Source organism: Limanda limanda, chromosome 1, assembly GCF_963576545.1.
Source record: "Limanda limanda chromosome 1, fLimLim1.1, whole genome shotgun sequence".
Classification (NCBI taxonomy): Eukaryota; Metazoa; Chordata; class Actinopteri; order Pleuronectiformes; family Pleuronectidae; genus Limanda; species Limanda limanda.
Window position 1 is genome coordinate 31,703,516 of NC_083636.1, and position 65,443 is coordinate 31,768,958.

The following is a 65,443-nucleotide window of genomic DNA, read 5'->3' on the forward strand; positions in this document are numbered from 1 at the left end:
TTTACCTATTCTTCTAATTTAATTTTACATACATTTATAAAATGCTAGTTGATTAAATTACCTCATGTGTTAGATAGATAGATAGATAGAGTACTTTATTCATCCCCGAAGGGAAATTAAGTTGTCATAGCAGCCGGTATATTTGAATACAATAAAATACAATACAATACAATAGAATAAAATTAAAAATATTGAGGTAGAAAGAATAAAAAACAGAAGCACAAGATAAAATACAATAAAATAGGTAGATAAGGTGCAGTGGCAAGATGATGGTAATAGTACTGATATGATGGTAATGGTATTGTTAGAATACAATAAAATAGATAGATAAGGTGCATTGGCAAGATGATGATAAAAGTACTGATGATATGATGGTAATGGTATTGTTAGACAGTATATAAGAATAGTACAGTATATATAGTATATAATATAACATAATATATATTTATATATGATAGTAATTATACCAATATAAGCAGTATATGGTAATAATGGCAGCAACAGTATATATAATAATAATAGTAATGGTGATAGTGTGGCGTGCACTCATGGGTGTGTCCTCTCACCCAGTGGGTCGATGGGAAATGTAAAGTCTGTAGCTATATATACTTCCCGTATGGGGAACATGTGCCTGTTCTTCCTGACTACTGAATAAACAACAGTAAGCAGTACCTGCGTCTCTGCCTTTCCTTGTCCTGCCACATTGGTGACCCCGTTTTTTGAACATGTTCGAGGTGAAGGAGGATAGTGTCCCTTCCTCATCGGGGGAGGACGTTTTTTCTTCCCCGGCTCCCGTGGACCGTGTCTCCACGACGACCATGGCGCAGCAGCTTCCAGGATCGAACAGCTCCGCGGAGCACGTTAAGCTCCCGGAGTTTTGGCAGAACGACCCCGCGCCGTGGTTTCAGTACATCGAGGCTCTCTTCCATCTGCGAGGAGTAACGGCAGACGACTCCAGGTATTTTTTGGTGGTCGCGGCTTTGGACCAGCAATCCACCCGGCGCGTGATGCAGCTCCTGCGGGCCCCGCCGCTGCGAGGGAAGTACGCCGCCATCAAGCAGCTTCTCCTCCGGCGCTACAGCTTGTCAGCCGCGGAGAGAGCGGACAAGCTACTGTCGCTTCCCGGTTTGGGTGATGGTTCGGCAGTGGACCTGATGGACGAGATGCTGTCGTTGCTGGGCTCCGAGGATGAGGGTTTCCTGTTCCCGCACATCTTTCTGCGCCAGCTCCCGCTGCAGGTGCGCGCAGCCCTCGCCAACTCTTCCTGTTTGGCGGCCGGCGACTTCCGTGGATTAGCTGAGGAGGCGGACCGGATCCTGCTGTCTTCGAGGAACGTCTCCGTGCAGAGTGTGGCCGTGGAGTCCTCGCAGTCGACGTTGGAGAACGAGGTTCCGGCAGTGACGGCTGCAGTCTCCACCCGCACACAGCGCGGCCAGCTGTGTTTCTTCCATCAGCGCTTCGGCAGCAAGGCGCGCCGCTGCGTTCCTCCGTGCGCGTTCCAGGCACCGGGAAACGGAAGAGCCGGCGCTCGGTAGCAGCCGTGGGCGCTGGTGATCAAGAGGAGCTGCTGTTCGTTCATGACTCCATATCAGGTAATCAGTTTCTGGTGGACTCCGGCTCGCAGAAGAGCCTTCTCCCTCCTGCAGCTACGGACCTCTCGGCCCGTGGCAGTGGTCCGCGTCTGACAGCGGCTAACGGCTCGGCTATAGAGACGTTTGGTACCAAGTCTGTGACTGTGTGTTTCAATGGACGCAAATTTCTGTGTGATTTTGTTGTAGCCTCCATTACGGTTCCTATTATCGGAGCAGATTTTCTGTGCACTAATGGGTTGTTAGTGGATGTAACTAATCGCAGGCTCATTGATGCTGTGTCTTTTGCGTCTTTTCCGTGTCAGTCAGGGGGACCCGGGCCGTTAACACACGCTAATTTCGCGGCGTCAAAGGATGTCTTCCAGCGCTTACTGGCGGAATTTCCTTCGCTGACAACACCCACATTTTCTGCCGCGGTTACTAAACACGGCGTGGAACATTTCATTCCCACTGCGGGTACGCCTGTTTTCGCACGTTCGCGTCGCCTCGACACCGTGAAGTTAGCCACCGCGAAGGAGGAGTTTGCTACCATGGAGCGTTTGGGGATCGTTAGGCGGTCCAACAGCCCGTGGGCTTCACCGCTCCACATGGTGCCCAAGGCAGACGGTTCTTGGCGGCCGTGCGGCGACTTCCGCCGTTTAAATAACATTACGGCCCATGACCGTTACCCAATTCCGCATGTTCAGGATTTTTCGATTCGTCTGGCGGGCATGACAATTTTTTCTAAAATCGATTTGGTGCGAGGTTATCATCAGGTGCCTGTGCGGGCAGAGGACGTGCCCAAGACTGCTGTCATTACGCCGTTTGGGCTTTTCGAGTTCCTGCGGATGCCGTTCGGCCTTAAAGGCGCAGCGCAGACGTTTCAGCGATTGATGGACTCGGTGCTACGTGACCTCGCGTTTGTTTTCGTCTATTTGGACGACATCTTGGTGGCCAGCCCGTCGGCTGATGAACATTTGTCGCACCTTAGGCAGGTTTTCCAGCGCCTTGATGGGCATGGTCTCATTGTCAACACAGCCAAGTGCCAGTTTGGGCTGTCTGTCATAGACTTTTTGGGCCATCGCATTTCGTCGCAGGGTGCGGTTCCTTTGCCCTCGAAGGTGCATGCAGTTGCGGATTTTCCCCGTCCGGTCTCGGTCAGGTCGCTACAGGAGTTTTTGGGCATAGTAAACTTTTACAATCGTTTCTTGCCTCGTGCAGCCCAACTCCTGCAACCATTGTATGGTGCTTTGAAGCTTAAGAAAGCCAAGGACCAGGTTGATTGGACCCCTGTGAGGATCCAGGCTTTTGAGGGGGCTAAGGCTGCCCTGGCTAACGCAGCGCTTCTGGCGCACCCCGCGTCTCGGGCGCCCATCGCCCTCACGACCGATGCTTCAGATGTGGCTGTTGGTGCAGTTGTTGAACAGCGGGTTGCGGGTGCGTGGCAGCCCCTTGCATTTTTTAGCCGCGGTTTGCGAGACAGTGAGCGAAAATACAGTGTGTTTGACCGGGAACTGTTAGCGTTGTACCTGGCTACGCGTCATTTCCGTTTCCTGCTGGAAGGCCGCCCTTTCACAGCCTATGTTGACCACAAACCATTGACGTTTGCTATGGCAAAGGTGACAGAGCCATGGTCTGCTCGCCAGCAGCGCCATCTAGCGGCGATCTCCGAATTCACAACGGACATCCAACATGTGGCGGGTAAAGCGAACCCGGTTGCAGACTGCCTGTCGCGGGTGCTGGTGTGCCCTGTGCATCTTGGGGTTGATATTTGTTGGCTGCCGATCAACCTGGGGATCCGGGTATCGTTGCACTGAGAGCTGCGAGTACCGGTCTGGAGCTGGAGGAGGCAGTTGTGCAAAATGGTGGGCCTGCCCTCCTTTGCGACGTCTCCACGGGCCGCCCCCGCCCGGTGGTGCCGGTTGCTTGGCGCCGTCGGGTCTTTGATATGGTGCACTCTCTTTCTCATCCGGGTGTCCGGGCGTCGGTGAAGTTGGTGTCTTCGAAGTTTGTGTGGCCTGGCCTTCGCAAAGAGGTCAAGGAGTGGGCGGCCACATGTGTGGCGTGTCAGCGAGCTAAAGTTCACCAGCACACTAGGGCGTCCCTCGAGCCATTTTTGATTCCAGCCAGGCGTTTTGATCATGTGCATATCGACCTTGTGGGGCCTCTTCCCCCTTCCCAGGGTTTTACACATCTCCTTACCATGGTAGATCGGACCACTAGGTGGCCAGAGGCGGTTCCTCTGTCTTCCACGACATCTGCGGACGTGGCACGCGCTTTTCTTTCAGCTTGGGTCTCACGTTTTGGTGCACCGTCTGATATCACCTCTGACAGAGGCCCGCAGTTCATTTCGGAGCTCTGGTCGGCGCTTGCAAAGTCTTTGGGCTCACAGGTTCACCGTACCACTGCCTACCACCCCCAGGCTAACGGTTTGTGTGAACGTTTTCACCGGTCGCTTAAGGCGTCATTGCGGGCTGCGCTCTCAGATGCAAACTGGTTGGATCGGTTGCCGTGGGTGATGCTCGGGTTGCGCTCGGCTCCTAAGGCTGACCTGGATGCCTCGCCTGCAGAGTTGGTGCTCGGTCAGCCGCTCCGCGTCCCAGGGGAGTTTCTGCCTCAGAGCTCGGCCCCCTTTCCGCGTCCTGCGTCACAGTCCGCTTGTGCACCGGTGCCCGTGCATCATTTTTCTCCTCGGTCTTTCGTGCCAATGGATCTCGCGACCGCTCGGTTTGTTTTTGTGCGTCACGATGCTCACCGGTTTCCCCTCCAGCCCCCGTATGACGGCCCGTTTAGGGTGTTAGAGGCAGGTTCTAAAAGTTTCATTCTGGACATGGGCGGGCGCAGGGAGCGTGTTTCGTTAGACAGACTTAAGCCAGCTCATCTGTTGGCCGGCGAAGAGGTGCTACCGGCCCGGGTTCCCCGTCGTGGTCGCCCCCCTTCTAAGACCCCTGTGTTGTTTTCTCCAGTTGTGCCTCCTGATCCTGTGTCTGTTGTAAATGATGTCCCTTCTGCTTGTTTTACCCCTGCGTTTGCGGACGGGGATCGGCGTAGCCGTTATGGTCGCCTCGTTAAACCCCCTGAGAGGTACTGACTTTTGTCCCATTTTGTATTTTTCCCTCTGGGTGTTCGGGGGGGGGGCTGTGTGGCGTGCACTCATGGGTGTGTCCTCTCACCCAGTGGGCGATGGGAAATGTAAAGTCTGTAGCTATATATACTTCCCGTATGGGGAACATGTGCCTGTTCTTCCTGGCTACTGAATAAACAACAGTAAGCAGTACCTGCGTCTCTGCCTTTCCTTGTCCTGCCACAATATAACAATAGTAATTATAACATGTACACATGTATAAATATGTGTATATAGACTTATGTAAACAAGAATATACAGAGAGTATGATATATAGTAGAAGTATGAATATGAATATAAGTATTTGACTATACAATAGGTAATATAATATACTATGAGTCTAAGAATATGTAGACAGAGTGTGCAAAAGACAATATTATTGTATAAAATGATATATAATATCAATATGGTGTATATGAACACATATCACATATGATGTGATGTGCAAGGAGACAGGTTTAGTGCAGTTCTGTGATGGTGGCTCGGACAGAGGTAGAGGAGTTGAACAGTCTTATTGCGGTTGGGAGATTTCCTGTATCGTTCCTTAGAGCAGCGGGGTTGAATGAGTCTGTAGCTGAAGCTGCTCCTTAGTTTGTCCAGGGTTTTGTAGAGGGGGTGAGAGGGATGGTCCATGATTGCCAGCAGTTTTGCCAGCATCCTGTCCTCCACCACCTCCTCCAGGGTGACAAGCTTAGAGCCAACCACAGACTCTGCTGTCCTTATGAGTTTTCTCAGTCTGTTGGCGTCCTTTGCCTTGATGCCCGCACCCCAGGACACCACAGCAAAGAAGATGGTGCTCGCCACAACAGACTGATAGAACATCTGCAGCATCTTGTTGCAGACGTGGAAGGACCTGAGCCTCCTCAGGAAGTAAAGCCGGCTCAGGCCCTTCTTGTAGACGGCCTGTGTGTTGGTGGACCAGTCCAGTTTATTGTCCAGTGTGACACCCAGGTACTTGTATGCCGACACCACCTCCACATCCGTCCCACCGATGCAGACAGGAGAGGGCAGGGGCTTGTTCCTCCTGAAGTTCACCACCATCTCCCTCGTCTTCGCCACGTTAAGCTGCATGCGGTTCTCTCCACACCACTTCACAAAGCGGTCAACCAGGTCCCTGTACTCAGCCTCCCCCCCGCCCTCAACACACCCCACAATGGCCGTGTCATCAGAGAACTTCTGTAGATGACACGACTCAGTGCAGTGCTGAAAGTCAGCAGTGTATGTGGTGAAGAGGAAGGGGGACAGTACAGTTCCCTGGGGGCCCCCAATGTTACTGATCAGACACACAGTTCTGTAATCTCACAAACTGCGGTCTGCCCGTCAGATAGTCATCGACCCAAGTGATGAGGGGAGCGCTCACCTGCGTGCCCTCCAGTTTAGCCTTCAGCAGTCTGGGCTGGATGGTGTTGAAGGCGCTGGAGAGGTCGAAGAACATGATCCGGACTGAGGTGTTGGGTCTGTCCAGGGAGGAATAAGCCGTCCCCTATAATAAATAATTAAAAATAAAGAAAATGGTTGTTGGTGGTTGCTGGGCACTTTCTGTGTTTCTTACATCAAGGCCCTTTAACTGAACTGATCTACATTATGGTAAATGGTTTTGTATTTATATAGCGCTTTTCTAGTCTTGATGACCACCTAAAGCGCTTTACAGTACAGTTTTACATTCACCCATTCACACACATTCATACAGTGCATCTGTTCGCAGCACTTTGTTATTCTATGGGGGGCCATTCGGGGTTCAGCATCTTGCCCAAGGACACTTCGGCATGCAGATGGGTCAGACTAGGGATCGAACTGCTAACCTTCAGGTTGGAGGACGACCACTCTACCCCTCAGTCACAGCCGCCCCAGGAATTATAGAGGAATACGATTCGGAAGACAAACCCCAGCATTTTAAATGTTAACATTATTGTTTGTTCGGTATTCATATTGTTATTGATAAACAATGTTTTTGTTTCTTGTCTATTTTGTGTATTGCTTATCATTTTATTTATATTATACTTTATATATTTTTGCCATACCCATTAGAAAATGTTCAATAAAATAATACTATATAAAACACCAACACATAAGACAGGTATATGACAGTAGAATATAAATATGATGTATAATATAATAGAAACTATGACTATCTACTGTGTATCTCCACCATGCTTCAGCTCCTGTGCTAAGCTAATTAGCTTTTAGCAGTAAACCTAAAGCCCCCCTTTCTGCTGCGGGTGGTGGGCGGGCTCCCGACTCATCCACCAATCACCTCTCTCCACTCTCGGCAAAGACGTTGTCACGTGCCTCGGTGGTGGCCAATGGCGAGCGGCGGATCATCCCGTTTGGCCGCACCCAAGCGGGATGATGGCGGGTGGGCGGAGCGACGACGCAGAACCGAGCAGCGCAGAGAGATAAACCCGCTCTGAAGCCACTGGGCAGCGGATAGAAAAACCCACCGAGCCGGAGACGACCACCGTCCTGCTTTCACCGAGCCTTGCTTCTATTGCACCGCGGCTTCACAGAGAGGGTAAGCCCGGGAACAGACGCTGGCTGTCGGAAACAACATGGCCCATCTGTGGGGTTCAATGTTAGCGCCGTGTTGTTTCAAAGTGACGAGCCGCTAACTGTGATGCTAACGCCTTGTATTCCCTGTAGCTGCCTTTAAACTTGTAAACACGACTATTTCCGTGTACGAGATGTAGCTGGTTTCTTGTGTAGGAGCTAAACGGCCACGGAGCATTGGTACAGTCGGTCGTGCACCCGGGTGTGTCTCCCGTCGCCCCGGGTGTCGTCAGCCCGCTGCCCGAGCAGGGCCCGTGTTTGCATTGTTTCACATCGGAGTCATTTAACTGTTGTGCTGCTCGGGGCCGTTACAGTCAGGTTTCACACCGTGTTCCTGAACTGGGCGTGTTGTTGTTGCTGCTTGAGCAGGGGGCTCGGGTCTGTGCTTGGTGGAGTGGGGGGATGATGGAGCAGTTTCCTGTGTGAGGTCACACAGCAGACACCATGTCCTGCAGAGTGACACGCGTGGACGGACGGTTTCTAAAGTGTAAGAAGGTTTGGCAAGTCAGCACAAAGGAAATGGGATCATGCAACAGTGCATTAGATAGAGTGTGGTGCATTAGTAACCCCCTTGGGGAATCGCCAAACCGTCTATAACATAATGCAATGCTGAAAACGAAACAAAAACCACTTTGGGTTTGTTATCTATGTTAAAACAAGTTACAACACTCGCCAAGTTGTGCACAATGGCAATACATTGGAAGACTTGTCAGTAACAATTCTATCAGTTGTATTAGCCTTCGTTTAGCTAGGTTAAAACAAACTGCTGCATCAAGCCTCTTCAATGCTTTTACAATAGTACCTTTACTATCTTCATGATTTGGGTGAATCATGCGATTTGATATACTCACCTTGGGCCCTGGGATCTTGCGATTGTTCTCGAGACCGTGGACCCCCATTTGACAAGATCTTTGTTTTTAGTTTTTTTTATAGGATGTGTATGTAATTCAGCACCAAAATATACATACTTGTCATACATTCCATCAGTGTTTTACGTACGGAGGAAATTATAGTAAAATAAATTATTCCCCTTTTTTCCGAGGGATCCGATCGACGACCCTTTGGTGGTCCTCGCCTCCCACTTTGAGAACCCTGCATTTCAAAATAAAAACTGGTATTCAACCTAACTGATGTTTACGCTGTTGTTGATGGATTAATGTGTCTTGTTGACTGACAGTCAGCTGTTTGTTATTAGGCCCAAAGATAACCTCTAAGCTCTTCCCGTCTCTAGCTTTTTTCGACAGTGCATAGTGAAGTCCCCTCACATTCATACCAGTATTAGGATTAACGTAGCCAGTCATTCAAGATAAAGTGTGTGTGTGCAGATGGATGTTAACTCCCTGCTTTCGGTCATTCTCTTAGAATGAGTAAAACTCCCAAAGGAAACAGCCTAGCTCTGTCAGTCTGGCTCCATGTTACCACCCTCGACACACTTGCACACTACTACACACTCACTGGAGATACAGAGCTCTATGTTTGTTTTACTCCCACTCCCCACGCCCACACCCTTGACTGCAGTGCAGCTGAAAATGTGTTTCTCATTTTAAGTCCTCTCACTATTTCACTCTTCCCCTCCTTCCTCTCCATATGTGATCACTTAGCAGCGTTTCAGGAAGGTTCTTTTTCCGCAAATTTTTTAAATCATCATTCTCAAGCTTGCATTCACATTACAGAGGTCGGTAAAGATAATCGGTATATGCTGCTATGTTTGGGTCAGATATTTATCCAGCAGAAGTCTCCACAGATGTGCAAATGATAGTGCAGGCCGGAGAGTGAGAGAAGGGAAACTGTACAGGGAGGGGTGTGTTGTTTCAGAGAGCCATCTCCCTCCACTATGTCCCATATGACATGCGACAGCCAGATAAACCTCAGGCCACTGCACTTGCCTGCTAACACAACACAGCATCTCGCCTGGCAGGCAGCGTCAGATAATGCATTTTCCATTCTGACTGTCATCAGCGGTGAAGCTTACTTACTGTACATTTTAGAACTTTTTTTCGAGCATCCGTGTTTTTCTTGTTTCACAAATCAAACAGCATTTAATTTGAGTTGGCTGAAATCATTCTTCTGATCATCAATTACATTTTTGGTTTGAAATCAACCTGGAAGTTGCTGTTTTACTTTACCAACAGATATAGGAAATAAAATGGCACAAAAATGTATGCAGAGTTTAAATAATGTTACTACAGGACCTAATGTCCTTGTCTTAAAGCGGTGTGGAGTCGGTAACATGCACATCGATTGGTCATGTTGTAAATAACAGCACAACTTAGTGTCTAGTGTGAAGGGCCATATGGGGCAGTGCTAAAATGACATCTAAACCATTCCTAACAGTCGGTGGTTTGTCACACACACACACACATGCACACTAAAGAGCAGTTGCTTGTGGATCCCCAGTAATGACAGGCATCCAGCTCAGAGCTGCTTGAAACACCAGCTGTTCACAAACACACACACACATACACACTTACAGAGAGACCAATGCAGACTTTTCACACACAACGATCTTTTCATTAGCGATTGTTTGATTGGCATATTATTGGAAAGGACTAAATGGATCTTTATTATAGAGCTTAGTCATGCTGAAAAGATTTTTTTAATGCAAGCTTCCGTCTTTCAAAAGAGTATTATGCTAAAATTGGAACATTCACAAAGTATGCAGAACAGTGTAAAGTTGACTAAAAGCCATCCAACACAGAAGAGCAGGGAGTCTGGTGCTCCTCTACAGTGCATCTCCTTGTTTTTATTCTCTCTTTCTCATTACCTCATTGCTGCCTCCAAGGAGAATGGAAACATCTGTATTGAGTGGTGTCATTTAAAGGTCAACACATGAGTCTGAGTCAGTCATGTGGAGGAAATCCTGTCCTTGTTTAATGCAACAGTGTCCAGTTCATTTTCCTCTTTGGCTGTATAGATGTAAATCAACCTTGTAGGTCGTGGTCTTGGGTGATCTGATTATACAGTTTTAAGTACAAATGTGAGTGCTTCCAAAGTGCATTGAGGACCTATCTGTCTGACCACATTCCAAAATGGTCTAGGCCACATAGGAGTGAGTATTCAAAAGTGTTCTAGGCCACATCTACATTTTATACACATTGATAATCAGCTGGTTCTCAAATCACAGAAGCTGGCTTTGTCAACGATGTCTAACATTTTTCAATGGTTGTGGAGCTATGTTAAGGGTATGTTTTAATATATTGTGTGATTTTAAATTGCCTGAAATACAACAACAAATAGACTCAGTCTGTATTGTCTTTTAATTATCACACTAGAAACTGGGAGTGTATTGTTACTTTCGAAGAGAGTTGGTCCTTACAAATGGAAATGATCTATGTGCTTGTTTGCATATTTGGGGAAGTTAGGTCTGTTTACACGTAGTCTCTCAAGACGCATGTGGAGACGCAATCCTAACACCTGGTGTGAACTGAAATACTCAGTGCTCTATAAACTTGTGATGACTGAAGACACATGCTAATGTCAGATGTGAACATCTAAATTGGGTTAAATTCACAGATGGAAGTAAGTGTTGGGTCAGCATTTTCCTACACTATTACACATTCTTTACATTAGATAATTAAAGCTACACAGACATGCATAGTGATAATGTAATATGTCTTTACTTTGATTATGATGGTGCAGATACTCGTACAAACAAACGCGACTAAGGAATAATGGAAGCATAGCAAACAGGAGTGGCACAATCAGTTTCCTGACAGTGAGATATGTTCTCCATGTTGAGACATCCTCTTGGGTTCGGCCCCGGGCCCTTTCAGTGAAGCCATTTGTTTCCTGTGAGTGCAACCTTTAGTCGAAGTAAAGCAATTTTAATGGCTGTCGTCTGTCACCAAGTTTATAGCAGGCAGAACAATGAGCACATTAAGCGTCCTGTGGGAGATGGTGTAACAGACTCAACTGTTTTTATTATTTGGCTGCAGTTTCCCTTTTGATACTTTTTAAAGCATGAAATGTAAAAACACTTCAATCTTATTATGGCAAAACAAATTGTCTTCTCTGATTTCTCACACAATAGCAGGTGGTTTATACTGTAATTCATGGATGTGATCCTTGATCCGTCATCACAATGTTTTCCTGTTGCTTAGAAACAGAGGGGGAAAAGGCGTCTTATGCAGTTTCCCACATTCATAGTGAAAACGGTGATAGAAATAGCAGCTTTAAATGTGCACATGCTGTTACATATTATGTCACCTCAAGTACAAAGACAGTCCTCACTGTGTTAACTCTGCGATAGGTATTTAAAGCATTACACTGCTAACAAAAACAACTATTTAAAATTCTTTTTCACTCCTTTCCAGGTTTGGAGAAGATTAAATAATTTCCCAAACCTACAGGGCTACAGACTCTGATCAGAACAGACCCAGGGTCAGATCCCCCCCCCAAATCTGGCATTTTTAGAAGAAGTTAAACCTAGACATAATCAGAGGTTATATTTGAATTATTGGAAATGTAATTCACTCCTTCATTATGCTTTAGACTCCATTCAACTTTTTCTGCCAATGATGCAATGTTTCCTTTTAGTTAAAAAATATAAAAATACTAGCACTGTAAGGGTGTCATACACAGTAATATTTACAGATTTTGCAAGTCTACTTTTGAAATTTCTGTGCATCCTGCAGGTTAATTTCACCTCGTGTCACACGTGAGGTTTTGCATATAATGTACAACATTTGAAGACGGTTCAAGTTGAGAACTTGCACTTGCTGCTTTTCTGCTATCTCACTGATCCAAAATGACACTTGCCTCTGTATACAGGGGCATTTCTGGACTTGAGTTTTCAGTTTGAATTAGATCATTTCTAAAACAGCAGGGCGTCTTGGTTTTCCTGCACGCCAGTGGCAGTCCATGTGTTACGATTATAACCAGGTCATGTCATATGAATAAGATCATTTATAACCCTGGGAACTCGGCAGTATTTTATTTTAATAATTATATCACCATTGTGAAGATGTGCGCCTTGTGACACTGCCCACAGCTGCTCTTACATAACACTAATCTTTTAAAGGCTTTCCCAGAGTTGCCATGGCAATGTGTTTGGTTTCCATAGCGATCGCACTCTGTAACAGGAGTGGAGGCTTGCGAGACCCCCGCACCTACATTTCTGAGGAGAGAAGTAGGGGGGTACTGCTGAGGCTGGAGTACTCTGCACTGACAGAGAAAACTTTGTGCATCTGCGGCCATTGCTATTGCCAGTGCTAGATTGGTTTCTTTTACCTTATCATTTTGGTCATACAGCCAGTATTTTTTAACCATTAACCATTCCAGGCTTCAGAATGGAATTACAGAGTTAAAAAATAAGAATATTTGACAGCTGCTGCTCCTTTGTCTTCTTGCTTCATTTCTCTCATAAGTCAGTAATAATGACTGTTTCTTATCGACTCTTGACACTCACAGCGCAGAGATCTGAGTTGGTCCTTTTGCAAATGCTTCTTCTTAATAAATATACAAAGACATTTTCATTGTATGCTCTTTATTTGCAGTTTTTCCACAACAGAAGGAGGTGCAATTGTTTAATCACTCAGGGTTTTGTCGTTTGTCTTTGCATCACGTCTTTCTGCAGTCATGTTTGTTTCCCCTCTTGCTGTTACCGTTAAATACCAACACCAACAACAGGCAGCAAACAAAGCATACGTGAGTCAAACCTACGGGAATGAGACCTGACGGTTCGTCTTGAGGCATTAGGACTTTTCTCTTGTAAACCAGGCTGACAAGTGCCAGTCACTCTAAAACTGCAAACAGCAGTGTTGTCACGTACTTTGCCAGACGAACCGAACTTAAAGGAAACATCCTTTCAGTGTTTTTTTATGTTTTATATTTCAATTTATATCATTGTTTTGTGATGACAAAGGTCCAAGTAGATTTTTTTTAAATACATTTTTGGAGGAACAGTTGTATAAGCAGGAAAATCTGACTTTGCCTTGCTGCTTAAGGAGTGAATTTGGCAACAGAGCTAATCGATGATGTTCTCATTGTTCTGTCAATAACGGATGTCCTAATTACACGAGAGAAACACAAAAAACGAGCTTTCCTTTCGCAATGAGAGCTAGGACAATGCAGCTGTAATACAAGGGAAGAAATACCATATCAACAAACAAAATCTACAGTTTTTTTCTATAATTACTTATGTAGAGAACCATTTGTGGGTCCTATTTATGTGCCATGCCATTATTTTTATGGCCGAACAGCCCATAATGACATAAGATGATAAGCATACATCCTTTCAATCTGACGTTAACCACTCATCCTTTCCACTTTGAATGTAATAGTGTTTGTCTAGTTCTCCATATTATTGTTATGTCTTTATGTGTTAAGTGTTTCCAAGGTGGCAATCTAGCAAAAAAATTATCCATTTCTACTCTTAATGAATTGGCACAGATAGACATGTAAATGTTGACCTGAGATAAGTGAAAACTCTGTTTTTGATTTCTGTGGAAAGTCTCAGAACACCAGTGAAAGTTGGCAGGATCAGAGGGAGGGTTTGTGAGGTCTCAGTGTGATACTGGATGCTTTGGGTTTGGTCTGCTGTTGTCATGGCAGTTTTGGCTGAACATTTGTATTGATGCGGACTAATGGGCTGCATCGGTTTCAGCAAGAGCACCCCTCCATTACCCATGCATGCTTGCACACACTCACATTTCCCTGTGCTCAGAAGCCTGCCCATTTCCTGCAGAGTCAAAGCTTGAGTATTCTGTGCTGTGACTGACAGGTGGAAGCTATTTATCCTCACATGCACCCAGTCAGTCGGACACAGATCTATAAGAAATCTGTCACTCACTTTGGTTTATGGCTCCTAATGTCCTCCTGTTGTTGTCAGTTAGCTCTTGTAGGGCAACAGTTGAATGGAAAGTGTGGTATTGTTTGAGGAAAGGCTACAAAGGAAAATTAATCATTCGAAAGTCTGAAGAATACCCCAGGTCCAAGTTGATCACCAAAATCCAAAGTTACAATTTTACATATGTAAATATATATGGTTCAGCTTCTACTATTTGAATATAGGTTGCTTGAATTTATTCTATATTGTTGCCCGAAGCAAATATCTTCAGGTTTTGAGCATCGACATGGATGGATGGCTTGGATAGACATTTTATTTCATGGTTTACTGGCATTTTATGCAATAAACATTCATAATTATTTTAGTTCTGATCAGTGCTGACTTTACTTTAGTTTTAATAGGAAAATGTGTTTGTGCTGCCCTAAGAAAAACAGCACATCATGTAGATTAAGGGAAATAGATGTTTGGGTATATTTGATAGAAAGTGATCATAGGTAAAATAAATTCCTTTTCCCTCTGCAGGAGGCCAGGATGAACGGCGATTCAGGTGCCGGAGTGGTGACGGCCCCCCCTCCCACCACTGCCCCCCACAAGGAGCGGTACTTTGACCGGGTGGACGAGAGCAGCCCGGAGTACCAGAGGGAGAGGAACATGGCGCCCGACCTCCGGCAGGACTTTAACATGATGGAGCAGAGGAAGAGGGTCTCCATGATACTGCAGAGCCCGGTCAGTGGAACAGAAATATGAACGTGTTCAGTGTTTCCCCTAGGTTTACAGCTTTGGGGGGGGGGGGACGGGACAAACACGGACACAAAAACTTAAAGGAATCATGATGTTAATGGGTTTCTTTTAATGATTTTGAACTGTACATTGGATTTCGGCGCTGACAGGCTAATCTGTGATACTCAGACGTCATGTGTTTGTCCAGTTTGTCCCTTCTGTAGGACTGGCAGGGAGACTATAAATGGCCGGGTCTGGTTTCCTCTCACAACTGCCTGTTTATGCTGTCTACGTATGCGACATAACATTCTTAAAAACAGTGGTGTATAAAGTACTTGAAAGCCATACTTGAGTAAAAGTACAGATATCTTACTTGAAAGTGACTCCGGTTAAAGTAAAAGTCACCCGTCAGAAAATGACTTGAGTTAAAGTCTTAGAGTTGCTCATATTAAATGTACTTAAGTATCAAAAGTATCTGGTGTTGAAATGTACTTAATATATACACTATATATATAATGTATAATTTTACAAATTTTGAACCCGAGATGCTGAGGTTAAAATAGTATTGGACAAGTGCATCTGAACTTCTAGCGACAACAAAGAATCAACACAACAGAATAAACAAGTGCCTCTTGATTCTACCTAAGAACACTAATAGACCTGCCACTAATAGACCAAATGAACATTTTGGGTCTATTAGCTGTATTTTGCATTTTAACTGCCTGGATGTTTACCTGCCTGTAATCCTTCCCGCCAGCATCTACATGTAAGCCTGTTTATTTATCATAAGACTATCTTCACTGAATGGGCCTGGGGTTGTGTTTGCATTTGTTTCCAGCAGGGTGACAATACACCTGTAGGGCATTTTTGGTTGTGTTGGCTGAAAGTTGTTTTTGCGTTTGCTTATATAATTGGTTGTGTTGTTTGTTTTTCCATTTCGACTTGTTTTAAATCTGTTTGTTTTGTTTACGTGGACGTGTAAGACTAAGTAGACACGGCCAACCAATGATAGACTATTTGCCAACAGTTTTTGTTTAAACCAACTACTTCCAATATTTTCTTTAAGAAAAGTTAACCACTTGCTGCTTCGAGCTATGTATTTATGTGCAGATGTTGACACGAAGCAGGAAAGGGAAAACGAATGTGAATCGAAAAAGGAATACCTTCAAAAAATTATGTAAAGTCACCTGGTAAAAGCCCCCAAAAAGCCAATTAATTTGCCTGAATAATAATCCTTACAATTTCAATAGGGCCACATGTCTGTCAGTGCCTGGGCCCTAATAATAAAGACTGAACCGAGCTCCTGCAGGAGCGAGAGAGCGAGAGAGAGTTGCGCCGTGTGTAAAGTTGCACGTTCCGCCAACCTCCGCTGCTCAAGTAACAAGCCAGTTTTGAGAATGTAAGAAGTAGAAAGTACAGCTATTTGTGCTCAAATGTAGGGAGTAAAAGTTAAAAGTCGTCAGGAAAATAAATACTCAAGTAAAGTACAGATATGTGAAAAATCTACTTAAGTACAGTAACAAAGTATTTCTACTTTGGTACTTCCCACCACTGCCTAAAACCAAAAAGAAAACTGAAATAATCCCCTATTCATTCTCTATGAACTGTAATTTATCTATCTATCTATTTATTTATGCATGCATGTATATATGTATGTATGTAATGTATGTATTTACTGACTTCCATAAGTAACCTGGATTGCCGGAATCCGGAAACATTTTTGGATCCGGTACTTATGTTTATCTCGTCCTTTCAGGAAAACACGGAAACGCTATAGCGGAGTGGTTGAAATCGCTGTAAAGACGTCATGGAGCATGCGCTTAAAGTGAAAGAAGACTAAAGTCGAGATCCTATTAGCAATCTTCCCATCACGACTTCTCTACCACCTGAAATCACTGTTACCATGGCAATCAAACAGGACTAGTTAGAATAGAGCACTTCGCCATAACCCTAGTTTGTGTTAAGTTACCGTTTTGAAACTTCCGTCTATAAATAAAATCTTTTCACGTCAGATTTGCCGGTTTTGAACAATGGTCCGATGAAAATAGATTAAACAGTGATAGAAGGAAGGGACGCAGCGGGGTTAATAATCAGTTAATAATGGTTCAGGCTGAGGTTGCGAGGCGAGGTGCGTTCACGGTTAAATACAACAAGCGGAGAAAGCAGAATCGCGGGCTGAGAAATGCGCTTCCCGTGAGAACAGCCACGCTGGAGAATTGCGCGCATTTCGGCGTCCGGTGTTATACTTAAGTTATCAAGATCAGTCTTGTACAACCAGGGGGAGTATTTCCCCTCTGACAGCCAAGCTGGGTCAGAACCTGTCATCCGGTGGTGACTGAGCAGATTCTTGTCTGGGGCAGGACGTGCAGCACTCAGGCTCTTCTCTGAACTCGGACCCGGAGCAGGAGAGCTCCTCCGGCTGCTACTCGCAGGAGAGTGGGTGTTGCCATCATCCACCTGGGAGCGTTTAAAAAAACGCGGATATTTTTAACTGCTTCTCAGGTGGTTCATGCGACATGTTTTCAGATGGATGCTCTCTGTCCGCTGGTGGGAGGTTGCTCACCTGTGTGTGCGCGCATCTGGATGGAACTCCGCCGTGCACGCTACAGAGAGCAGAGGAGAAATCTAACCGCGCGACCATGTCGAGACAGAAATGCAAGCTATAGACCTGTTTTATAGGAAATGTAACCTTAAAATGATTTATGTAGAGATCTGGCGCCATATTAAAAAATAAAATAAATAATTTACTTGACCTTCCAGGGGGGGCGGGAGGTGCCGTTGGGGGGGCGCAGCGCCCCCCTAATAGAATGGTAGGGGAAACACTGGTGTTTATATATATTCAGATTGAGTAGTTTCTGTATCATGGATTAGGTCGTTTAACACACGACACAGTCCTAGATTTGGTGTTCTTGCAAGACATAAACTAAAACACTGTTAAATTATTTCCTCTCTGTTTCTGTTCTTTTTGGGACACTGTGCCCTCTTCCGTTTGTTTTTTTGCCCTTACATATTTTTCTTTTTCTGTATCCGTGTCTGTGTTTATGACCGACAGGCATTCTGCGAGGAGCTGGAGACAATGATCCAGGACCAGCTGAAAAAGGGGAAGACGCCCACTAGCCTTTTGGCTCTGCAGCAGATCGCAGACTTCATGACCACCAGCATGCCTTCCATGTATCCCGCTGCACCACAAGGAGGCATGGCAGCGCTCAACATGAGTAAGCACAGAAATGAATGAGTGTGTGTGTGTCTTTTTGACCTCAGCCACATTATGTCTTTGCTCACAGTGAGTGATGTAGCATGTGACAGAGTTGGTGTCCGGACAAAGAGTCCAGTCGGATTTCTTTCTTTCCTGCTGTCCAGTAATCAGTATTGTTTCTTACTTCAATTTATACAGCAAGCTTTATTTTATAAATGTTTGCAATTGTAGTGTCTTGTCTCAGCGTTATTTTAGTTGTTCAGTCTCTAACACAGTCTTTCTGTCTGTTTCATCTCCTCCTCTCAGGTTTGGGTATGGTGACTCCCGTGAACGATCTGCGAGGCTCAGACTCTATCTCCTATGACAAAGGAGAGAAGCTACTTCGCTGCAAGCTGGCCGCCTTTTATCGGCTTGCTGACTTGTTCAGCTGGTCCGAGCTCATCTACAACCACCTCACAGTGAGATTCTTGATAACACAACTTACCGTGACAACTGATGCATGCCAGAGGGACACATGGTTTAATCAACTCTGGCTCTAAAGAAGATAATCTTATCGCGTGTGAAACTGCATTCATATACACATGCACAAAATGAAAACGCTTTCTGGCTGAAACATCTGTTTTTCAAATTTAAATACATTTAATAAAACTGTATGAACTTCGTTCATATGACAAGACAAACATTCTCTCGACTCTTATAACCAAGTTGTCAGCCGAGCACTAGTATAGGTATACTTTATTTCGCAAACATCCTTAATTAATTGATCGATTGATTCCTCTTAATTTGAGCCAGTTTTGGTGAAACACTGTAATCTAGCTCGACTTTCTTCCTGTCTTGTAGGTCAGGGTGAATTCAGATGAGGAGCGTTTCCTTATTGTCCCTTTTGGGCTCCTGTTCAGTGAAGTCACTGCCTCCAGTCTGGTGAGAATCTGTCTTATCTATTAGAACTCTTTGTCTTTCTTCAGAAAATGAAAACCTATTTCTCCTTAAATTAAACATGAGCATAAAATATGTGGTGAAATCATAATATTCGTTTTACAATTTTAAAGCTCAACTCAAAGCTGATATTTATTGTCTGACACCCCCTGCCTTCCAGGTGAAGATAAACATTCAAGGGGAGGTAGTCGATCGGGGAAGCACCAACCTTGGAGTCAACCAGGCCGGCTTCACTCTCCACTCTTCCATCTATGTCTCACGGCCCGATGTCAAATGTATCGTACATATACACACAGCTGCAGGTGCTGCGGTAAGGGACAGTGACTACACCGTAATAATATGCAGTATAAACAGACATAGGTACATTATAATCTTATGTTGTGTGGCGTTGTTTATTTCTTTGGTTGCAGGTGTCGGCCATGAAATGCGGCCTGTTGCCCCTCTCACCTGAGGCGCTGTCTTTGGGCGAGGTGGCCTACCATGACTACCACGGTATACTGGTGGATAAGGAGGAGAGTGAGCTTATACAGAGAAACCTAGGCTCTACGAGCAAGGTAACAGCTCTGTTTATATGTGAATGAAAGAAAAATATTTTGCTAGGGCTGCAACTAACGACTATTCTGATAGTCGATTAGTCACCGATTATTGAAACGATTAATCGACTAATCGGATTATGAATGACACAAATTCTCAATTGCTATTATTTAGCAAGCAGCTTTTAAATTTAGCTTGAGGTTGTTCAAGGCATGTGATGACTGAAAATAAAGACAATAAAGATAGATACTTCATTATAAAAAATGTCTTTTAATAAACTTTGCTGCATTTAAGGGTACTGTTGACACAAAAGCAAAGAAAAATCAAGTTTTTGTCCATTTTATTAATAAAAACATCAAACGAAACTACAGTCTTCTTCTGACTAAATCATTTTGATTAAAACAAGATGTTTGTCAGGCAATAGGATAACATTTCGCTTTTAAACTCGTTAAAAAAAAGTTTAAACCATATTTTTGTAATGGATGCTAGAATCCTGCGCGCAGGTATATACGTGTATATATAACATCTGACAGAGGCGAGTCCGCATCGTCTCCGTTACGAAGTCACACGTGCCTCCTCCTCAAATGCGCGTGTCCTGCTTCAATGGAGAGCAGGTCCGCCGCAACAGATACTGCAGGTAGTTTTTTTCGGTCTGTTAAGAGTGAAGTTCTCCGGAACTTTTTACTTCCTGGTGCGCGACTGCGCGCGGCAGCGGACGCCGACATTGGTCCATGTTTTGTCGCTATTGCACATGCGCGACTTTCAGAGAAAGGAAGGGAGCGAGATGGCTCACTCCTCAGGTACTTCCATCAGCACCTCCGGTAAAACAACGTTAAGTTCCGCTGCGCGGCACGAGAAACACGCGCTATGACGTCACCAACGATTCATCGACGAGTAAATTCGTCGGCGACTATTTTGGTCATCGATTTTTGTCGACAACGTCGACTAATCGTTGCAGCCCTGGCCTTCCATTGCTGAAAAATATTGCTTCCATGCATTTAAGTCTCATTTAGTAACTTTTTATTTTAGACCAGTAATAGTTTGGATCTTTCCTGTGTCCCAGGTGCTCATCCTGAGGAACCATGGATTGCTGACCGTGGGTGAAACAGTAGAGGAAGCTTTCTTTTACATGCACAACTTGGTCGCTGCCTGTGAAATCCAGGTATGAAACACACTGAGCTCTGTAAATCTAATTTAAGCAAAAAGCTATTGGGACTGATTTGGTGCTGTTCATTCTGAAACTCTCACCATTAATGTCCGTTATCATCTTTTTTAATCACAAAATGCTGTTTCTATATTTCCTTATTTAAGTTTTGAAAAGACAGGTTGCCACTGTGCTTCTTTGTATTATATTATAACATAGACCACCATGTATTTTCATGTGGGGTCATGATACTTTTGTTTGTTTGCATTTATCACAACAACTGTCTTTGTCTCTTGTCTCTCCACATCTTTATATATGTTTCACTTTCTTCATTACTGTCTGTATGTGTGTGCGTTACGTTGGATGTTGGTTCGTCTTTGTATGTCAACATTTTTTTCCTTCTGTTTTCTGGAACTGTCTGTGGTTTCTTTGTGTGTGTGTATTCCCCCATTAATTTTTCCAGGTGCGAACACTGGCCAGTGCTGGAGGGCCAGACAATCTGGTGATGCTGGACCCGGCGAAATATAAGTCACGTTCAAAGGTCCCTGAGCCTGTTGGCGACGGGTCCCCTTCAAACCCCAAGTGGCAAGTCGGGGAGCAGGAGTTTGAGGCGTTTATGAGAATGCTCGACAATTTGGTAAGTACAAAAAAGAGGAAAAGGGGCGTATTATAACAAAAACTAATGCATTCTAGGCCACTCCAGGACATTTGGAGGGAAAGTGACTGATCCTTTAACTTCCGGGAACCCTGGCCTCTGGATTAACTCGCACTCACTTCCCCTCTTCTACGTAGTTGGGACTTACATTAATAACACAGATATTTGCTGGCTTTAAAATGATTCCAGTCTATTCTGTATTAACCCTTTTCTAAACCTCTGCTGTTCTGTCTTCCTGTTGTCCAGGGCTACAGGACGGGCTATCCTTACCGCTGCCCGGCATTGCGGGACAGAGGTAAAAAGTACAGTGATGTGGAGAACACTCCCTCTGCTCATGGTGGTTACTCCTACGGGGAGGACAGCGACTCAGGCGCTCGCTCCCCGCTGAAACACAGCTTCCAGCGCGGCCAGCGTGACAAGACCCGCTGGGTAAATGCCGGTGGCCGGCCCGATGAGCCCTGCGAGGATGGGCCTGACGCCAGCAGCCCCAAGTCGAAGCCTAAGGTGTGGACGAACATAACACACGATCACGTCAAACCCTTGCTGCAGTCTCTCTCGTCCGGTGTCTGCGTGCCAAGCTGTATAACCAACTGCTTGGTCTGTGCCTACCTTATTGTTCCTAGTATAGATTGTAGAGCTACCTTGTTGATGGATACGGGTAGTTGGTTGGCATCCTGAGGTCCTGGGGACAGGGAGGACTTAAAGTACAGTACAAAGCTGAAATCTGTATTATTTTGAACAAGAAAAAAAAAAAAACAAGAGAAAATTTAACTTTCACTTCTTTTAGGCTCTTTAAACAGTGATTTCAGACATCCTATTAACCCACCTTTCTAATGCAGCTACCTCTGCTCTTTTAGTTGCTGTGTAGCACAGCTGTGATTATCTACTGACTCTCTTTGCTCTTTTCTCCCTCCTGGTCTCCTAATGCCTCATGATGCAAGGCCAGCTCCCCACAGCATGCCCTACTGCATGTGTAGTAGTGAAGTGCATTGTTGGTGTTGATGTTTTTCCCCAGAGGAGCGAGCAGCAGGGGTGTGGCATGAGTCCTCGAGTGGGCGGTTGAATGTGGAAAGAAACTGTGATGTGTTGCCGCAAACCACATCGTTGCTCACTCTGTAAAACACTCTTTTAGTTTCTTGTCTCTGCATCTTGATGTTGGCAAAGTATTGTTGCTCAAAATGAGATTTAAAAAAAAGTAAGGTCAGTGAGATTTATTAAACATCTCAGAAGATTAATATTCTTTGGATTAAGGAGGGAGGAGGCATGTGTTTCACTTCCAGAAAATGGCATTTTTGGATAGAACAAAATAATGGTGGTCACAAAACCAAGCAAAAACTTCCTTTGCAAAAGATTAATGCATCCTGCTTTTGTGATTAAAATTGTTCTTAAATTGAGCTCAGACTACAGGAACTCGGGCTGATTTATCCCCAATATGCCTAACACCTTAGTCGGCACCTTGTCCGGTCCAGATTATCCCGTAAAGTTATAGATCACAGAGCCGTTGATAACCCTCCAGAAATTTGGGAAGAATCATGAGGGCTGCCCTGATGAATATTAAACATGTTTGATATTTCGGATTTAAAATCAGGACCACAACAGCTATAGAGAAAGACCGGTGCTGCCAATTGATGGGAAACATTCAGAGGTTAATGCCAGCTAGCGTGCCATGGTTGACAGTAAAAATCTAACCAGAAGAATAGATAACCCGTATTGACTGCGTCTTTCCAATCATTTCTTATTTAGAATTGTTTCGCATTCTGCTCTTGTTTATTAACATTAGAGCAAGTTGTCACAAGAGTTCACATGAGATGTGAGGTGGTGCGTCTTAAGCAATAATGTTAATAACAGCGTGTGATGTGCCATTATTTTCTAATATTGCTGTGTGGGTTTGTAAAAGACTCCAGAGAACAATATCTGCAAAAAACATTTGTGACACAACCAGATTTTTAAAACTCCTGTAGTCTGAGCCCAGCTTAACTTGTGCAACTGCTTCCAGTTGTTTCCGTCTGCTCTATTATGTTGCTTACTCTTATTTCTGATTTCTTTTTCGATTCTGAAAAAAGTTCAACTTCAAAGCCTGCATGAGTGGATTTTGTCTGAATAGAGAAAAACAATGACGAACAAAAAGCCATGAAATTTGACCTGACTTTTGAATCAATTATCTCCTGTTGGGAAAGTAGGAAATGTTGTGTTGTGAGACTCTTTCTCAGTGAGTATATCATGTTTACATGTTCATCCCATTCCCAACCAACCCAACCCAGCTACTTCCATCAAGGAATCCCTTCCTCATCCAGCCCCCTGGTTTCAGCAGCTAACCAGCCAAGCTCATAGTAAACACGGGAATGAAGTCATGAGCTTACGCATTCCACTGCAAATTACATGCTTAGTTTATAAAGGTCAAGTAAAACGTATTGCATGGAGATTTTGTTCGTATACTCATGCGCTGCTGCTCATTCAGTTTGGTGCAAGAAATGGGGGCAGATTTCTTTCTTATTTCCCCTCAGTCATGCTGAGCATTACCAGGTTTAAAAGAAGTCGATGGGGTATTTTACAAGAGCATATTTAACATGACAACAAAAGGTTTCCACCTCTGCCGGACAGATGCACTCTGGTCTTACATTGTAGCTCTGTGACAGAAGTTGTTATTATTTCTGGCCCAACATGGGCGAGTGTGCTCGGGTGTGTTTCTCTCTCTGTTGTCCTTGTTGTTGTATATCAGCCTGGGAAATGACTTTGGTGATGCCAGCTCACCCCTCACTGCCACTTTCGCTTCGTAAGCCAGCCTCATCGTCTAAGTCACCCAGCCACCCCTCACCCTCCCTCACCTCTCACCACCTGCCCCCCCCTTACCCTTTCACCGTTTTGTCATTCTGTGATGTTTTCAGTTGTCTCTTTCTGTGTGCTGCTTCTTTGTTTTTATTTTAAACTCTCACAGTACATCAATGATGATGACAAAAGGTTGTTGTCGTGCAAAAAATGTTTTCATCACTTTACCGACACTGACCACTGACCATAACCAAAGGAGTGTTAAACCATTGGAAGGATGCTTAAAACATAATGACCCTCATGGAAGAACATTTTCTTGCTTACCCTAAATTATTTATACTTTTCCCCTCTAAATGATACCTTTGTAAAGCTGCCTGTTCTACTCATTTTGTGAGTTTGTGACAAATTATCGTCCCCAAATAGTAAAATGAACACTTCCATACTGAGGACCTGGAGTTACTGCTGGGAGAAACATGCTGACAAAAGATTAAAAGTTTAGCCGTGTCAGTATGGTGCTATGAACCCTGGAAAAAACAAATGATTAGAAAATATTAATAGTCCTGCAACAGCAGCGCTAATTTCTGTATCATATTTGTACTCATAATTCATACATTTTATGACATGTAAGTCACTGTGACTGTTTCTCCTGTTAACTTTCATAGTCTAAACTGTAATTGCACGTCTCACTATGTGCAAGTTCGTCTTTTCAAAACTTCTTCAACCTTGATTCTTAAGCCTGAATATACATTTAAAAAAAACACTCACTATAATTGTATGTATAATGAGTAGCATCATCTTTAAATTTTGAAATCAGATTTAAATGTTTTTTGTTACTTTCCCTGACACATTTCTTCACTTATCTCTCGGACAATTGTCTATTTAGTTTTCTTGATAAATTCCTTCATTTTTGTGACGTTTCAGCTCAAACTTTACAGTAAAAACACCTAAAATTGTATCTTGTGTTTTGCCTGTCCTAATGCTCTTGATGTAATATAATCTAGGCTCCCTTACATTTGGTCTTTGTTCAGAAATCAATCAAACTAGACAAACAATTAGATTGTATCATCCCGCCAGGACAATAATCTAATCTCATAGGTTGATGAATAAGCATTAGAGAGGATATGCTTTGTGGGAAATTATGTACAACTGCCCACCACTAAGTAAGCTAAGGTACAAATGAACTTATTGTCTTCCGTGTTGCTTCATCATCATTGGTTCACTTTTTACCTTCAGTGTTTTTTTTTACAGTTATCCAACTTTGTCCATTTCAGTTCAGCATGATTCTTGTATTGTGAAGCCTGCATAATATTTTGTCTGGATCTATTTTCTGGCTTGGGTTTTCATGTCAGTCACTAGATTTGGTTTTAGTTGTTTTTTTAAAACACGTTATTTGGTGTTCACAGTGGTCGAAGGAAGACGGCCAGCGCCAGGGTGCGGCAGCCAATCAGTTCATCCCGTTGAACACCAATCCCAAGGACGTCCTGGAAATGCGGAATAAGGTATTGCAGCCTTTTACATTTTGATTTATTCATTGATGCTTTTCCCGGTTATTAGCATTGCATTAGAATGATGGTGCACTCAAGCCTCTCGTTCCTTCATAACATGAAATGTTGTTGCCTTGTTTAGATCCGGGAGCAGAACCTGCAGGACATTAAGACAGCAGGACCCCAGTCTCAGGTTCTCTGTGCCAGCAGCATCGGGGATCGCACCTTCACCCAGGTCAGTCTGTGAAGGCACCACATTAAAACCAGCACTGCCACAACTATGCTGACCTGTAGAGACATATCTGTCTCATGCTAATGAAACAATTGAGATTTGTCGCCTGTGTTGAGCTACAAAAACACCTAAAACTCCAAATCAGTCTCTCCAGGTCTGGCGTCACTCCTGAATCCAAAACACTGCAATCTGTGAATTTTGTGTTAAGATGCCCTCTACACTAAGCTGTAATGAAATACAATTGGTTGCAACTCAAAATATTATTGGATCTGATCCGACATCAGCTTTGTCGAGGAGAATCTTCTTTATGAATACTAAAAGAACTTGTCCTCCATGTTGTGGAGCATGGAGTGACTTTTGTAACTCTGACATTATTTTCTAACCACAGAGATTGTCAATGTGGCAGGTGAGTAACATGTGGGAGAGGTAACCTCACTCTGCTCTCCAGACCTGCCAGCTTCAGGTTGTCTCCATTTTCATACATCAGGGTTGCATCATTCAGAGTTTAGGCTGTTACTTATACTCAGCACTTGCAGGCATTTTGGTATCTTGAAATGTTCAAGAAAACCCCTGTTAATGTTTGGTTTCCTGTGCATGAATCCTTTATCTTTTTTTGAGAGGTACAAATGCAAAACACAGAATGACTGCTTAGTCAGTTTGAGTTTCAGTTTGGTTTGCATGATTTATTCTACCTTGGCTAGGGAGGTAAATCTTTTTCGAATCGGCACAAACACCATGAAAAGCAGAACAAGGGCAAATCAAGTGTGCCGGTACAGTCACGAGTCAAAATCGCTGCCAGATTATTTTGATGATTAGATTTTATTTATTTCACCGTATTGGACAGAGACACAGATACACAGCACATGTTGGTCATGGTAACATTCATTGCATCACTTCCTGTTTGGCAATTTGTCTTCAAAGTAAAAGCACAATGTTAGTTTCGATGCTGTAATTTTTTATACCGAGTGGAATTATAGAGCTTTTACATTGAAAGGTTGTCTATTGCTTAACAAACAAAATAAAACCTAAATCAAAACCTACATATAAACTACACACGTGAAAATTTATAAAGCTTATTCAGTTTCATTTTATGAAAAGCATTGACTATAATATCTTCATTGCAGATAACCCAGGTCAGATGAACATAGAGTTTTCTATCTCCACTCTGCGTCATAGACTGTTTCAAAAAGCTCTGCACACAACGTCTAACACACAAACAATAAAAGGTGACAGTATATTGTAGAACTGTTTGAGGAGGACTCACTAATGACAAGGACTAATTAGCAATAGCAAACAGTCAGGCTTTGTAAGGATATTGCACTAGTTTCTACAAAGTGTGTTAATTTAGTTTAGTTTTACACTATACTGGCTTGAGAGCCAAGACCCAGGAAATCCTTGACGATCTGATGTTTGGTTAAGGATCAGACTATATGAACCACATGCTGCACAGCCTTCTCACCTCTTGTTAATAGTTTCTTTACGATGCATGCTCCTGGCTGTTTATTCCTATGCTGCTTTGCTTTTTAAAGCCCCACCGCTTTTCCAGAACCATCTCCCTTTGCATGCACCTTCCAGTGTTTATGTACATATAAACCTGTATGCTGCTATGTGTGTATGCAGAGGCGGAAAGTAGTATGTCTTCTTCGGGACATTATTAAGATAAGTTCTATATGATAAAAAGTGTATTCGCATTATTCCTTTTAGCTGGATTTCATGTTGATTTTAAAGGATGCAGCTACTTTTGAAGAGTCGGGTTGACAAATCTAATCAACAGTTTTTCCACCAGGATTATGCAAGACTCACCTTGAGAAACTTTCAGCTTTAATAATAATTATGATATTTTAATATTCAATATCATCAAGGCTCCATTGCTATTTATGTGACATAGATCATATTTGACTAATTCCATCTTAAGCAACACTTAGGCTTATAGCACTTATAGTAGAGTACTATTAAGTCAGATTTTATTGAGTGACATCTTTCCATCTCTGTGAGTGTGTGTGAACGGTGGTATGTTTGTGAACGTCTGCACACACAAGCCTGCCTGACAATCTGCTAATGTGACTGTGCTGGTGATTAAGAGCTGGGTTGTGCCCCTTCCCCCCCACCTTACTGGGTTTACTATTGCAGGACGCCCCTCTGTCTGACTGTACTGATACTATTGATGGCCTTGATGTGTCCGAGGGGTCCTATAGTCCTGCTAAATCAATTAGAAAGGTACTTAATGCTCCAGCCACAAATCCCACTCACCCGTACTTAACACCATCCTGCAGTCATCCATTCCTCTGAGCCAGCAGACACTTGATATTCTGAGCCTGTGCAGATGAGGTAGATGATAGTTCTAGGATGAGGCAATTTATTATGCTCCTATGTTTCAGTAATGTTGTGACCTAGACTGTTTATACAAATAAATTTGTGTTTTTGTGGCAGCTATGAATCTATTGCTACCTGTATTTGATTTTCACGATAATAAAAAAAAGTATTTTTACAAGTTGAGCTGAGCAGGTGTTAGATGCAGTAAAAAGGGTGTTTTCTGCGTGTTTTACACACAATTAAAAAATTGTGTGTAGAATTTTATTAATGATTTTGGTTTAAAAAGCACAATTATGGCTTTTTGTTTGTTTACTGCAGTTATGCCTTTACGATTATGGCATAATGTACAATAACCCCTATTTAAATCTGTCCTTACTTGGGTTTTTGTAAGAGTGTTATCGTGAGGAATGAAAAAAGGGAAACACCTACTGTTCCATAATAAAATAAGAATTAACCAGTGATGGTACATCATAGCATGTGCTTCTTGAATTTTGCAATGGCCTGTTTGCTCTATTTTGTGCTCATGCTGGTACTTCTACTCATGCTGTGTAGTAGCTGTGTGTGGGGGCCTCTAATCTTGATAGTCATTGTTTCACACTTGTGAAAACTGTGAGAGAAAGCATTTAACACTGCAACTTTCTTATAAACACATAATTTTTTTCCATATGAGTAACTGTAATCCATCCCAAGTCGATGTCTCATCTTTTTCCCCAAATTTCCTCTTTGTTACCTGAAGGGGGAGCTCGTGACGGCATCCAAGGCCATCATTGAAAAGGAGTACCAGCCCAGGGTCATCATCAGCAAGCAGGGTCCCAACCCCTTCTCCAACACCGACCGGGAGATGGACGAGTACCGCAGGGAAGTGGAACAGAATCAGAAAGGGCCTGAAGGTAAACATGACAGGATGAAAGATAGTCAATACAGAACATGTGTACTTCTTACACCTCCTCTCTGTAACGACATGGCTCTGAGTTGTTTTAGGCAAACATAAATTACGTGACACATCTCTTTGTGAAAAACTTGCATCAGCTGATATTGAGTATCTATATATCGGCCTGATTCTAATTTATATTGGGGCATATGAGGGTAAATTACACAGAGAAAAACAATATCACTTTGCTAAATCTATACTGCAAGCATTGATACAAGGGTCATTTGAGCTGTGATGCTTTCTGGTTCACTGTATCTTCGTGGGCCATTATTTGATATGAAGGGGAATAAATCCTTGAGAATAATGCAAAAATCTATTAACCTTGACATTGGCCAAACTGTGATGTTATCTCTCCAAACACACATACTCATGGATTCACAGTGCAGGGACAAGACGCTAGTAGGGAGGGATCAGCCTACAGCGCATCCTGTCCTGAAGCTGAGACAACCCAGGGAGGTCAAGTCTCCGTCTCCACACCTCTACAGTCGGGAACTTGCTCGCTCAGCTTAGAGAAAGCCCCGCCTACGGCACCTGTAGCTGCGACCCCGGCCTCTGAGCAGACTTCTTTTTCCCTCGGCCTCTCCAGCGGGGCTGGGGCGACTCGGGATGGCACTTCATCCGCAGGGACGCTAGCAGATGATGTTTTTTCGGCTCCAGATTCCCCACAGAAGGAGTTCCACTGCGCTGTGCTGCGAGCCCTCAGCAAGGAGCCGTCAGCGGGAGAGGCAGCTAAGGCGGATCAGGCTCCAGGTACACCAGACGAAGCGGAGTCCTGCCTAAACTCTGGCCTTCTGCTTCCCTCCTCCCCTGCTCAGTCCTGGTCCACCTCACCACATACCGCTGCACTGGGAGTCAGGGAATCACCCGCCTGCTGTGTCCTTTCCTTTTTCGTGGGGTTTGGAGTTTGTTGCCATTTTTTTTTTTTTTAACATCTGCAAGCGCCCTCCCTACCCACAGTTCAATCTCTCAAAGCCTCTGCTTGATTATTTTCTCCCAATCCCTCTTTTTGATGTCTTGTCAAAGGTATCAGAGCTCTGGCAGATCAGATACCTTTCTGCAGTTTGATTGGAGAAGTAGCTAAAGAGAGGAGGTGCTCGTTTTTGAGAATTGAAATCCTCCTCTCTTTCAAGATGCTCAATTTTCAAGTTTAAAAAAAACATGATTGCTATGGTGTTGTGGTAACATTTATCAAAGCTGTGTCTGAGCACAATCATTCAATCAGAGCATCCCAAGTGTGGACTTGAATAATGGTGTGGTCCTGCTTTTCCTGCTAACCTGTCCTGAAAATATCTCTCTTGGTGTTTACTCCCCCTCTTGTGCCTCTCACTCATTTCCATTGAATTTAATGATAGTTTTGCTTTTGGGATATTTAATGGTTGGTTTTACTGGGGTTTGTTTGAAAGAGTTTGCAGTGTTCTCCGGATTATCGCTCCTTCCTGGTTTGGTCCTGTGTGCTGTCTTTCCTTTTCATTGTCTTTTGTCAAAATGTATCATACATTTAGCCAGTATCAGAATTATTCAATTGTTTCCAGAAAACTATAAATATTTAAAACTAGAGTGCACACAATCATAATCAAGATCCATGAATCTCACATTGTTGATCAAAGTGAAAGAATTGGTCTGATCCAGATTCACACAAAAAATTTATGAATTCTTCTTTGGGTCATTCCCGACCCCTCTCCTTTAATGGAAATCGGTTCAGTAGATTTTGCGTAATCCTTATAACAAGCAAACGAAACAAAGACAGATGAAAACATGACCTCCTTGGTGAAGGCAACAACCCAGATCATGTTGCCTGTTGATTTCATATTCCCTATTCATTTGAGCTTATAGATTCTTACTCTTTTATTTCTTCTGATTTCCTTCCAGAAGCAGACCCAGAGCAACTAGCTGAACCTGTGGAGGAGCCAAAAGGCCAGAAAACCACCTCCACACCCCCCAGCACCCCAGTCAGAGCAGATGAAGGTACGTTGACCTGATGTATTCAACTTACCCGGCCTGGTCCTGTGTGGTTCAGCATGGCTGGGTGGTTTGATTCTTTCTAGGGTCGACGCAGGGAATGCAGAGGCTCCTGCCTATACACCTGCCTGTCTGCCTTGGGGTGTTTTGTTGTTGTGGTGGTCTTTAATAATACTACTACAGATGCTGTGCTGTGTTTTCTGTAATAACAGGCCAAGAGGTTTTGTCAATTTAATCAGACTTATACTATAACAGATGGATCACTCCAGGGGAACACAATCATAACAAAGCTCCAGTCTCAATGTCAGGAAATATTTAAGATTTAAGCTGTAAGTGAAAATAATTAATTATATATATGAAAAACGAGTATATTTTGCTACTTAAATGGACCCCAGTGCAGACATTTCTGTCTGTTTTTGTTATTTTTCCTCTTGGTCTTTATTACTATTGGATTACACCTATGTCGGCAGTATAGTCGATGATGAAATTCAGACTGGCCTCAAAAACATGCCGGAATAATTGGTATCAGTATACATCAGATTTTCTTATACGAGCTACAGTCTGCAAAAAGCAAAGTTATCGTCACAGGGAGGAAAGGGATGGGTGGCTTTGAACACAGGTGTAATCGAATATGCAAAATGTTGTTTTATAACATGTCTCTCTGTGTACAATATCTCTTTTATCCCTTCACTTCCATTCTCCATCTTTTGGGGTCTACTAAGAATGGTTCCCAACCATTCTTTTTTTTTTATTATTTCATTTTCCCTTTTTTTATTTTAACACAGTGCCTGTGGTTTGACCTGCATAGACATTTGTTTCTACTTGTGCTTTTTCTTCTTTGTGGCTGCGATTACAATCAGGAGATGGAAATACAAAAGAGTACCTATTGCCATAGTAAGTACGTACAGTTCCACCTCCTCGCCACCCTCCTAGCTACCTGTCACCCCTCGCGCCTGTGTTTGAACATTTACCCCTCTTTTTTTTCTTTGCATGGCTTCAGTAGCAGAGCTGTTCTCTGGTCTCAACTAACCCCTTTGCCCGGGGGGGTTTGTGACTGTTCAGTCGGTCTTATCTCGATTGTCTGACCTCCTCTGAATCTGTCTCGTGTTGATGGGGGTTATTTCAGAGCTCCTCCATTTCTCATACTCAGTTTTAATGATAGTGGAAATTAATTGCAAGAAGAAGTTCTTGATCATAGACTTTACCTAAAGATGGATGACATGTCTTCACATTCTGCCACTCTCCTGAAATGAAGCCAAAATATCAACCAGGGAAAAGGATCTTGACTTATCACTAGTCAGTCTCAGCCGTCAATCATGACATTTCATCCTATTTTTATAGCATCAAATGCCAATTAAACCAAACTTACCGGAACAATGAGCAGTTGAATAGCAGTCATGCCGTCCATCTTTATAAACACTTTGTGGATGGAATGCCTTCCTGTCTGATTTAAACTATAAATGGAGGATGTTTCTGAAGTAAACCTCACAACCCACCAAACTTTTTATGTTAGATAACCTCTCTTTTCTTCCCGCCAACGATTCACTGTCAGATTAACCAACCTCTTTAGCACACGTGCACATTCTATCAATGTCCTATGACTGTATGTATATTTCTGTCTCGTGGAAAATTACAGGTAACGTTTTGTAAAATGTGTTTTGAATGTTTGTCTTTCAGAGGCGTCCTTTACCAGGTACATCAGTGCTTTATGTCAGTGTGGCTTTTCATTGGCTTTGCTCAGACTCACTGTTGGTGTTATAGCTTTCTAGGCGGTTGAGGCCTGAAGCTTGGCTGTGTGAGGTTCAGCCTCCATTTTATCTGTGTATGTATTTTTGGCTTCATCTCTGCTCTGACATACATGAGAGATGTAAGATGAAGAGTGATGTGTGGCGTTGTGTCAGGTCTTGTGAGCGAAATCGGAACTGATCTGAGCTGTAGTTGTGTTGTACATGACAGCACGGATTGAGCCTTCAGCAGTGGTGTGAATGCTGTTTGAGCAACTGATCTCCAGAGCTCTACTGATCCAGACATGCTGGGTTACCACCTGTTGCTTCTTTAACTCACTGCTTTGGCTCTGGAAGTTTGTTTTAAAGGATGAGGCAATTGCTTTAATAACTAGATGTTGATAACGACTAGAAAAGCCTAATTAAATCAAAGCTGGTACAAAACTACAGATTTCTAAAGTCTGGCATTAAATATACAAATTCATATAGTTAAACAGAGCCCGACCAATTTAGTCTTTTAAAAAGATATTAGTATCTCTGTTTGTTTGTCAATATGCGCTGTTATTTTATTTTAAGCACAGAATAAACGATGGAGTAAAGATGTGCATTTATGTACTGTATATTTAAACTATAAGTGTCATAATGTAAAATTTACCAAATATATTTCTTTATCCTATCATTACCAATCCCTAATATTGGTTTTGGCATCGGCCCCCAAAAATCCACTTTTGTTAATGAAACTACTTAAGTTTAAACTTTTGCTTTTGTATATTTGTTTGTGGAAAGACAGAAGAAAGAAGACATGCCCAAATTAAATTAAGTTATTGCTCCTTTTCGGCTTTGCCAGCTTTGACTTAATTGACCTTTTATCACCTCTCTGAACTGTGAACTCACTTGTGTGGCTTTTTAAAAAAATTACAATCGCAGAAAACATTTCAGTTTTTGAATATTGTTCACTTGTGTTTGTTTGTACACAGGGTGCAAATGAGCAAGGGAACTGCACTCATTAAGATTTCCCTGGTAAAATAAAGGTAAAACCAAAATGCAGTGAAAGAATAATGTCTGCTTTGTAATAGAAATAATGAATCTTGGTTGGGCTTTTGAGTTGAAGGTGCTTGAGGTGTCAGGTTGATTAATTAGGGTTAGGGTTAGTCGATTAGTCGAGTGTTTTTAGAAATGTCCTTTTAGCAGAAGAGTTGCGTCTGGAAACATTCAAATCTCGTGGTCTAAGACTCTTTTAAACTGAAGATCAATTAATTATATCTTTGTGTAGCTAAGAACCGATGTCTTTAAATGATCTCTGTATATCAGTCTCATAGATGCTCTGAACGAAAGAAGCCTTGTTGTGTGGACAAGTGGAGGCTTGATAGGTAGAAAATCCTGTGGATGTTCCAGCTGATCCAGTGGTCGGAGTGTATTAGCCTCGCCGATGTGTACGCTCAGCAGCACAGTTCCATCCCTTTGTTCTCTAAAATCAATATCTCTCCATCTTCCCCTCCACCAGACTCCTTGCCTGACCAAACCTATAAAGACGAGAGCGATGCAGCCACCCTGAGACAGACCCTTCCAGATTTAACGCCCGACGACCCCTCCGACGCCCCAGCGCTTCCTGCCGAAGACCCTGCCTCCGCCCCTGCCACCGCAGACGCCACCGCAGACGTGGACGCAGCCGAGGGCGAGGAAGCCGCGGACGCCGGCGACCAGGAGGAGGACGAGTCTCCCAGCAAATCACCCTCCAAAAAGAAAAAGAAGTTCCGCACTCCTTCCTTCCTAAAGAAAAACAAAAAAAAGACAGAATCCTAGATTGGGGAGCGTTGGCGCAGTCCTCAAGGCTGAGCGCTTCTCACTTCTGCTTTTTGTCCACTATGGTATCACCCTTCGAGCAAGCCACAGTTACACACAGTTACGCTTTTTGTTGTTTTGATATCATTTTTGTCGCTGGCTTATTAACCTATTTTTCCTCGTTAGCGCGTGCCAATTTTGTATACAGTGTAAAAATGATTGCATAAAGGTTTTTAATCATTAGAGGCTTTAAGTTGTGAGAGATGCATTCAGTCTTCAGTCTGGCCTTTCACGCATGTCTCTTACTACAGGCCCACAGACTCGATGTGAGGTTTCAGGGTTTTATCACCCTCATTTTTTTTTGTATTTTAAGAAAAGCAGAGAATTACTAAACTGTTGTAACCACTAGAATGTATTGGGATTGTATAAAAAAATGTGTAAGTGTCTTTAAAATACACTGAAAGAGAAGCTTGTACCCTCTCATGTAACTGGAGGTTAACGCTGATGGAGAGAACTCCGAATTGCATTGTGCTAATTTAACCTCTGAAGCTGTGCATCTATTTTAATCACATGTTAGCAGGAAACTCAGTTGAGATATTTTCAGCGGATAATTTAGCCATGGAAAATGTAATCACACAGAATCCATATTAACGTCTTCATAATCCAATATTTGATCTGCATTCCAGCTGAGTCACATCAGAGGTATGTCGAATAAGTAAAAATCTTTTTTTTAAAACGTTTCAGCACAGAAGAGGCATCATATATAGGTCTGAAGATGATGTGGATCATTTCAATAACCAACTTCATTATAAACCCACATCTGCAGTGTGAATGATCCCTGTAAGTGTAAGAGAGCGCTGTGCTTGTCGATTAATCACAGGGGTTGATGATGTATTTGCTTCTGGCTCTTAAGTCTTTAGTATGAAGGAATGTGTAAAGAAAATCTTAGTTTAGTTTTTTTTTTTTCATTTATTGCTATTAATGGTTCTTGACTTGACTTTGTTTTCAATTGACCCTCTGATTTCACTCTGTTTCTTTGAAAGGCAGAAAAAGACCAATATGCTTTGTATTGTGTGAGAATAGGTGTAACTTTGTTCTCGGGTACATCCTTTTGTTTTTCTTCTTTCTTTTAAACCTCTCGCGCTTTTTCTCACAAAGTAGATTGAGCCATAACGACTTGCTGTGAGAGAGCACTGTGAACCTGCTCGTTCATAAACCACTGTCGCACAGAAACTCACAGTCCATCACAGACGTGGATACAGATGCAGGGGAGCATATAAATGACAATGTCGCCGTTTAGGAAGCTGCATGATTAATCCTACTTCAGAACTGGACTTTCCTGTATGCAGCTCGACTCTGAGCAAAACCAACTTTGTCACTAATTACCTGTGTGTTTCCAGTTGCAGTAAACGCACACTGGAGAAAGCAGTTCACATTTTTATTTTCTCACGTGTGTAATCATTAGTGTGGCTGCAGTTGAGTTGTGCTTGAGGTTACAGGGCATTAATACCAAGGCCACCTCCGTGCATTGCTTCCTAACCCTGTGTATTCATCCTGTGTTAGTGAATGTCATCAGTCAGTCTAACTCATGGTGAAGGTAAAGAAAACACTAACAGGAAACTTCACCTACTCTGAGGTGACTATAGACCTCAGTGTTTGTTCACTGCAGGTGTTTTACCTACAGAGCAGCTTAGAGCTCCGCAAGGACTGCATGTGTAGAGTGTTTAGAGCGTGAACTGTCCTGACTAATGACTCCTTTTAATTGATTTCTATTTAATTTTAGCTTTCGTGTGCTGATGATTATAGTAAAGTCCTTTGTATTCATAGTTTTCATCTGAGTAAACCACACGTTTATTTTATTTTACCCCTCAGATATGCTGATTTGTGTTCTGTCGGAACTACTTCCAATTTAAATGTCTCATCATTAAACATCTACAGACTTAAATCTTCCACTTCTCTTTCGGTTCTGTCTGTTTTGCAACCATGAATAAAAAACACTTCATTATCATAGCTGTGTTGTGATTATATTGAGTTTATGTTTTGAATGTGTGCGATTAATGTTGTGAAAAAACAAGAACATCAGTTTTGGGTAAATATGTAATCTTGTGTGTGTAACAGTTATTTGTTATATAACATAGTTTAGTATGTTTTTATACTTTGTTTTTTTTATAAATACATGAGGAATATTTATATATATGTGTTTATTGTACCTCGATCATTAATTGGACTACTACTTACAGTAAAAGTACTGATAGGTGTTATGATACATATAGAATATGTGATGCTGTTTGAAAAAAAACCGCTCGTTGTATTTTTTTGAATCGAGAGATCAAAGGCAATTAGCGCGTCACCGGGACTATAAAAGTGACATTAAGCATCAGTTTCATCATTTCACCTTTGGAGCTCGGCGAGAAACACACGGAGAAACTTCTGGACTTAAATCTCAAAGACGAAGCTGAAAGTAATGGATTGCAACTCTCATGTTTACGGGATTGTGGAGAACATGGAGACGTACGATGAGCTGGACGAGACCTGGGCGATTGCAAAGGCGATCTTTGGAGACCCGAGCGACCCGACACCTCCTCAGGCCGTCCCAGTAGATGACTGGTTTTACCCCCAGGAGGAGACCCCTGCTGAATACCTCCCCCTGGCGGCGACAGGCCTCACCCTGGAGCAGCTGCTGGAGGATCTCCTCTGTGACCTGGTCGCTCCACTGATGTACCCGCAGCAGAGCCTCCTGCAGCCGGGTCCCCTGCACTGCCAGACACAGGTAAGGTCCCAGCTGCAGGTTAGAGATAGATTCACAAGAACTGGATCAATACCTGTGTCCGAAATAGACTTTAACACAGAAATGGCAGCTCGCAGCAGCCAAATCTGTTAAGAGGTTAGCTTCTCTGAGGGATGTTTACTTTTGAAGAAGCTTCCTGTGACTCCCCCCCCCAAACATGACGTCGTTCTTTCATTTAATCCAGGGTCAGTTATAAAGTTTAAAAGTTCATTTAAGACATTTAGTTCAATGTAAATTGAAAAAAAGTAAAGACTAATAAGCTAGCGGGATAATATTCTAACGGGCGGATATGATGCTAATCGTCTAATATGCTAGCGAGCTAATGTGATAGTATGCTAGCGATGTGCTAGCGGGCTAAAATGCTAACGATCGAATATGCTTATCGTCTAATATGCTAGCGGGCTAATGTGATAATGGTCCAATATGTTAGCTGGGTAATATGATAGTGGGCTTTACACAATTTCAAGGTGAAACCCTATTTATGTTTCAAATATTGTTTAAAGGTTGACTATCTTTAAGTTAAATAACCTGTATTATTTCTATGTGTCATATGTGAAGTTAAGTTTGTACTTGCTATGCAATGCTCGTGTTGTACCTGAGTAATCATGTGTTTTTGTATATATTTTAAGTACTTTTCTCACGACATGCTTGTCTGCAAACAAATTCCAGTGACCAAAAGGAACGCCTTGTGTTTGTGTTTTAACTGAGGGGAGTCACATTGACAATGTTAAGATGAAATGATTATACAAGGGTCTGGTATTTATGTGCAAGTTATGTTTTTGACTGATGATGACACAGAGGATGCAGTTTGTCTGACCTCCTTTTATTGTGTTTTCACGTCTAGCAAACAGAGACTCAAACCAAACACCTGGAGGTGAGGCTGAGACCTGTTGGAGTATTGTAAGTACACGCACGCACGCACACACACACACACACACACACACACACACACACACACACAGACACACAGACACTCCTACAAGGCTCTGTTTTTATCTTCAACGCCACTTTAATCTGTCATCTAATGTGTCTGATTGTGTTTCTGTAGTGATCAAAAGGTGATTTACGGAGCTCCAGGAGACAGAGTTCCTCCTCCAGTGAACTCCCGCATTACACAGTAAGTCTGGTTCCCAGTCGTCTTATATTTCATTTATTTATATTGACTTGTGCACCAAGGTCCCAGTTAACATGTTAGTTTCTTTCCTCACAGTTTTACACAGTGGTAATTCATGCTCTCTGTCTGTTTTGTTCTGTTTCCCCACAGAAAGAGAAAGCGGGTGATAGAAGAGGAAGAGGAGTATGTGAAGAAGCCGCCCAATGCCTTCATGCTGTTTAGGCAGGAGCAGAGGCCCAAAGTTTTGGCCGACCTCAGAAACTCCGGTTGTGCGGCTGTCAACACCATCATTGGACAGATGGTAAGTGTCTTTGAGACTCTGTGTAACACAAACTGCACCTCACCGAGCAGCGTCTAAGACAACACTTCTTAAACCTCTGGATCTGTTCAAATTGTGTTTGTGCACTTGTCAGCCTGCAGTTACGTGTGGTTGTGTGTTGCTGTGTCCACTGTTAACTGACATGTTGTGTGTCCACAGTGGAAGGCGCTCTCCAAAAACCAACAGGAGAAATATTATGAAGAATATGAGAGGCTGAGACGAATCCACAACCAACTCTACCCTGACTGGTCGTCAAGGGACAATTATGTAAGTTCACTGCTCCAATACAACTCATACATATTCACGTTGTTACTATACATGATGTTACACTGAGGTTTTATCAGCTGACGTCAGATAGAATGTTTAAAGTATTTATTTTTTGTTTACAGGGAAAAAAGAGGAAGAGGAGCCCGAGGAGATCGTCTAAGACTGTCAATGGGGTCTCTGCAGGAAGTAGCCATCCTCCCCGCTTTGCTCCTTCATGGAGAACTTCATGATAAGGAGCAGTTTGAGCCTCCTCCCCTCACAGCACATCTGCAGCTGTGCTCCTCTTACTCTTGCTGTTTTTTTATTAGATTTTACTATTTTTATACAATCTTACCTTGTGACTGTATGAATCTCAGTCAATCTTGGTGTTTTTTAAAGTTGTTTATATTTTACAAATTATCTTTTTAATAATGTTAACCTCAAAGATTTGTACATATCATGTTTTTTATCAATATTGGTGTTTTTACTTATTATAATTGTAAAACACTTTGGCTCCACTCACGTTGTTTTAAATATCTGCACGTATAAATAATAAAATTAAATGATTCCTCTAATCACGTCCTGGTCTGAGTTTTGATCGAAAGCTATTGTAACAAGTTCGATTTGAAATACTTGATAGCATTCAGTTTAGTTTTACACAATCATGTATGAGTCGTTGTGAGAGTTACGCTCATGCGGAGTCCTCAAAGCTTGGTTTTATATCAGAGCTTCATCCTATGGCTGAGAAAATCATAGTTCCATTGTAACTCCATGGACTGAGTTCAGTAGAGATTAAGTCCCTCTGACTGACACATTATTATTATAAATAATAAGAATAAGAAGTAGAGAAATTGAGAAAAGTACAGACATTATTAGATTACTGCTGAGTCATCTGCATGTGACTGCTTTTTTTATCCATATACAAATATAACAACAATAATATTGATGATTAAATAATACTAATTTCACCCCAACACACAGACACTAAACAATGTAACTAAAAACCTTATGTTACTTATGGTACAAGTCAAAAATCCGTTCTCACTTATTTGTGCTCTCCCTCATTTACTGTGTAATCTTGGAGGACGACAGCTATTATAAGACGATTAATTGGCAGGGCCAGCTCAGTCCTGGGATTCACCCTTGACCCAGTTGAGGTGGTGGGACACAGGAGAATGATGGCAAAGCTGTCTTCTCTGATGGACAACCAGTTCCACCCCCTGCAGGACATCGTCACAGCACTGGGCAGCTTCTTCAGCGACAGACTGATTCACCCTCAGTGTCTGAAGGAGAGGTATCGCAGGCTGTTCCTTCCTGCAGCAGTAAGACTGTACAACCAGTAGAACCCCATATACCTATACTGGACTTCTGCATTTTAACTAGTAACTTACTGAAGCCTATTTTGACTCTGGCTGTGTATTCATCCTGTGTAAGCGAAGGGTGAGTCATCAGTCAGTCTAACTTATGGTGAAGTGAAAGACAACACTAACAGGAAACTTCACCTACTCTGAGGTGATTACAGACCTCAGTGTTTGTTCACTGCAGGTGGTTTACCTACAGAGTTACATATAAGCTGAGAGCTCCACAAGGACTGCATGTGTAGAGTGTTTAGAGAGTGAACTGTCCTGACTAATGACTCCTTTTAATTGATTTCTATTTAATTTTAGCTTTTGTGTGCTGATGATTATAGTAAAGTCCTTTGTATTCATAGTTTTCATCTGAGTAAATCACACGTTTATTTTATTTTACCCCTCAGATATGCTGATTTGTGTTCTGTCGGAACTACTTGCAATTTAAATGTCTCATCATTAAACATCTACAGACTTAAATCTTCCACTTCTCTTTCGGTTCTGTCTGTTTTGCAACCATGAATAAAAAACACTTCATTATCATAGCTGTGTTGTGATTATATTGAGTTTATGTTTTGAATGTGTGCGATTAATGTTGTGAAAAAACAAGAACATCAGTTTTGGGTAAATATGTAATCTTGTGTGTGTAACAGTTATTTGTTATATAACATAGTTTAGTATGTTTTTATACTTTGTTTTTTTTGTAAATACATAAGGAATATATATATATATATATATATATATATATATATATATATATATATATATATATATATATATATATATATATATATATGTGTTTATTGTACCTCGATCATTAACTGCTACTTAAGACAGTAAAAGTACTGATAGGTGTTATGATACATATAGAATGTGTGACGCAATTTGAAAAAAAAACAGCTTGTTGTATTTTTTTGAATAGAGAGATCAAAGGCAATTAGAGCGTCACCGGGACTATAAAAGTGACATTAAGCATCAGTTTCATCATTTCACCTTTGGAGCTCGGCGAGAAGCACACGGAGAAACTTCTGGACTTAAATCTCAAAGACGAAGCTGAAAGTAATGGATTGCAACGCTCATGTTTACGGGTTTGTGGAGAACATGGAGACGTACGATGAGCTGGAAGAGACCTGGGCGATTGCAAAGGCGATCTTTGGAGACCCGAGCGACCCGACACCTCCTCAGGCAGTCCCAGTAGATGACTGGTTTTACCCCCAGGAGGAGACCCCTGCTGAATACCTCCCCCTGGCGGCGACAAGCCTCACCCTGGAGCAGCTGCTGGAGGATCTCCTCTGTGACCTGGTCGCTCCACTGATGTACCCGCAGCAGAGCCTGCTGCAGCCGGGTCCCCTGCACTGCCAGACACAGGTAAGGTCCCAGCTGCAGGTTAGAGATAGATTCACAAGAACTGGATCAATACCTGTGTCCGAAATAGACTTTAACACAGAAATGGCAGCTCGCAGCAGCCAAATCTGTTAAGAGGTTAGCTTCTCTGAGGGATGTTTACTTTTGAAGAAGCTTCCTGTGACCCCCCCCAACATGACGTCGTTCTTTCATTGAATCTAGGGTCAGTTATAAAGTTTAAAAGTTCATTTAAGACATTTAGTTCAATGTAAATTGAAAAAAAGTAAAGGCTAATAAGCTTGCGGGCTAATATTCTAACGGGCGGATATGATGCTAATCATAGATCTATGATGCTAATCGTCTAATATGCTAGCGAGCTAATGTGATAGTATGCTAGCGATGTGCTAGCGGGCTAAAATGCTAACGATCGAATATGCTAATCGTCTAATATGCTATCGGGCTAATGTGATAATGGCCTAATATGTTAGCTGGGTAATATGATAGTGGGCTTTACACAATTTCAAGGTGAAACCCTATTTATGTTTCAAATATTGTTTAAAGGTTGACTATCTTTAAGTTAAATAACCTGTATTATTTCTATGTGTCATATGTGAAGTTAAGTTTGTACTTGCTATGCAATGCTCGTGTTGTACCTGAGTAATTATGTGATTTGTATATATTTTACGTACTTTTCTCACGACATGCTTGTCTGCAAACAAATTCCAGTGACCAAAAGGAACGCCTTGTGTTTGTGTTTTAACTGAGGGGAGTCACATAAACAATGTTAAGATGAAATGATTATACAAGGGTCTGGTATTTATGTGCAAGTTATGTTTTTGACTGATGATGACACAGAGGATGCAGTTTGGCTGACCTCCTGTTTTTGTGTTTTCACGTCTAGCAAACAGAGACTCAAACCAAACACCTGGAGGTGAGGCTGAGACCTGTTGGAGTATTGTAAGTACACGCACGCACGCACACACACACACACACACACACACACACATACACACACACACACACACACACACACACACAGACACTCCTACAAGGCTCTGTTTTTATCTTCAACGCCACTTTAATCTGTCATCTAATGTGTCTGATTCTGTTTCTGTAGTGATCAGAAGGTGATTTACGGGGCTCCAGGAGACAGAGTTCCTCCTGCGGTGAACGCCCGCATTACACAGTAAGTCTGGTTCCCAGTCGTCTTATATTTCATTTATTTATATTGACTTGTGCACCAAGGTCCCAGCTAACATGTTAGTTTCTTTCCTCACACTTTTACACAGTGGTAATTCATGCTCTCTGTCTGTTTTGTTCTGTTTCCCCACAGAAAGAGAAAGCGGGTGATAGAAGAGGAAGAGGAGTATGTGAAGAAGCCGCCCAATGCCTTCATGCTGTTTAGGCAGGAGCAGAGGCCCAAAGTTTTGGCCGACCTCAGAAACTCCGGTTGTGCGGCTGTCAACACCATCATTGGACAGATGGTAAGTGTCTTTGAGACTCTGTGTAACACAAACTGCACCTCACCGAGCAGCGTCTAAGACAACACTTCTTAAACCTCTGGATCTGTTCATATTGTGTTTGTGCACTTGTCAGCCTGCAGTTAAGTGTGGTTGTGTGTTGCTGTGTCCACTGTTAACTTACATGTTGTGTGTCCACAGTGGAAGGCGCTCTCCAAAAACCAACAGGAGAAATATTATGAAGAATATGAGAGGCTGAGACGAATCCACAACCAACTCTACCCTGACTGGTCGTCAAGGGACAATTATGTAAGTTCACTGCTCCCATACAACTCATACATATTCACGTTGTTACTATACATGATGTTACACTGAGGTTTTATCAGCTGACGTCAGATAGAATGTTTAAAGTATTTATTTTTTGTTTCCAGGGAAAAAAGAGGAAGAGGAGCCCGAGGAGATCGTCTAAGAATGTCAATGGGGTCTCTGCAGGAAGTAGCCATCCTCCCCGCTTTGCTCCTTCATGGAGAACTTCATGATAAGGAGCAGTTTGAGCCTCCTCCCCTCACAGCACATCTGCAGCTGTGCTCCTCTTACTCTTGCTGTTTTTTTATTAGATTTTACTATTTTTATACAATCTTACCTTGTGACTGTATGAATCTCAGTCAATCTTGGTGTTTTTTAAAGTTGTTTATATTTTACAAATTATCTTTTTAATAATGTTAACCTCAAAGATTTGTACATATCATGTTTTTTATCAATATTGGTGTTTTTACTTATTATAATTGTAAAACACTTTGGCTCCACTCACGTTGTTTTAAATATCTGCACGTATAAATAATAAAATTAAATGATTCCTCTAATCACGTCCTGGTCTGAGTTTTGATCGAAAGCTATTGTAACAAGTTCGATTTGAAATACTTGATAGCATTCAGTTTAGTTTTACACAATCATGTATGAGTCGTTGTGAGAGTTACGCTCATGCGGAGTCCTCAAAGCTTGGTTTTATATCAGAGCTTCATCCTATGGCTGAGAAAATCATAGTTCCATTGTAACTCCATGGACTGAGTTCAGTAGAGATTAAGTGCCTCTGAGCATAACCCAGTAGTTTCCAACCTTTGCTTCTGACGCCTTACAAGAATCACAGTGTGGGACACATTTAATTTAATATAATTTTGATCTTATCTTACCTTCTTACTACTGAGGCATCAGGGTGTATGATAAGCATTAATAATAATAATGATTAAATAATAAAAATCTCAGTCCAAACACAGACACTATACAATGTAGTTTATAAAACTTTTTATTTTCATTTTTTTTTATCTTATCCTATTTATGGTAAAAGTTAAATACCAGTTCTCATTTATTTATTATTTTTTTTATTTATCCATCGTAATAATGGAGGGTGACCGCTAGAGGCACTGCAGTCCACATCACACCGGAAGTGTTCTTTTTGTTTTTCAACTTTGACCTCAGGCGGTGCACGCTGGAAGTGTAACTCAGAGACCCAACGTGGATGGTGAAAGATATAAAATCTAATGAATGCGTTACATTCAGACAGAGCCTCAGTGTCTCATGTTTTATTTCTGGATTGAATAAGTGGACCTCTGAACGCCGCTAGAAGGTAAACAGCCTGAGAGCTAATGTTAGCTTGTTTACACTCCGTTGTCTGTGTGATGAAGGGAGTTAGCTGGAGGGTAGCTCCACTTCTTCACCTCTGTCTTCTACTTTTCATATATATTTGGTTCTTTGCCTTTTGATTATTACATTAGAGTCACATGTTTTAAACAATGCTAACTAAGCTAATGTTAGCTTTTTCACACACTGTTCGGTGAAGGTTGTTAGTTAGCTGTGAAGTAGCTCATGTGTTATTACATTTGGTGCTTTTTTTTTGGATAATTTTAGTATTTGTCCGTGCACAAAATGCTAACTTGGCTGATATTAGCCAGGATTGTTGATCTTTAGAGCTCAATTGATTCATATGGTGTTTTAAATATGATGTTTAAATAATAAACTGACTTATTTAACCAGTAACTGTAATTAATAGATCCTTAAAATGCCAAAGGGAGTTATTGTGCCACAGGAGAGAGGTAACAAACAGCACAGTTAAAGAATTAACTATATACAGTCAGTAGTATTTGCTTAAAATACAGTTATGGTAATAAACCATTATACATGGTACAAAGCAAATCAGGTAGATATTCTATTAAGTTGTACTGTAATATGAAGGACTGGTTATCTATGTTAAGGAGAAATGACTGTATTGACCCATATCAATTTACTAATAAGCGATGAGCACACTTTGGCTTCTCCTTTTGGGAGCAGCAATCCATCTCTACATTCAGTCTATGTGCATTACAGAGAGATTTGTTTCTGTTATTCATTCTCTCAACAAGCTGACCATTATTAACTTCCACGGACTGTTGCATTAGACCGTATGAGTTGGATCTATATGTTTTCATTCATCTGCCAAGTGTATATACTAGAATTCTTATATACAAGCAGATGTATATAAGGAGTGTATACAACTAGAAGTGTATATACTAGTGTATATACAAGAATCCTTATATACAAGCAGTTGTTTAAGGTTTGTAAATGAATGAAGGCCCAATTAAGAAACATGTGTGATATAAGAAGAGTCCCCTCTCCAGACACAGATGAGTCCTGGTCTAATAACAACAAATTATACATTGTACAGTGACACGCTTATGATAGGGATGTTGGCTCATCACTCCGTTGCTCTGTCACAGATGGGGAAGGTACCTAAGAAGAGGAGCCTTGCTGACAAGGTTCGAAAGACCAAGACCTCCATTGAGATCAAAAACAACCCGTTTGAAGTGAAAATTAACAGGAAGAAATTTGAAGTTCTGGGGAGAAAAACCAAGCACGATGTGGGTCTTCCTGGTGTGTCTCGATCCAAAGCCAATACTAAGGTAAGAGAAAATATCATACTTGGTACTAACCAACCTTGAGGCAAATCTGGGCAATATGGCAGAGTAAAGAAAAATGGGCCCATAAATAAGATAAAAAAGATTATGAAGTCTGATGAAATCAGAAAAATAAGAGATTAGCTATTCTACTGTTGCACTATATCTGGTAGCCATGGGTCTCTGCTCACCACTTAACACTATCTGTGCTGTGAAGCCTCATGCTCACAGAATCATGCTGTGAGAGAGATTTCTTGCAGCTTTGTAAGGACAGAGAGAACCATGAACAAAGTTCAAGTGAGGACACAGGAAAAATCTGCACACACAACTAAATATTTCCTCTGTAAATCATCTTGTGATTTTAGAACTACGTATGTACCGCATGTAAATATGAGATGTGTTGAGAGGTCTTGATTGATCAGTTCAGCAGCCTTAACGTAACACTTGTTACACTCAAAGGAAATATAACTGTAACTGATAAATAATCAATGTTTTTGCATCATGTTGGATCTCTGAGTGTGGGTTTGTGTGACATCAGGGTTGTACCGGAATCACAAGCAGTGTTGTTGTTGTTTGATCTGCAGAGGAAAGAGACCCTCCTGAAGGAATACAAACTGAAGAACAAGTCCAGCAAATTCATTGACAAGCGACTTGGAGAGTATGACAACAAGATTGCACCAGAAGACAAAATCCTGCAGAGGTTTGCGATGGAAAGACAGGTCAGTGGTTTGATTATGCTGAACAGACATCAATTCCTGACATGGAAGCAGAATTCATAATCACTGTCTGATGCTCTGTTTATCCTGCTTTGACTTCACTCAAACACTCAAAAATTATGAAATAAGAGCGAACATATGGGCTTGTTTATATCTGAGACATTAGGTTGCTCATTTTGGTCTGTCACTAAAATCTCTGATCAGTTCTCACCTTGTATTATAAACTTTGCATTGTCTCTCAGCGTGTCCATGACAAGAAGGATATGTACAACCTGAACGAGGAAGAAGAGTTGACTCATTATGGTCAGTCACTGGCTGAAATGGAGAAATTCAATGACATGGTGAACAGCGATGATGAAACAGAAGAGAAAGGACTTCTGTCAGGTGAGAATTGTTCAAATCTAAATGCCACATTAACGTGTTTGCATGCAGAGGTTTATTTGATGGATGTGTATTGATGTGGCCACTTGAGATTGTTTCTTTCATTTGTAAAACACAGTTTCATGTCTTCTGGATTTATCAGCTTTTCATGGTTTAAAGATATCAATGTTTTTAACTTAATCCTCTCCAATGTATGGGAGCAGGGACGCTTTGTAGTCCTTGTGTGAGTCTGACCCTGTAATTCATGATCAGAAGCAGGGCCGGGTCTAGACAGGCATGTATGAGGGGGCAGCCACAAATCTTGAGGGGGCATTGTGCTTTATTATATTATTATTATTATAAATTGGGATTTAGTTTGAGGGGGCACAACATTTATTTGAGGGGGCCAGGCCCCCTCTTGCCCCTGCCTAGACCCGGCCCTGATCAGAAGTAACGTTGAATTCACAAATTTACCAACTTTATATAATCAAAACACAATTTTTTCGCAAACCTGGTGGCCTTTTGCTTGGGTGTTCATTTATTCCAAATATTGAGCTGGATTTTATAAGTCATATTATAGATCTGGTGCATTATAGTAACAGTAATCTGTTCCTCATCTAGCTGAGCTGACAGCGGCTCACTTCGGAGGGGGGGGTCTCCTTCGAAAGAAAACATCAGGGGATCAGCATGAAGAGGAGGGAGGCCATAGGTCAAAATCCCGGCAGGAACTCATTGAAGATCTCATCCAAAAGTCCAAGCAGGAGAAGGTGAGCTTGTAACTTTCTCCCGTTGATGGAGACTTTTTTGTCTCCTTGATTTGGATCCTCACTGACCGTAATTGTAGTGATGTTGTGGAGGAAGTGGTGGTTTGGTCCAGGTGATTAACTTTTGGGTTCTTTCTCAGCGCGAGCGGCAGGTGCAGCGAGAGGAGGCACAGGAGCTCACAGAGAAGCTGGATCTGGACTGGAAGAACATCCATTCTCTGATGGTGAAAAATACCCCCAAAGCAGAACAAGCTGACAAACCAGAGGAGATGCCCAAGGTAGGGACACACCAACCAATTAGCGGAATGTTGCTGTGTTTTCATCACTGGCAGAGCCTGATATGTCCTTGTTCTCCTCCTGCTTCCTCTGTGGGCTCCAGCTGGACCCGTACGACATGATGGTCAGAGAGCTCGGCTTCGAGATGAAGGCTATGCCCTCAGAGAAACTGAAAACTCCAGAGGAGATCGCCAGGGAGGCGAGGGACAAGCTGCAGAAACTAGAGGTACATTGACAGAATCTTTATTTTCTTATCATGAATCATGATTGCATAAAACATTAGATGTTTTAATTCTGTGTGTGATACTAGAGTTCTTTTGCTTTGCTTCCTTCAGGCTGACCGTCTGAGGAGGATGATGGGAGAAGAAGCTGGGGACAGTGTGCAGAGACAGAGCCACTTGTCTGCTGATGACCTCAACGACGGCTTCATCCTGGATAAAGACGACAAGAAGACACTGGCTTATCAGGTACGAGAAAACACAACATGTGGGGATTTCTTTTGTTAGTTTTTCACTTGAATACTTAATTCGCTTTTTTAAATGATTTTTACTTGAATACAGTGTGTTTCATTTCATTGATCTTTTGTATTCCTAGGATGGAAAATGGAACATTGGAGAGCAGTCTGGGGAAAATGAGGAGGAAGATGAAGAAGAGGGAGTGAGCGCTGAGGTGGATGAATCAGAGGAAGAGGAGCAAGAGGATGATGGAGATGGAGATGGAGATGGAGATGAAGATGAAGATGAAGATGAAGATGAAGATGAAGATGAAGCCAAGGAGGGAGAGGTGGAGGACGGCAGCAGCGAAGAAGAAGATGGCCACTCGGACCTGGACTCTGAGCAAGAAAGCGAGGATGTGGGGAGAGAACAGGATGATGAAGAGACCGGTGCCGAACCGAAGAAGAGTCTGAGCGAAGAGGAGATGAAGGGCCAGCAGGAGGCAGCTAAAGCAGAGCTGCCATACACATTTACCGGTAAATACACACATAAGTAGATTTTAAAAAAGAAAGAAAATGGTTTATTTTTCAGATACATTTCTTAACACGTCTTTTGTAATGGAGTTACTTCAGAGTTTTAATCAATTAATACTCAACAAAGCATTGTATGTGTATGTTTTCCTTCAGCTCCAGAGAGCTACAGTGATCTGAAGGATTTGCTCCAAGGACACACCCCTGACAACCAGCGCCTCATTGTGGCCAGGACTCAGAAGTGCAACCACCCTAGCTTGGCTGTAGGCAACAAGCTCAAGCTGCAGGTACAACATGAAAGGAGCTTACTTTATTTAAATGATTGTGGTACTTTCACGGTTGTACGACTTTCAATTGTGATCTATGTTTGTCTCAGAAACTGGTCGGCTTTCTGCTGGAGCACATCGGAGAACTGGCATCTCTGAGTCCACCTGAACTCACCACCGTAGATAAGCTCATACCGTGAGTCCACAAAATGTCTTTTCTATCTCTTCTGAAAAGAAATGTTAAATTCAACTGTGTCTCTTCACCTCTTTCCTTGTTGTTTTCTTTATTCTCTGCAGAGAGTTGTACGGTCTGTGTCAGATGTTCCCGGACGCTGCCTGTAAGGCGATGCAGAGAGTCCTCGGAGATGCTGCTCACAGCATGGAGGAGGTGCTGGAGGTCAAAGGGCATATTGCCTTCCCAGACCTAGACATGGTATGGATAGTTACTGTGAATCCAATAAACTGTATAAATGATTGTGTATTTTAATTAGATTTTGATCAATTATTGGGGATTTGAGTTATTTTCGTTTTCAACCAAAGTATTTGTTTTTTTTCTGTTTCTCAAATATGAGAATCATCATGAATTTTGTATTATTCTTAATAGTGAACAAAATATTTCTTATAATTATAAATAGTTCTATGTCTGCTCCCTTATTACAAAGATACAGAGCGTTTCTGTCTTATCTTTGATTGATGTTCGATTCTAGCAGTTTTTCTTTTGGAGATTATCCACTGGGTAAATATTTTTTTTGTTGGTACAGTTGCATCAAAGTTGAAGAGGTGACCGTTCTCCCTCATCCCAATGGAAATTCCATCACTTGCTTTCCATATATCACATGAAAAGTAACTGTTGCTTATTCCTTTCCTATGTGTCTGAAGCTGATCTACCTGAAGGTGACGGCCCTCCTGTTCCCTACCTCGGACTTCAGGCACCCAGTTACGACTCCAGCTCTGCTTTACATTAGCCAGGCTCTCACCAAGGTATACAGCTCCTTCAGTGGGATTGTTATTGTCTGTGTTGTTAGAGAGGATTTTGTTCTGTGATTGTTCAGGCCCATTTGTGTGATTGTAATTTCTAATGGGATTTCACCATGTCTCCTTCTGTTAGAGTCCAGCCCTCATCCTATTGTTATTATTATTATCCTATCCTATATTCTATTTAGTTTTGTTTTCATATACACGCCTCAGACGTTTATTATTAATTATTAAATTTAGAATTTCCCGAATTCCCAGAGCCGCAGCTGAATCAAAACATTGTTTTCATGGTAGTGAATTTAATCATTACACAACCTTCTGTGGCTGTTAGGTTTTCAGCATTTCACTTTGCAATCATCACACCTCTGTGTGTTTCTGTCCTCAGTGTCCAGTCAGATCGTTACAGGACGTGACGTCAGGTTTGGTGCTGTGCTGTCTGGCAGTGGAGTACGTCTCTTTCTCAAAGCGCTTCCTCCCTGAGCTCATCAACTTCCTGGCTGGAACACTTTACCTGGCAGTGCAGGACAAGACCTCTCTAGGTAGATGCACATTTCCACATGTATGTGTCATGTATGCTTCGGTGCCAGCATGAAACAACGTAAAACAGTGCTGACAAGCTCTGGTGTTGTGTTGCAGGTTACACAATGGTGCCGCCTTTTAGAACATCGGGGAAGAACAGCGATCTGCTGGTGTTGTCAGACTCTGAGTCCTGCAAGAACTGGAACAAGAAGAGCCTGCCGCTGTCTGCCGCCCAACACCTGGAGCTCACAACTGACCAGGACAGAGACCAACACAGGTCGGAGTGGCGGCATGAAACATCTGCAGTGATAAAATCTTTAATTCATGTATTATATCCTGTTTGTTTGATCCAGGAAAAATGTAAGCCTAGTCCCACATATTCCCCTCTGTTTAACCACAACATTTAAACAGTTCATTTATCCTCCATAAATACGACATGCATCTTAACTAATGCTTGGTAGAATACGTTTCACACTTCCTAGTTTTAACCGGCATTGGAGGTCAGCAATGAAGTAACCTTCACAGAAACTTTCTCCTGAAAAGACGTCAACTCCGGGAGACACAACATTTTTTTCTTGCAGGCTGCTCTAGTTGCAGATTGGCTTCAACTGATTTTTTAAACACATTTTTGTCCCTCATCTCCTCCAGTAGAGACAAAAGGTTTATGATCTTTGAACCAGACTTGAGAAAATCATTTGTCTTCGCGGATCCTCTCGTGTTCAGTGAGCAATGAAGAGCGAGACAAGTAGGAAGAGAAGAAGTCCGATTTATTAATTTACACAACTAAGAAAATACAAGATCCTTTATTTTTCTATAAATGCAGACCTGAAGCACACTAATACACACGCCTCTCCTATCCCCTGTACCTGTACAGATTGTGTGGCTCGGAGCTGATAACGTATCACTCGTGTGGTTGTGATGTGTCGTAAGCCCAGTTTCACACAGCAGCTGGTGTGTGGGCACAGAGCTCAGCTTCCAAACGGGCTGCAGGAGAGCAGGGATCTGCACAGCTTGGGAAAATGTACATTTTATTTGTTAATTTACTCACCGTCTATTAATACCATAACATACCATAAAACTGAAAAAATATGCTAGAAAATGTCTTTATTTTTATTTATTTGATATTTTTCTAAATATAAATGAATAAATTAGGAGTCACAAAGATCATACTAACATCGGCAATTTAAATGTTTATATACCTTATATCAGCTAAAAGATTTAGAATTATAAAACACGTTGTGTCTCTGATCATCGACTAACAGCCCCCTAAATTATCGAATGTCTTTATTTGAAAGCAGCACTTATTACACAGTATTTGTATTCATAAGGAATCTGACTGGATTTTACTGTATCGGTTTATTAACAGATATTTGCTGTTATTGATTTATTGTTCAGCAGATCCAGTCCAGTCTCCTCTGCGCTGCATGTGACTCCTGCTCCTCACACCTGGTGCCCAGTCATTTTCTAATTCTGTGCGTTCCTTCAGGCCGCACGCTGACACACACACGCACACACCAACAGCAGGGGTGTGTGAAGAGTGTAGTAGCTGTGGTTAATTACCGCCCGGGTGATGCAGCAGGGGACAGAGCGCTGTGCTGTCTAAATGTGTAAAGATGAATACATGTATTTGAAGTCATGCAGTAACAGGGAGCAGCAGTTTAATGTTTGTGCGTCTCTCCACAGGTTGATGTGTTTGTCAACCTGCCTGGACTTGGTGAAGCGCTGCTGCCTCCTCTACAAAGACCTCGCATCATTTCCTAACATCTTCCAGCCAATCCGAACGCTGCTTTCCAAACACCTCTCAACTACAACGTTACCAGAACCTCTACAGGTTGGTGTCAAAGTTTCTCTCTCACTCTCTTTCAGTTTCTGAGATTTTTTCATTGCATGTGGAATCTTTCGATACCTCTGCTCTGGCGACGGTTGCCGGAGGTATTCTGTTTTTGGGTTGTCCGCATGTCCCATTGCATTCTTGTCAACATGCTATCTCAAGAATGCCTTAAAGGAATTTATTTAAATTTAACTTGATTGTAATATTTGTTGTTTTTGTTGCAGGAGCTTCACAGTACGATCCTGGAGGCCGTCAGCAGTGCCCCTGTGACCAACAGTCGACTGGTGTTTGACAAGAAGAAACCGATTCCTCTGAAGCTGCTCACGCCCAAGCTTGTTGAAGTGTAAGCAGGAATGAAGCAAGGATTAAACACACAAATGTTTTTGGTAGTGCATCTGATTTACACATCTCGCTTGCATTCAAAAATTTGTCAGGCTGGACTATGGAAAGAAACGTGGCGGCACCAAAGAGGAGCGAGAGAAGGAGCGAATGATACACAAATACAAGAAGGAGTTTAAAGGAGCTTTGAGGGAGATCAGGAAGGACTCGCGTTTCCTGGCCAAAGAGAAGCTCAACGAAGTCATGACCAGGTGCGGATAAAACTGAAACCTCCATGTGAAAGTGAAAAACAAATGTTTCTTGTGAAAGCCTCTTAACCTTTTCGACATTGTTTTTTATTCCAGAGACGCAGAGAGAAAGAGGAAGGTGAGGGAACTCTTTGGCAGCTTGGCCACTCAGGAGGGAGAGTGGAAGGCCCTGAAGAGGAGGAAGAAGAAGTAAAGTGTAGAAGTTCAGTCTCCACTGTCAGTTCCTGTTCATATGGACACCTCCTGTTCATAATAACCTGTGTGCAGGGTTTGAGTTTCAGGAACTCTGAACTGCTTAGATCCATTTTTTTTTTTTTTTTATCATAAGGACAAATTCACCTGATTATCACACACATTTTAGACTGTTTGAGAAATCAGGATTGCTCACAGAGTTGTGAAGAAGACATTTCATGTGACGTTGGATGTTGTTGGAAGTATCACTCAACAAAACTGCAGTTATTTTGTTTCTATTCTCTTTATTTGCACGAGAATCCATCGCTAGAATTTGCTACACCGGAACAATAAAACCAAATGTATCTTTAATGGTGTCTTATCTTAAATTTGATCTGTGAAGCCAAATTTCACGAATCAAAATCTTGGGACATCTTAGGGAAACAACAACAATCTGCACAAGGTGTGACATCCTCTGTCCTTCACCCTCAACCAGTGAAGAAAAACTAAGAAACATCTAACAGGGAAAAAAAACCTGGGAGTCGCAAGTGAGGGATCCCTCTCCCAGGGAATAAAAATATATGTACTGTAACTGTCCAATACCGTGGTAGAGGAGGAATCAATAATGTAAACCTCATCACTTGTGTTTATAAGGAACAATTAGGTTCAAATCCTCATTAGTCCTTCTTACATGTTCAATATGTGAAACTGGTAGCTCTGTTACACAAAAACGTTTCCTACTTTAAATGAGAATCAACACACAGACACACGATTTCAAGAATGTGTCAAATAAAGTTGCTCTGAACTGAGAATACAAGGAGGAGTCTTTTGTGTTTAAAGTGGTTTATGACTCAAACGTTCTTAAGCTGTTCATCTTCCGGATGATGACAGTGAGAAACACGTGATCACATCTGCTGTTCACGTGATGCAAAGAATTCAAACAGGAAGCAGTCACTCAAAGGTTGACTGGTGCCCACTAGTCACACCTATAGTCTGACTTGTCTGACAGGAAGACCTGGTTAAAGTTTGGTCTGGTTTTCAGTGGTGAACGATCTGTGGGACTTACTCAGGATGAATCATAAACCTAAAAAAAATACCAGTCCTCTAAACGGATCCAAAAAATGAATAATCCCAGTAAACTGTTTTTAGTTTAGTTTTGTGGAAATCCATTTTGTAGTTTTGTAGCTGACAAATCAACCAACAAACCAACACATGGACAGAAAACAAACCGTCTTGTTGGAGGTAAAACAAACCAACTGCTGGACGTCAGTAAACAACATAGCAGAGAGCTGCTGTGGGACTAAAAGAAAGTTTCTCAAGAAGACACATTTAGTGGCTGTGGTGTTAGTCGTTCAGAACTGTCTCCCGGAGGAAAAGAATCAGAGCCGATGCCAGGACCGACCTTGGTAACATGTCTGCCTCTGTCTTTCTTGTTCCACAAGGTGGAGCCTGCAGCTGGGTGCAGCGCTCAGCCAAGGCCAACATGCTTTATTGTGATATAACACTGGTTGGTTTAGTGGCTACAGACAGGATTATTATTCCCCTTTACAACAAATACTAAAAACATTTCCTCTTATGAAACATTGTAACATAATGAAATCCTGAAAACAGCAGGTTGTGATTGGTGCACAAACACTTCTGTTGTGTCCCAGATGATTGTTTCACAACTGGCACACACACACACACACACACACACACACACTTACACATGTTATTGCTGCTGTTGTCAGGGGATTGACTGGCGGTTCTGTTGTTCCGCCGTCTCATGAGATAATAACCAGGAGGATCAGATGACTGAGTTCAGGCGTCACTGTGTTTACATCAACTTCATTAAATTGTGTCTATTCTAGGGGGAGTTGCTCGCCGTGTTTGACACAGTGTATGAAAATTAAAACACATCAACACATGCTCCTTCCGTGACATCAATAACCTCTTTTAATTATCATGAAATCATAGGGAAGAGTCTCTATAAATACTAAAGAGAAAATGAAAAGATTTGAATGTCCTGTGTAGAGAGGATTGAATGTGTTGAAAAGGTTTGAAAGTTACTTGAAGCATTTATAACTCATTAACCCTCTGAAGTCTGTAATAACACCAGTGTGGTTACACAGAAATGTACATACATTGATATATTGATGAAATTCTTACCGCTCTGAGATTATTGGTGCTTAGTTTGTGTTGATTATTAACATATGTAGCACTTTTTTAGAAATCAATTCTTTTAGGAATATATAACGTTGTCATGGCAACAATCTCAGAAATGGCTGACGGGGCCACAGGGTAAACAGTACATGTCCTATTTTCTATAAACTACTCTGAAAATATTATGTAAATGTTGCTTTGTATATTTATATCCAGTAAGTTATGTCATGATACAGATTAACAGACTTTAAGGAAACCAAAATCTCACACATTTATCTTTCCTGGCTTTTTGCCACATGTGATTTTGCTTCTTGAAATAATTCGCAGACTTTTTCTCCTCACTCGACTGAGCAGAAACATGTCATTATATTTGAATGTGTAAGAGTTTACACCATGGCTGAGTGGCATGGGGTATGAGGGAAGAGAACAGTTTCCATTGCCTCAGGGTGACTTTAGTTCTATTTACCATTTCCATGCGAGTTAATGTTTTTGTTGTTGCTATTATTATGTGATAAAGCTTTATCCATGATCATTCGTAAACCTCATTACATTAACATCCTTTGGTCGATAAATACACGTTTGTCGTCATTGCTCTTCAAAGCGATGGATTTAAAACATGTTAACACACATGATACATGACAAAAACAACCACTATTCCACGTATTTTATTCCACATTTAAAACCCAAATAAATTCATATCACAGCGATGAAGCGGAACAATAGTTTACATGCTCTTGGTTTTCAAAAGTCCATTCAGTATGAGATATATCTGTTATAGCAGCAATAAACTAAAACACGTGAACGCACAAATAGCTCAGCACTTTACAGTCCACCGCGAAAAACACGTGACAGGCAAAAATAGAGGATATCATTATGCTTTCATCTCAACCACATCACTGCAAGTCATTGATTCATATAGAGACACTTAGGTGCTTGAAGTGGTAAGTCATGGTATATTTCCATGTTTGACTTATTGACCACACAGTTGACGGAAAACAGACACACACAGACACACACAGACACACAAACACACACACACACTGACCAGGTGGCCTTCTCAGTGGGAGGGATTCACTGTTAATGACAGCTGGTCACAGACAACACCCACTCGAGCTCCGTCTCAGGACTGATGTGCAAAAGGCACACACACACACACGCACGCACACACACCATCTCACTTTCTCTACAACACTTACACATTTACTGCTGTACAGACACACGTAACAAAACACACACACACACACACAGACACTGGGCACGGACTCCATAAAGGACCAAAACGAGGCACGACGGGACTTGGCAGAGCGACATGGAATGTGTTGATTATCGATCTTTGATTGTGAAGCTCTCAGTCAGTTTAGTCATCAGAGTCCTCCTGAGAGAGAAGAGGGACAAGAGTTGGGCTGTGAATTCACCGTCCTGTGATGTGAGCAGTTTAACCTTGAATCCAACATCTCCAGACAGCGTAATGATAGAAACCTCAGAAACTGTCTCAAGCAAATGATGTCAACACAACCTTTAAGATGTTACTGCTCTGAATGGGGTTGGTTTTTGTCCTTCGGTTCCAACGTGACATGTTGATTTGTTTTTCAGCTTTGGAAGATTATCAAACAGACAAACTACCATTAAATGTATTATTTTTTTTTAAATGTAACATTTTTTTGAGATAATTAAAATATTAATGTTCCTCTATTCCCCTATCCTTAACCTTTGTACAGTTGTTCAGTATAAGGCTGAACCAGAACAAAACCAGTGTCTTCAGGTATAAGTATGGAACCTTTTATGCTTTATTGTGTTGAAAAATACATTTTCCTACTTTTAATCCTGTGTCCCTTTGTTCATTTATTTATTGTTACATTGCACAAAAAAGAGAACATAATGCCTCTCTAAATTATTTATTAATCATTTTTTATTATCTATTTATTGTTGATGATTAAATTTTAATTAATTTATCTAAAAAATTATTCAGTCTGATGGGAAGTGCATAAAACTGCACTTCACCGTGAGCTAGTGTTTAACATTTAACATTTAGCTGCAAAAACCCTTGCTTGAATTTGTCCATTCCCCAAAAACCAGAGCTAATAATCATTTGAAGTGAAAATTGTGACAATACAGAAGCCAACGGGGATTTAAGGTGGTCTGATAAAAAACCAACTGAATGTTGCATAACCTATTTGACAATCGGCTCAGTCTATCAACTGTTCCTGCAGCTTGAGATCACCATCTCACCTCTGTAGCGTCAGCAGGGTCGGTATCCACCGGTGACTCTGCCACGTTCTGTGCTGCTGAGGCCTCATCACTCTGGGAAAAAAGAGAAAACGTGTGCACAGCATCTGTAACGTGGGACTGGTTTGGATGCTTTCTTTTTTCATACTTGAGGGAAAACATTCAGAATAGCGTGCAGAAGGAAAACATGTCGGATCGACAGAAGAAAACGTAATCTAAACAATGCACAGTATCCACCCAGCTCTTGCACTCGTTTTCATTGCAGTCATTATGATTATTGGTCCTTTTGAGTGAGTGGGCTGCGGTGGAAGAAACGAGGCGCTAATGAAGGGCGCTGGCGAGGTGACGTCTCCCGTGTCTGGCACAAAGGATGCCTTGATTACACTGTGCCATTGAAGTGACCTTCCTTAATGGCGAGCGGTCACAGAGCACTGATGTGTGCATGCGGCGGTCAACACAACCTGAAACCAGTTGTTGCACCTTCTCCTCCCGCTGTCGCATTTACCGCCTCCATCTGTTCTCTCAGCAGAGCCAGAGAGACGCCAATAAACGCCGCCATTTCTATTAACTGGGTCCGATTAAACTTTGGCCAGACGTTTGAGATTTGTTCGGCCATTTTTAAAGACAAATCCAACAGGACGAGCAGGTTTCCACAGATTGTGTAAACCACATTGCTCAAAGCAAAATCAAACAGAGCCTCTTCCTACAACGACTGTGTTGTTTTAGAGCAACTTTCCAGCAGGAGTCACCTCCTGGGGACGTGAGTTACAGAGGCCTCTTTTATTGCATGTCTCTGAAAAGACCTGGGCAATAAGACGTGTTTGTATGAGGACACTTTGTGTTTCCCTTCTACCTTTCTGGCCTCACCAGCAGCTGATGAATTAGTGAAACAACCAGATGAGGGGATTAATCAAGGCTCAGCGTCCGACCATCCACCGTTTATGTGTGCGTCAGACGTGGGAGACGATCTTTTGATGGGCTCTCTCTCAACCTGGCATAAATTTTTCAAATCAAATCAATATTAATGACGTTTAATGACCGAGCCGCCTGGAGACGGCGGTTAAATGAGGTCAATCCGCCGCTGTCTGCACGTCAATCTCTCGCTGGAAACGCCAGGATTTTCATTCCTCAATCAGTCAGCCCATCATCTTCCTATCAGTCAGTCAGCTGTGTGTCTGTTTGTCCATCTGTTTGTTGTGTTTGCCAGTTTGGCTCGTCAGGATTCCTCACGATGAGGCTGATCACATCCACAGGTGGAGCTGCCTCTCTGTTTAATCTCTAAGGGGGACTGCGATCAGTTATAGAGAAAAACACAACAACGGGAGTCGATGTTTGTAGGAAATATCATTTCTTTTGTGTCTTAGGGTATTTTTCCCTGATCACAGCCAATTAAAACAGAGCTGTGTTTTTGTTTGTGTGTGTCAGTGTGTGTGTGTGTGTGTGTGTGTGTGTGTGTGTGTGTGTGTGCTGCTGCTGCTGCTGCTGCTGCTGCTGTGGCTGGTTGATGTCTAAATTTGCTGTTATGGATTCCCCCGTGTTTCACCTCTAATTAAGGGACGGGAGATTTAGCACCACAACAAACATTAGACAACGAGGTTCACGCCGCCGAAAGGAAATGTTTGATTGACTTATTTCCTGCGACTCACAGGGACGATATGAGAGGCGACGGTGATTCCAGAAATCAAATTACACTTTATTAATCCGGATGTATCACAGTGTGGTTCGAAAAAAAGAAAAACAGGTATTGCTGCGTTTTTGTCTTGCATGAATGATGAAGAATGAGGCAATTGTAGCCTTTTCGGGTGAGGATCTTTCTGCCAGTTGTAAATAAAGGCGCCCCACAAGGTTTTCTTGTAAGCATGAATGCATTTCCTTCATTGAAATGCATTGGGCAGATTATTGTGAATATTTAAAAACTTAGTATTACTGCCACCAAAAAAGTATGAACAGTGTGTATCGCATCTATGCCCCCAAGTAGGCTCATGAGATACAAACAAACTAGACCTACTCGTAAAAGAATTGCTTCACAATGCTAAAACTGTGGGAACTTCTACTCTTTTATTTTATTTTTATTTAAAATTTTGTTGAAGCCTCTTGGATGAGAGGTGAAACCTCCTCAAGACACAAAAGCAAGTCCTTTTATAGTGAGTAAATATATATTGTTTTTTATAGTTTTTCTTAGGTGTGTTGTATTTATTGTGTTTTTATGTTTCTATGTTCATTGTAGGTAGGTGCAAACCTACTTGGCAATACATTTCTTCTGATTTTGATTCTGATCTATTTACACTTGTATAACTAATGATGTTATGACCTGGATGGCAGAGAATAATCACAGATATGTTGAACTAGTAGTTTTAAAAATGTACCCTTACCCATTGCAAACTTTGTGAATTGTGTTCAAATACATGTTCAATATTATGTCATATTAAATGTGGAAAAGCCATGTGTGTCTACTGTTTTAATGTGAAAATCCACTCCACATGTTATTTAATATGTACAATACTTTATGTGGTTATTGTGATGCTAAATATACCATATTAAATCTAATGATTCCCTACATTTTATCAGGTAACTAATCTGTAATCTAGATTTTCTTTTAAATTGTGGACTCTAACTGTATAAGCCCCAAATTTCCAGAAAAGTAAAAACTGAAGCTCCTGACCCTGAACAGACCCTGATGGGAATGTGTGTGTGTGTGTGTGTGTGTGTGTGTGTGTGTGTGTGTGTGTGTGTGTGTGTGTGTGTGTGTGTGTGTGTGTGTGTGTTGCATCAGTAAATTGTTTGCGATGGTGAAATGCGTCCCTTTCCACCTTTGGACAAACAAAGGCGAGACTGACTGATGAACAATGCAGGAAAAGCTAACAATATATAATGGCTTTCATTTCAGAGAAGAAAGACACACATCAGAAATGAGAAGTGATGACAAATGACTCAAGGTCAGGAGGCCATTTTGATACAGTGAAGAGTTACAGCCGGCAGCCAGCGGCATGAAATGGATTGATGTGCTGTGCTGTGAACTGCCCTTTGTAAAGATGCCTTTGAATGTGTGCATGTTGTGAGTCAATCTGAAATTTGAATTCTTGACACTTTATAGGAAGAATTTAATACTAAGCATAATGATACAGCAGCCCTTGTGTACTCGTTTATATATATCTATATTTTTTAATCTGAACAAAATATTTTTATGAACATATATTTGTGGTAAAAGTCATCGAGCCTTTGGGTTGTCATTACCATGGCAACAGTTGAGGGTTGGCGTTGTCAGTTGATGCTACTGAATGGAACACGTCATAGACTTTATATAAAACACCTCTCCACTTCCTCCAATCGTACAAAAAGGAAGCTAGAACATCCCAGATATGGGTGCTGCCCATTTTGCAAATTTGATGTCACTTGGAGTGCAGTAGTGATGGGGGTGTGGCGCCGCGGTATTGAGGTCCCGCCCATACACACGCTCAACCAATTATGAGTCAAGCTCAGCCATCAATCATGACATTTCGCCCCGTCCTTATATCATAAATAACTAATCAAAACCAAATTTACCAAAAAAATGAACACTGAAACATAAGCATAGATAGAACTACTTTAAATCTATCTGACATCTCCTTTGACTTTTTAGTTTGTTCTGTGTCCCATCTGCTAATATGGAGGAGACAGGTTTCATAACCTCCTGGCTCCAATTTTGGTGGGCTGTCATGTGGTCCAGCTTTATTAACGGGGGAAACACAATTTGCTGATAAAGTTTATATTTCACTTGAAAAATAGAGGTTGGCAAAGTAGGCTACCTAGCTACACAAACACTTAAGAAACGAGTTAACCTAACTTGCAAATGTTATCACTGATTCCCAGTGGATGCTACTTGCTGTTTATGTTATTTATTTAGGTTAAAAGCGAACACCTGTGTCAGCTCACTCATCATTGTGTTCTTCACAAATTGTGGGAATTTGGGGATCAGGCTAGAATCTCGCATTAGCAGAATGGCTGATACTTTAAACTTTTGTTTGTGTTTCAGGAGGTATAACTGCTACTTGAATTCAGCACGACCTTGTGATTTAGATTACACAAAGTAATAACGTTCATTATGAAGTAGGCCAACACGATATTAGCAAAGGGTAAGAATATATTGCACCAATCAAAATTGTTATTGTCCACAGGAGAACACTAGGGGTTGCTATCACAATAGGACAATTTCCTATTTGACACTAAACATCAAATACGTATTAAAACTTCTTAAAAAAATGAATAATATTTGACTTTAATCAAAGGTATCTTTCTTACCTGTTTGGCCGGGTCCTTCTTGACCAATCCTGTGGCAGCGACAATGTTGCCTGCTCCCTCCACAGTTTTCTGGGCCACAGCCGTAACCCCGGTAACCATCGCTCCACCCACCTGAGACACCCCAGACACAGTTTTACCTGCGACTGAACGAAGAACAGAAGAAGAGAGGGAAGGTAATTCTGAGTCTCAATACCCGTGAGGATGAGTAGGTTTCCACAGTGAAGAAAATGTAATTTGAGTGGTGCTGCCCTTTAGTGACTTGTCAGTGATGTATTTTTAACAGGTTATAGAAATGACTATTTACTACTCTGTGTTTCTTTTACACTCAAATTCATACAGGGTTTTAAATGGTGATGGTCAGTGTAAAAAAAAACATTGGAGATCGTCAGGGTTCAACACAGTAATCATCTGTAATCATCTGTATTTCTTCTTTTTTTAAATCCTCCCTTAAAAATACATCTGAAATATCAAAACACAGTTTGTTGTTGTTTTGCCTGTTTGAGTCGATAAACAGGTTCATCAGCTCTAATGTCATCGAATTACCTGGAAAGCCCCAGTAACAGCCTGGGGGAGTTTTACTTTCAGAACGCTCCTACAGTTTCACCCCACCTTTAATTATCTAACGAACAATGCACAGTGTGGTTTTGCATTTCAGGTTTTGCATTTGTCTACTGGGAATTTTAAGCTGTCAACTTTTTTTCTCATGTTGTGGTAATAAGATTCTTGAATTCAATCAGCATTCAGATTCATTCATAGCATTCCTCTGATTCCTTTACAAGTGCTTTATCACATTCTGCTTCTGATAAAAGTTACTGTGCTGTGATGTCTTTTGATGGTGTTTTCTCCAACAGTGATCACTAACCTCCATGTCAGGGACCAAAATTATCATAGTGTTAGCAGTTGTAATAATCAGTTAGAGAAAGATAGATATTTCAGCTGCTACGCTTGATGATGTATTTGAATGTGGATCATGTGTTTTTTCTGCATTTCTTCTCACATGTTGTCTTCCCAGCCAATTCTTAACATTTGCTATTTGTTTTATAAAAGAATAATCTGTTCATAAGAATAAGAATTTATTTATTGTTCGTGTGTTGTTATCAATTTTCTTGAATACAACTGCCGCACAATTATTTCCTCCAAAATACGATAATTTTAAGCCTCTGATACAATACTTAATAATAATAATATAATGAGAGTATAATATATATTTAATATACCATTTATATATATATATATATCAGTGGTGTATAAAGTACTTGAAAGCCATACTTGAGTAAAAGTACAGATATCTTACTTGAAAGTGACTCCGGTAAAAGTAAAAGTCACTCGTCAGAAAATGACTTGAGTAAAAGTCTTAGAGTTGCTCATATTAAATGTACTTAAGTATCAAAAGTATCTGGTGTTGGAATGTACTTAAGTATCAAAAGTAAAAGTACAAGTACCAAAATTAAAAATGCTAAGTGCTTTTAAAGTAGGCCTATAGATACACAAAACAACCCAAAATGTTTCTCTCCAGGATTTAGTTCAACTGACTGAAAAATTATAACAACACTATAAATATAATTTATAATTTTACAAATGTTGAACCCGAGATGCTGAGGTTAAAATAGTATTGGACAAGTGCATCTGAACTTCTAGAGAAAACAAAGAATCAACACAACAGAATAAACAAGTGCCTCTTGAGTCTACCTAAGAACACTAATAGACCAAAGAATAACCACTAATAAAGTCTGTAAATATCACTAAACATTGACCTTTCATCAGTAGCAGGAGTGATACACAATGCCCCTTATGATAACTCAGCAAAGGGAAACTAGGCACACAAAATAAGATAGTTTCTCTTTTGTTAACAGCTTGGACAGTGCTAGTACAGAGAATAACAAATACACTGGACACGGTCTGGTTTTGCTGCCAAATTTCAGACTGAACAAGTAAATAAATAATTGAAGACCAATGTTTTTTTGAATGCTAAATTACATCTACAAAATGCATCCAATTGAATATCTTAAGGTGCAAATTTGGTTACAGTATTTTGGTGACTTTATTTTGAAGTTTATAAATTATCAGTGTCTTGCTTGACGGCACTTCAACACTAACCAGGATTGCTCAACCCTTGAAAGTACCAACTATAAAATACAATTTCAAAAATTTCTTGGACTGCAAAGCAGCACTGAGCAGGAGAGCACATGCATTTTGAATCGTTGCATGCGTTTTTCCTTTTGCCTGAAAAAATAAATAATAACCAGCCCGACTTCTCCATGGCCATGTGTTCTCTTTCATATCCCCAGACCTGCCCTTCTCCATGTCTCCACCTGATGTGGCACTTTTCTTTAATTTGTCATTTGTCTTTCCAAAATTCCACTTGTTCCGCAGCTTCCGTCCTCGCCCACGCACCTGATCCCACCTCCCTCATCACCCAAACCTGTATTTACAACTGCCTTTTGTCAGCAGCTCCTTGTCGGTTTGTCGGCTTATAAACCTTTTGTGTCTATTAGCTGTACTTTGTAGCTGCCGGATGTTTACCTGCCTGTATACCTGCCCGCCAGCTTGTCCACGCATCTACATGTAAGCCTGTTTATTTATCATAAGACTCTCTTCACTGAATGGGCCTGCGGTTGTGTTTGCATTTGTTTCCAGCAGGGTGACAATACACCTGTAGGGTCTCTTGCCTGTAGGGACGACAAAGTGAAGACACAACCCTGCTTGAAGTTGTACACATTAGCCAGTTTGTACAATACATATATTAAGACTCAACATCTTCTAAGTTGTGTTGAGTCAGCACAAAGGGCGACTAAGGATTGGAATTGGCAATATATAGATATATAAAATCTTTGCAAAAATTATATTGGCATTATAGTGAGTGGAAAACTGGGCCTGATTACCCGAGGTCCATTAAAAAACCCGAATTGTGTGCGTGAATATGCAGTAGTCCACGACACATTGTTTGTTTTTGGTTGTGTTGGCTGAAAGTTGTTTTTTGCGTTTGCTTATATAATTGGTTGTGTTGTTTGTTTTTCCATCTCGACTTGTTTTAAATCTGTTTGTTTTGTTTACGTGGACGTGTAAGACAAAGCAGACACGGCCAACCAATGATAGTCTATTTGCCAACAGTTTTTGTTTAAACCAACTACTTCCAATATTGTCTTTAAGAAAAGTTAATCACTTGCTGCTTTGATCTATGTATTTATGTGCAGATGTTGACACGAAGCAGGACAGGGAAAACGAATGTCAATCGAAAAGGGAATACCTTCAAAAAATCATGCAAAGTCACCAAATAAAAGCCCTCAAAAAGCCAATTTGTTTGCCTGAATAATAATCCTTACAATTTCAATAGGGCCTCATGTCTGTCAGTGCCTGTCAGTGCTCGGGCCCTAATAATAAAGACTGAACCAAGCTCCTGCAGGAGTGAGAGAGCGAGA

At 41.7% G+C, this 65,443-nt stretch overlaps 3 protein-coding genes across 7 annotated transcripts in view; 2 read left to right on the forward strand and 1 right to left on the reverse strand.

Moving 5' to 3' along the window:
- The first annotated feature begins 7,046 nt into the window (after positions 1–7,046).
- On the forward strand, positions 7,047–34,493 carry add1 (adducin 1 (alpha)). 5 transcript variants are annotated; one of them, XR_009682773.1, is made up of 19 exons: positions 7,047–7,204; positions 14,549–14,752; positions 17,799–17,961; positions 18,249–18,400; positions 18,783–18,863; positions 19,039–19,188; positions 19,289–19,432; positions 20,476–20,574; positions 21,020–21,193; positions 21,458–21,715; positions 25,381–25,476; positions 25,604–25,696; positions 28,743–28,896; positions 29,319–29,687; positions 30,807–30,902; positions 31,757–31,790; positions 32,574–32,589; positions 33,598–33,651; positions 34,125–34,184. XR_009682773.1 is itself a non-coding variant. In XM_061083582.1 (17 exons), coding segments are annotated over exons 2-17 (2,259 nt in total). In that variant the 5' UTR covers positions 7,047–7,204; positions 14,549–14,557; the 3' UTR covers positions 34,126–34,192. The 5 variants fall into 5 exon arrangements, 3 of the variants coding, with proteins under 3 accessions (XP_060939565.1, XP_060939620.1, XP_060939557.1); XR_009682781.1 differs by lacking the exon at positions 32,574–32,589; XM_061083582.1 differs by lacking the exons at positions 32,574–32,589; positions 33,598–33,651 and having other exon boundaries at positions 34,125–34,192.
- Positions 34,494–44,503: 10,010 nt separating this feature from the next.
- On the forward strand, positions 44,504–53,750 carry nop14 (NOP14 nucleolar protein homolog (yeast)). Its single transcript, XM_061069120.1, has 19 exons — positions 44,504–44,646; positions 45,773–45,955; positions 46,534–46,668; positions 46,908–47,049; positions 47,647–47,792; positions 47,930–48,067; positions 48,169–48,291; positions 48,401–48,532; positions 48,660–49,035; positions 49,186–49,316; positions 49,406–49,491; positions 49,593–49,728; positions 50,175–50,276; positions 50,656–50,809; positions 50,907–51,066; positions 52,473–52,620; positions 52,845–52,963; positions 53,055–53,210; positions 53,304–53,750. Exons 2-19 carry the CDS (start codon positions 45,773–45,775, stop codon positions 53,398–53,400), a joined length of 2,664 nt encoding a protein of 887 aa, XP_060925103.1. The 5' UTR covers positions 44,504–44,646; the 3' UTR covers positions 53,401–53,750.
- Positions 53,751–56,877: 3,127 nt separating this feature from the next.
- LOC133013182 (alpha-synuclein-like) overlaps positions 56,878–65,443 on the reverse strand; it is a 10,974-nt gene continuing 2,408 nt past the window's right edge. The window contains exons 3-5 of the mRNA XM_061080374.1: positions 62,025–62,167; positions 57,750–57,821; positions 56,878–56,895 (exon numbers count right to left, since the gene is read on the reverse strand). Of these exons, the coding sequence (XP_060936357.1) occupies positions 56,878–56,895; positions 57,750–57,821; positions 62,025–62,167 (233 nt within the window). The remainder of the gene's footprint in view (positions 56,896–57,749; positions 57,822–62,024; positions 62,168–65,443) is intronic.

What these genes read in the sequence shown, in the direction of transcription:
- nop14 (XM_061069120.1), top strand. Translation starts at nt 45,773, where the DNA reads ATGGGGAAGGTACCTAAGAAGAGGAGCCTTGCTGACAAGGTTCGAAAG. An exon ending in AGAGAAAGGACTTCTGTCAG is followed by an intron (nt 47,050 to 47,646) that starts GTGAGAATTGTT and finishes TTCCTCATCTAG; the next exon opens with CTGAGCTGACAGCGGCTCAC. An exon ending in AAAAGTCCAAGCAGGAGAAG is followed by an intron (nt 47,793 to 47,929) that starts GTGAGCTTGTAA and finishes GTTCTTTCTCAG; the next exon opens with CGCGAGCGGCAGGTGCAGCG.
- add1 (XM_061083574.1), top strand. Translation starts at nt 14,558, where the DNA reads ATGAACGGCGATTCAGGTGCCGGAGTGGTGACGGCCCCCCCTCCCACC. An exon ending in CCATGATACTGCAGAGCCCG is followed by an intron (nt 14,753 to 17,798) that starts GTCAGTGGAACA and finishes TATGACCGACAG; the next exon opens with GCATTCTGCGAGGAGCTGGA. An exon ending in TCATCTACAACCACCTCACA is followed by an intron (nt 18,401 to 18,782) that starts GTGAGATTCTTG and finishes CCTGTCTTGTAG; the next exon opens with GTCAGGGTGAATTCAGATGA.